At 44.1% G+C, this 72,089-nt stretch overlaps 1 protein-coding gene across 1 annotated transcript; it reads right to left on the bottom strand.

Annotated features, from left to right (window-relative positions):
- Positions 1-5,294: 5,294 nt before the first annotated feature.
- On the bottom strand, positions 5,295-37,370 carry CES5A (carboxylesterase 5A). Its single transcript, XM_046683194.1, has 13 exons — positions 37,298-37,370; positions 35,997-36,201; positions 33,843-33,981; positions 32,266-32,399; positions 28,993-29,146; positions 27,407-27,511; positions 25,468-25,572; positions 23,991-24,131; positions 21,243-21,311; positions 18,745-18,892; positions 7,517-7,666; positions 5,606-5,678; positions 5,295-5,526 (listed from the first exon to the last, which is right to left on the bottom strand). The coding sequence occupies exons 1-13, from the start codon at positions 37,368-37,370 to the stop codon at positions 5,295-5,297; spliced, it is 1,728 nt and encodes a 575-aa protein (XP_046539150.1).
- Between the last annotated feature and the right edge of the window lie 34,719 nt (positions 37,371-72,089).

Raw genomic sequence — 72,089 nt, forward strand, 5'->3', positions numbered from 1 at the left:
CCCCTGATTACAACAGAGCATCAGAAGGGCCTTGGCATTGTCAACGTGATGTGATTTCTGTCCAGAGATCTGAGTGTCTAAAAGTTCCCTGAAGTTCAAGGAAATGGCTGCAGTGACAGTGACACTTGAAGCCAATGCGTGGTCACCTACCTAGTGGCCATGATGGTGGACAAGGTTGTTCTTGCATTTATATTACTCACTGGCCACCAATGGTCCACTTTTCCCATTGAGTAACTTATTTTCTGGAATGCAATTTTGTAAATCAATTGTTGCATGTAGTAACACTAAGCAAAGAAATATACAGTAATGAGGACACAGGGTCAAAGGTGGCAGCATTGGAAGACTCTGCAATTATCTCCTTCCACAGACACATTGAACCTCCACCTACACATAGAGCAATTCTTCCTGAAGAAGAACTGAGGTCTGATTGAACAGCTTCTTCACAACAAGCAGCAGAGGAACCACATAGAGATGGGTAGGAGAGACGGAGACATGGTGTCAATGGGAACCCCGCCCCTGATGCCGTGATCTGTAGCAGGGAGGAATATCACTGAGGGCCCCATGCCCAAACTCAAACATAACACTGAAAAAAATCAAAACACAAAGGAACAGGTGAAGAGAAGAAAGAAACAGAGAAGAACTACAAAAACAACCAGAAACAACTAACAAAATGGCAGTAAGTACATATCCATCAATAATTACTTAAAATGAGAATGGACAAAATGCTCCAATCAAAAGACACAGGGTGTATATATATATATATATGTATATATATGCATGTACACTTTTTTGTTTGTGTATTATATCCACTAAAAGCTCAAAGACTTGTACCATATCTTAAGAACTTATTATTTAATAGAGGGGAGAAGATTGTTATAGATAAAATTACCAAGGACTATATAAATTATAGAAGTAGAATAGATGTAAATAGTCAAATGTGCAATTATTTCCATCAGGACTCTATTGTATGTACGAACAAGAATCCTACCTAAACTTACCTAAAGTACATCTTTAATACATTGGCTCTTGTATATGAAAAGTCTAGGAGGTAAAGAGAGTTTCGAGTGTAATTGTATCAAGGGGCCCAGATAGAGAGAGAGATAATAGGTAGATATAGATAGGTTGGTAGGTGGATAGATAGAGATAGATGATAGATACATGGATGGATCAAGGAACAGATAGATGATAGATGGATGGATGAATGGATGGATGGATAGATGGATGGATGGATAGGTAGATGGACAGACATGGCTAGATGATAGATGGATGAATGGATGGATGGGTACATGGACTGATAGCTAGATTGGGAGATAAACTCATTATCAATGATCCCTCTGTAAAGAAAGAAATCTGTTTCCTACAGGTCAAGGTATAAAAGCTGTTCCTCTAAGCCATCAGGGTGCTCCAGAAAACTTGTCAATACCAGCTATGCTGCCACTGGGCTAGCTCCCTCACCACCACTGAACATTCATGGCCATGCTGCCACCACACCTCTCCTGGCCTTTATCCTCCTATCCATCCTTTATGCCCCAACTTGAGTAACATGAGGCACACCCTTAACACATACTTTCAGCAGAGCACAAGGGCCATGACACGGTGGGTCTGTCTGAGCTGGGGGAAGGGAGGCTCACACTGTAGATGTGTTACCTGGGGCTGCGCCAGGCAGGGCAGCTTCCCAGGTGCAGGGCCTCAGCCCGCCTCCGTCCCTCCCCACCTCTGCCCAGGGGAAGCCCTGACTTGCAGCCAGGGCTACAGGCTCAGAGGGAGGCAAATTGGACCTCAGGGTGGGGCAGGCAAATTAGGAAAGAAAAAGACTGCTGGCCCAACCTCTGTTCTGCCTGTGAGTCTAGTCATTTCAGTCAGAATTTTCGGGTGATGGCTTGTATGTTTCCCCTTTCCAGATGTTACAGGGAACATGGACAATGATGAACGGTGCTGTTTCCCGTGGTTTTCTTTTCCGTTCAAGCTCTACAGCATCACACCAGCACCCCAGGAGCCTGAGATGAAGGGGAGCTTTTTTTCCTTTGTAATGCTGCCCTCTGCTGGACATTACGACACTCACAGGCAAACACTGATTTGGGTCGTCTCCAAAGTTTGTTTTGGTTGATTTAGTGATTCAGGCCCAAGGTTGTTTGGAAAAGAAGAAAGAAAGAAAGAGAGAATATTCTGTGAACAAATAAATTATTTAATATACACTATAGAAGTAATTAAATATTTTATGTTTTACAATGATGGAAAAGCAGAGGCGACTGACATACGAGCACCTGTGTTGCTGCGGAGGATGAAGTGAGGACCCTTTAGGGAAGCAAATGTGTAGAACACAAGGAGACAGTTTGAAAATGGCATGAGCTTTGCCCCGGTCCATCTTCTCCTGCAATTCCAATGCCAGAAATCATTTTAAAAGTAAAAGTACTCATTCCCAAAAGTGCTCATCAAATTATGCCCATGAGTGTCCAGGAGCAGCTGGTGGCTAAAGAGATTGTGATGGATCCTCATCAGGCAGATATGAAAGCTGATTTTTGGAAAACCCTCTAGCATCGTGGAAAATGCTTATGCCACATTGTTAACACTCAACAGTTCTTAATCAGGGTGTGCATTGAAAGCCTGATAACTGAAAATATGGATTTCCAGGTCCCATCCCAGAAGATTCTGCTTCGGTTGGACTGGGGAGGGGCCTGGGCATTGGAATTTAGGAAATTCCTCCAAGTGAGTCTCCTCTTACAGCCCACAGAAAACCCTGAGTTCAATGAGAAAAAGCAGGATGCCAAGTGGCATTGATATTTCAACTTCAACTCAATAAAACATCTGACTGCATGTGGACGGGAACAATGATGGAAGAGGGCCCTGTATCTAGAGGACTTAGAAACATGCTCCCTCTTGTAAGACACCTATTCAATTTAGACCCTTATTTGAAGATGCTGGGACTGAAAAGGACATAAATCATAGGTATAATGTCACTTAGTATGATGGTATTTTTTTAAATGAGTTATGTGTTGTTTTCGAGCTGTTAGTTTTGCCAAATATCAATGTAGACCTTAGCTTTCTGCAGCTGCAGAGGAAACTGAATTCCCAGCTTGCCTGCACTTGGTCTGGTCTCTCTTCCTAGAGCCTTACAGTGCCCCAAGCATCCCCGATCCTCCCCTCCCACAGCCACCTAAGCCAGAGACAATCAACAGCTTTGGACCATCTGCTGAGGGAGGCAGGCTGCTCGGCAGGAAGAGTCCTGCTCTGGAGAAACCAGAGGCTCAAGGTCGGGTTTGGACTTGCTGCTAACTCAGTGAGTGATGCTGGGTGACTCCCTTCACCATTCCACAGATTACTGTAAAATGAGAGGTCAGGGGTCCAAACTTAAATACCTGGAGGGATCAGGTAATATCAGTGAGTGAAATAGGCCAGGCACAAGACAAAGGGAATAGTGAGGACTGTGGAAAGTTGAGAGTTCATGCAGTTGTAAAGGGGCAGCCAATACTCAGTTCCTGTAGATCAGTTATCACTGGGAACAGTCGTGCAGGATGTGCACTGCATGAGGGCACTACTCCAGAGGAGGTGTCATTCACATCACACATGTAGACATTTATCAATGGCAGTTTCCTGGAAGATGTCTAGAGTGTTTAGAGGGAAGGGCACCCTCTAATTGCACAAAAGAGCTGTATGGGCTGTCAGAAACCCTGGTTACCATCCGTGAATGCAACTCCAATGTGGCCAGATTTTTTAAGGTGGAGAAGCTGGAAATATGGCTGTTAACATGAAATTTCCCTAACTTAAATTTAGCTGGAAACTAATTACAAGGCATTTTTGACATTGTGTGGGCTAAACAAAACACTCCTGGGGGCCAGATTCAGGCTATGATTGGAGATCTCTGATCCAGAGGACTCTAAGTTACTGACATCCTCTGTGCCCCTCATGTGTAATCCTGGGGCAATCACAAAGGAAAACTAATTATCCTGGTGCATTATACGGGCGTTATATGGGTGATACGGATATAATAGGGATGACATGGATATAATAGGGATGATATGGATATGATAGGGATGGCATGGATATAATAGGGATGATATGGATATAAGAAGTGAGAGTGCATCCTTTCAATGATGGTATGTACAACATTCTCCCCACCTATCATCTGGGTAACTTTAGTTAGTCCTTTTTAATATAAATGTTATTTCTCAGGGAGAATCTCCTAACACTTCAACCTAAATTCAGTTCCCCCATTACACTTTTTTTTTTTTTTTGAGGAAGATCAGCCCTGAGCTAACGACTGCCAATCCTCCTCTTTTTACTGAGGAAGACTGGCCCTGAGCTAACATCCATGCCCATCTTCTTTCTACTTTATACGTGGGATGCCCACCACAGCATGCCTTTTGCCAAGCAGTGCCATGTCCACACCCAGGATCCAAACTGACAAACTTCAGGCCGCCAAGAAGCGGAACGTGCGAACTTAACCGCTGCTCCACAGGGCCGGCCCTACACTTTTTTAAAACACCTTACTTTTCCTGAGCGAACTTATCAATTTTACATCATAAGATGTTCGCTTGTGTGAATGTTTCCTTTCTGTCTGTTTGCTAATCATTTAGTGAAGAGCATTTCTTTATTCACCATTCGTGTCTGGAACACATCAGACGCCCAATGTAGATCTATTGAATGACGGATTAACATCGACCCCATCAGGGAAACATCTTTTCTCCTCAGTGTCCCTGAACTGACCTTGCTGCCTGGCATTCGACTTCTGGGTTCCTGACCTTGGAGACATCCCACTTCTATGGCTGAGCAGGAGGCTCTCCAGCATGCCTCCCTCCCCCACATAACTCCTGAGCCAGAGAAGAGCCCAGCTCAAGCCAGTGATGTTCAGGACATCCGTGCTTGGCTTGTGGCTGAAACCCACCTGGATTGGGGCTGGAGGACTCATATTTCAGTAACACACAGACAGCTTCCCTGATAGAAAATCTACTTCATCCTGGATCCTGGGGGTGAATCAGGGAGTCTTCATCACAGAATTAAATTCTTTCCCCTGTGTATATTTTACATTATGATTTATTTCATATGAGTAACAACATCATGATTATGCCCAATAATAGGCCAGCCCTTCTTCAGATTTACTGTAGAAATCTGGTACCCTTCCAGGCAAACTGCATTTTTCGATGTTGAAAAGAATTCCCTAAGAATCATCTCCAGTCCATAAAACATCAGCAAATGCAACTGATTCCACAAAGTAGCTAAACTTAGAATGAAGCTAATGATTGCAGGAGAAATTGCAGAAGGAGAAGGAAAATGGAAATCACATGGAGATAACTTCTTTAAGGAGCAAAAGAGAAAAAGGAAGGCAGGAGCAGAGAAAGGAAGACTAAGGAGGAGAGAGGACTGAGGAGCACTCCGGAAGTGGACATTATCAGGGGGAGGGTTTCCGTCCAAAACTCCACCTCCAGCTCCTTCAGACTCTGTCCCAGGCTCACATTCAAGTCCAGCTGCAGGTACCACTCGGTCTTATTGTAGACTGGCCACAGAGGCAGGCCTTCCCCGTTAGGATCCCTGGAAGTGAGAGCAGAAAAGGGATGAGGTTTTCATCCTCGGACACCTGCATGTGGGGGAAGCCAGGAGGTCTTCTTACCCAGTCCGAGCAAAGTTAGCCCAGTATCGCATCATCTTCCTGCTCAGCAATCTCTCCTCTTCTGTGGCTCCTTCTGAAGCAGATAATCACAAAATCTGACTCTCACCATGATTCCCAGACGCCGAGGTGCCTCACATGTGATGAATCACTTGCACACTCTCCTCCCCTTGGATCCTCACCAGCCTACCGAGTCACTGTGTTCATTTTGTCCATGCAGATACTGAGGCTCAGAGCAGCCATGACTTGCCCAAGGAGTCGTGGCTTCCAAGTGTCAGAGGCTGGACACACGTCTTCCCTGTCCCCCCAGTGCCCTTCCAGCCATTCTCATGAGGCTGCAAGTGCCTTGGAGACAGAGACTATTGCTCCATCTCCCTCAAACAACTAATTAATTATTGTATTTCTTTACTTGAAAAAGTAATACTTGCTCAAAGTACAAAATCCAAAATGCAGGAAAGGAATCTAATGAAAATAAGTTTCCCTCCCGTCTCTTCCCTGCAGACACCCAGTTCCCAGCCTCAGAGGCAAGGATTGTTACCAGCTTCTTGAGCACCCTCCGAAGGCAGGCTAGACATGTGCAAGTGTTTAAGGAGATACCTTTTACATACTCAGGATAATATGGAAACATATTCTGCACCTTTCTCTTTTGACTAAAATTGTATCTAGGAGATAGTCCCACATTGTCACTTGTAAAGCCTATAAATTCATACTCTATCTGAGAAGCTCTGTCCTCATTGTCAGGAGGCCAGCATGAACTGGGTAAGACCCTGTTTTGTCTAATTTTTTTAGCTAAATATTTTAGCAAAAACCTCCTATGTGCAGTTCCTATAATTTTTTCTATTGATAACCTCATCTGATTGGCTTATTATTTTAGGCTCAGAACAGGTCATAAATTCAGGAATAAGTGAACTAACCTCATAGTAACAGTTCACATGCATTTACAATAGATCATCTGGATCCAGATCACTTTGGGCTGGAATTATGAAAAACATGGTTCTTACCTTTCAAAGCCCTAGGTGATAGCCTCATGGGTATTCTTGGAAGTGCAGGTGTGACCAGGCAAAGAAAGGGTTACTGAGGATCTGGTCAACAACTAACAAGATCTGTCAAATGTTTTTCAGACAAGAAGAAACTATGTGTCATGTTTTGCAGAGACTGATGTCCATGTTTCGCAGATGTTGCAATCTTGCGGAGAAATTCACATGTTTGCAGCAAGACCCCAAGCATTCTAAAGTTATCTAAACTCACTGGCATCTTAAATTCTCCTCCTCTGGGAGGGTCCAAACAGCCATTTTTAGATCATGAGATGTATATAATAACATGTTTACCTGCTACCCATGTGCCCTAGATAAACACAGTTGTTATGTGGTTGTTACAAATAAACCTGTTATCCTCTGCTCCCTTGTGTATAGTCTCCATTGGACCTGAGCTGGGAAAACAGTGCTTTGGGAGCTATCCCTGCTGTTCCCCATTGCTTGTGCAAGCAATAAACCCTTCTTCACCTACTTCTGCCTTGGTTGTGCTTTTTGGCTCCACACGCACCAAGAGACAAACCCACTGTTTGGTTACACAGGGAAGATGAGACCAGAGGTAGGAGAAAAAGAAGAAAGTGGTTCTAATTTTCCCTAATTGCTCACCCCAATAGGCTTTAGTACAAAGAGAAACACTCATCAAGCAACTATTGGCAGCTCTTTTTCATCTTGGTTTCTAAAGATGCTAGTGGATGGCATTTTCTAGGGAAAGATTGTCTCTGTAATCAGTAGATTAAATCCAACCCAGCAGTCCTCTCAGGCCCTTGCATAGTGTTGGGGCAGGTAAGGGACTTCGTGCTCAGTAGGGAGGAGTGTCTTCTCCCCAGCTAATCCCAAGCTCATGTTTCTGCAAGGGCAGGAGCCGCTGAGGCCAGTTCCTTACCAAACATGACAACGTCGCCTTTCAGGAAGGCACCTCCAAAGACAAAACGAATTTCATCAGAGTGATCCGCTTTGACAAAAGCTGGCTTTATGTCCTTTAAGCAGTGGGGCCGATGCTGAAACTCGTAGAAGTAGACCGATGCACCAGCATCTGCAGAAATTAGGAAAGGAATCATGTCAGGCTTGCAGGGTGGAGCAGGGTCCCGCCTTGCATGCCCATCCATCTGCTCCTGGATTCACAGACCCGTGGGTGGGACAGCCCAGAGACAAGAGGCAATCTGAACCAAGCTAACTTCCCTCTTCCTCATTTGAGGCTAGAGTTTCCTGCTACAGCAGCCCTCACACCCCTGGTGACAAAGAGCTCACTACCCCTCACAGTAGCCTGATAGAGCAATGGTTCTACCTCTCTAAGAAACCTTTCATACTGAGCCAAGATCTTCCTCTCTGTGACTTCCTCTCACTGACTCTGGTTCAACTGTCTGAAGACAAAGGGAACAAAGTTATTCCCTGATTCCAAGATGCTCTCTGCATCCTGCATTTCTTCAGCTGTCTCATACTAACGGTCTTTGCACTGTAATTACCCCCTGCTCTTTCTCTGCATGATCCATTTTTCTCTACTGGGTCATCACCATCAGTAGCAAACAAGTAGTAAGTAAGCTTTGTAGCTTACAAAGTCTCCTATTAAAGTACACACACACAAACACACGTGCACACAGGAACTTATGCATGCCCACACTTACACATGCATAGACACACACACAGACACACACAAACATGCATACTTTTTGTCTCAGATTCTCCTCCAATTACTGTCTTATTTCTCTAAATCCCTTCTAGCAAACCCCCACAATACAGTTGCCTTATACTCACTCTCTATGCTTCCTCTCCTCTCATTCTCTCTTTCTCTTTTTTAATTGAAGTAGCATTTATGGACAATAAAAAGCACAAGTTTTAAGTGCACAGTTTGGTAAGTTTTTACAAATGTATACACATTAACATAACCACCTCTCCAATCAGGATACAGAACATTTCCAACATCCCAGAAAGTTCCCTCATGTCTCCTTCTAGTCACTCTACCAAGAGATAATCAATGTTTTCATTCCTATCACCATGGATTAATCTTGCCTATTCCTGACCTCCACATAAATGGAATAACACACTATATATACTCTTTCGTGTCTGGCTTCTTTTGCTCAGCATATTGTTTTTGAGAATCGTCCACATTGTTGCATGTATCGAGAGTTGATTCCATTTTATCTCCAAGTATTGCATGAATATACCACAATTTATTTATCCATTCATCTGATGAGAGACATTCGGGTTCTTGCTAGTTCGAGTCTATTATGAAGTAGCTGCTATGGATATCCATATGTAAGTCTTGTGTAAGAACAAATGCTTTCACTCATCTCCCATGAATACATAGGAGTAGAATGGTTGAGTAATAGAGTAGCTATAGATTAAACTTTAGAAGAAACTGACAGTTTTCTAGAGTGGCTGTACCATTTTACATTCCCCACAGGAGTACATGAAAGTTCTGAACTTTACACATCCTTGGCAATACTTCCTGGTATAGTTTGTGTTTTTAACATTGGCCATTCTAGTAAGTGCAAATGGTTTCCTCATTTGGGGTTTACTTTGCATTTTCCTGATGACTAACAATATTGAGCACCTTTCCAAGTGCTTTTGGCTTTCATATATATTTTTTGTGAAGTGTCTTTTCAAGCCTTTTACCTATTTGTAATTAGATTGTTTATTTTTTTCATTATTGACCTGTAAGAGTTCTTCTTCTCTAGATATAATGTTTTCGTCAGATAATTGTGAATATTTTCTTCTAGTCTGTGGCTTGCCTTTTCATTTTCTTAATAGCATTGTTTTTCAGGTAAAATACACATAATGTACAATTTTAACCATTTCAAAGTGTGTAAATCAATAGATTATAGTACGTTCAGAATATTGTGCAACCACTACCACTATCTAGGTCCAGAACATTTTCAGCACTCCAAACAGAAACCCCAGACCCAGTAAGCAGTCACTCATCACTTGCCAGGGGCCCCCAGACCCTGAAAACCACAGGCAAATCCAGAGGCACAGAAAGTAGTTTTGTACAAACGTGGCCTTTTGTAGCTGGCTTCTTTCACTTTGCATATGTTTTCATGGTTCATCCATATTGTAGCATGTATCAATATTTCATTTCTTTTTATGACAAAATAATAATCCACTGTATGTAGATACTACATTTTGTTTATCCATTCATCAGTTGATGGACCTTTGTGTTGTTACTACTTTTTGGCTACTCTGAATAAGGCTGCTGTGAACATCCATGTAGAATTTTTTTTGACCATCTGTTTTCACTTATCTTGAGTATATCCCTAGGAGTGGAATTGCTGGGTTATATGGTAATTCTCTTTGTTTTGTTTTTTTGCTGAAGAAGATCCCTGCTGAGCTAACATCTATTGCTAATCTTCCTCGTTTTGCTAAGGAAGATTCAACCTGAGCTAACACCTGTTGCCAATCTTCCTCTTTTTGTATGTGAGACACCACCACAGCATGGCCACTGAGAGACAAGTGGTGTAGGTTTATGCCTGGGAAACGAACCCAGGCCACTGAAGCAGAGGGTGCAGAACTTAACCACTAGGCCCCCGGGGCTGGCCCTATGTTCAACTTTTTGAGGAACAGCCAAACTGTTTTCCACAACAGGTGCACCATTTTACATTCACACCAGCGGTATATGAGGGTTCTCGATAACACTTGTTATTTTCCATTTTTTTGTTTTTTGTTCTTTTATTATAGCCACCCTAGTGGGTGTGAAGTGGTATCTCATTGTGGTTTTGATTTGCATTTCCTTGATAGCTAATAATATTGATCATCTTTTCATGTCCTTATTAGCCATTTGTATGTCTTCTTTTGAAAAATGTCCAATCAATCCTTTACTCATTTTGAATTGTTTGTGTTTTTTGTTGTTGAGTTGTAAGAGTCTTTTATATAATCTGAATAATAGGCCCTTGTCAGATATATGATTTGCAGATTTTTTCCCCAATATTTGAGTTGTCTTTTCAGTTTCTTTGTATTGCCCTTTCATGCACAATAATTTTTAATTTTGATGAAGTCCATTTTATCTATTTTTTCTTTTTTCATTATGCTTTTCATGTTAAGTCTAAGAATCCATTGCCAAATCTGAGGTGATGGAAATTCACACCTTTATGTTTTCTTCCAACAAGTTGGCAGTTTTAGCTCTTACATTTAGGTTTTTGATCCACTATGAGATAATTTTTGTATATAATGTGAGGGTAGGGTCCAACTTCATTCTTTTGTATGTGTTATCCATGATTCCTGCACCATTTGTTGAAAAGCCTATTCTTTCCACATCAAATGGTCTTGGCAGCCTTATTGAAATCAACTGACCATAGATAAATAGGTTTATTTCTGGATCTCAATTCTATTCCATTGATCTATACGTCTATCCTTGTGCCAGTACTACACCCTCTTGATTGGCATTGTTTTGTAGGGACTGAGTTTTGAAATCTGAAAGTATGAATCCTCTGACTTTGTTCCTCTTTTTCAAGATTATTTTGGCTATTTTGGGTCCCTTGAAATTCCATATGAATTTTAGGATCACTTTGTCCATTTTTGCAAAAAAGGAAGCTGGCATTTGGATAGAGATTGCATTGAATTTCAGGAGTACTGCCATCTTAACAATACTAAGTCTTCCAATCTATAAACACTTGATGTTTTCCCACTTATTCTTGAATTTCTTCCAACAATGCCTTGCAGTTTTCAGTGTACAAGTCTCATAGCTCCTTGGTTATATTTATTGCTGAGTATTTCATTATTTTTAATACTATTCTATATGGAGTTGTTTTCTTAACTTCACTTTTGGATCATTCATTGCTAGTGTGGAGAAATACAATTCATTTTTGTATAGTGATCTTGTGTCCTGAAACTTTGATAAATTTGCTTATTAGCCCTAAAACCCATTTTGTGGATTCTTTAGGATTTCCTATATATAAGATCATGTCACCTATGAATAGATAGTTTTGCTTCTTTCTTTACAGTTTAGACTGATTTTAATTTTTTTTCTTGTCTAATTGATCTGGCTGGATCTTCTAGTTCAAGGTTGAATAGAAGTGGTAAGAATAGACTTCCTTATCTTGTTCTTGATGCTCGAGGGGAAACTTTCAGTCTAATTCCATTAAGTAAAATATCAACTGTGGGTTTTCATGGAAGCCCTTTATCAGGTTGAGCAAGTTTTCTTCTGTTCCTAGTTGGTTGAGTGTTCTCATCATGAAAGTGTGTTAGATTTTCTGAAATGATTTTTCTGCATCTATTAAGATAATCATGTGGGGTTTTTTCCTTTATTCTATTAATACGGTATATTATATTGATTGATTTTAATATGTCAAACCATCCTTGCATTCCTGGGATAAATTTCAATTAGTCATAGTATGTAATCCTTTTAATATGCAGCTATATTCAGTTTGCTAGTATTTTGTTGAGGACTTTGCATCTATACTCATAAGGGATATTGGTCTGTATTTTTCTTTTCTTGTGATGTCTTTGTCTGGCTTTACTATCAGGGTGATACTGGCCTCAGAGAATGAGTTAAGAAATGTTCCCTCCTCTTTCACTTTTTTAAAAAAGTTGAGAATAATTGGTTTTAGTCCTTCTTTATATATTTATTAAAATTCACCAGTGAAGCCAGCTGGTCCTGGGATTCCTTTGTTGGCAAGTTTTTGCTTACTGATTAAATATCTTTGTTTGTTATAGGTATGTTCATATTTTCTATTTCTTCTTGAGTTGGTTTTGGTAGTTTGTGTGTTTCTAGTAATTTTCTAATTTCATCTAGTTTGTTGCCATACAATTGTTCATAGTAGTCTCTTACAATCCTTTGTATTTCTGTAATGTTTGTAGTAATGTCACCACTTTCAACCCTAAATTTAGCAATTTGAGTCTTCTTTCTTTCTTTCTTGGTCAGTCTGGCTAAAAGATTTTCAATTTTGTTTATTTTTTCAAAGAACCAACTTTTGGGTTCAACCACCCTCTTTATTAATCTCCTGTTCTCTATTTCACTGATCTCTGTTCTAATCTGTATAATATTCTTCCTTCTGTTTGCTTTGTTTTTACTTTGTTCTTCTTTTTCTAGTTCCTTAAGGTGAAAAGTTATGCTATTGATTTGAGATCTTTCTTCTCTTTAATGCATGGATTTATGGCAATAAATACCCCTCTAAGCACTGCTTTTACTGTGTCCCATTAGTTTCAGTTTGCTATGTTTTTGCTTTCATTCATTTCAAAGAATTTTCTAATTTCCCTTGTGATTTCTTCTTTGACCTATTGATTATTTAACAATGTATTGTTTGTTTAAAAACTTTTGTGTATCAAAGCACACTACCAACAAAGTAAAAAGGCAGTCCATAGAATGGAAGAAAATATTTTCAAGTCATATATCTGACAAGGGATTAATATCTAGAATGTACAAAGAACTCCTAAAACTTAACAACAACAAACAACTGAATTCAAAACTGGGCAAAGAACTTGAATAGATATATCTCCAAGGAATCATGTAAATGACGAACAAGTATATGAAAAGGTGCTCAATATCACTAATCATTAGGGAAATGCAAATCATAACCACAATGAGATACCACTTTACACCCATTAGGATGGGTTTTATAAAAACAAAAAACCAGTGGGGCTGGCCCCGTGGCCGAGTGGTTAAGTTCGCGTGCTCTGCTGCAGGCGGCCCAGTGTTTCGTTGGTTTGAATCCTGGGCGTGGACATGGCACTGCTCGTCAGACCACGCTGAGGCAGCGTCCCACATGCCACAACTAGAAGAACCCACAACGAAGAATACACAACTATGTACCAGGGGGCTTTGGGGAGAAAAAGGAAAAAATAAAATCTTTAAAAAAAAAAAAAACAGTAAATAAGTGCTGATGAGGATGTGGAGAAATTGGAACCCTTATGCATTGCTGGTGGGAATACAAAATGCTGCAGCCACAGTGGAAAATAATATGACCATTCCTCAAAAAATTAAACATAGAATTACTATATGATCCAGCAATTCTATCTCTGGGCATATGCTCAAAAGAATTGAATGTAGAGATTAGAACAGATATTTGCTTACCAATATTCACGGCAGCATTATTCACAATAACCAAAAGGCGGAAACAACCCAAATGTCCATTGATGGCTGAAGGGATAAAGAAAATATAGTATACAACAAAATATTATTCAGCCTTAAAAATGAGTGAAATTCTGACACATGGTATAATAAGGATGAACCTTGAAGGCATTATGCTAAGTCAGTTAAGCCAGATACAAAAGGACAAACCTTGTATGAATCCACTTATGTGAAGTACCTAGAAGAGTCAAATTCTAGAGACAGAAGTAGTGGGGAGTTATTGTTTAACAGGTACTGAATTTCAGTTCAGGGTGATGAAAAGCTCCGGAGATGGATAGTGATGATGGTTGCACAACAATGTGAATGAACTTTAATTCCACTGAACTGTACATTTATAAAGGATTAAAGTGGTAAATTTTTTCTTATGCACATTGAGACAATTTTTTAATGTAAAAAAAAGGAATGTGCTGTTTTGATCTCTAAATACTTGTGAATTTTCCAAATATCCTTTTGTTATTGATTTCTAATTTCATTCCTTTGAGATTGGAGAAGATACTGTGTATGATTTACATCTTTTTAAACTTATTGAGACTTGTTTTGTAGCCCAATATATGTTTTATTCTAGAAGATGTCCCACATGTACTTGAGAAGAATGTGTATTCTGCTGTTGTTGAGTGAAGTGCTCTTTACATGTCTGTTAGATCTAGTTGGTTTATAGTATTGTTCAAGTCTCCTATTTCCTTGTCTATCTTTTGTATAGTTGTTCTAACTATTATTGAAAGTGGGGTTGAAGTTTCCAACTATTAACGTAAAACTGCCTATTTCTTCCTTTAATTCTGTCACTTTTTCCTTCGTATATTTTGGAGCTCTGTTGTAAGCTTCATATGGGTTTATAATTATTATATCATCCTAATTGCTTCACTCTTTTCTCTTTATATAATGTGCTTCTCTGTCTCTTTTAGTCTAACAATTTCTCTGTAACAAATTAGTCTTAAGGTGTATTTTGTCTGATATTAGCATAGCCAAGCCAACTCTCTTTTGGTTTCTGTTTGCATGGAATATCTTTTTCCATTCTTTCATTTGCAACCTATTTGTATCTTTGGTTCTAAAGTGAGTCTCTGGTAGACAACATATAGTTGGATCATGATTTTTTTAATCCATTCAATCTGCAATCTCTGCCTTTTGAGAGCCTAACCCATTTACATTTAATGTAATTACTGATAAGGAAGAACATATTTCTGTCATTTTGCTACTTGTTTCCTATATGTCTTTTATCATTTTTGTTTTTCAATTGCTCCACCATTACTGCTTTCTTTTGTGTTACATATATATTTTCTAATGTACCATTTTGATTCCCCTTTTCTTTCTTTTACTATATATTTTTTAGTTTTTTTCTAAGCAGTTGCCCTAAGGATTACAATTAACATCTTAATTTATGATAATCTACTTCAAATTAATGCCAACTTAGTTTCAATAGAATACAAAAAATTTTCCCCTATATAGATCTGCTCCCTTTATGTTGTTATTGTCACAAATTGGATCTTTATATATTGTGTGTCAATAACATGGTTATATAATTACTGTTTTATGCAGTTGTCTCTTAAATCATACAGGAAAAAAGAGAAGTAAGAAACCAAAAGCACATTAATAGTAACTTTTATATTATAAGTAAACATAGCATAAGTAGTGTAGTTAACTTTACTGATGTTCTTTTTTCTTCTTATGGATTTGAATTACTATCTAGTGACTTTTTTCAGCCTTAAGGACTCCCTTTAGTATTTCTTGTCAGGTAGGTTTACAAGTGATAAACTCTCTCAGTTCTTGGTTCTTTTGGAACATCTTAATTTCTCCTTCATTTTTGAAAGATAGTTTTGACATATGTAGAATTATTGGTTGAATACGTTTTTTTTTTCTTCCAGAACTTTGAATATGTCATCCTATTGTCTTCTAGTCTCCATGGTTTCTGATGAGAAATCAGCTGTTGATCTTATTGAAGATTCTTTGTACAGGATTAGTCTCACCTCTCTTACTGCTCTCAGGAATTTCTCTTTGTCTTTGGCTTTTGATTGTTTGATTATAATGTATGCTTGTGTGGGTCTCTTTGAGTTTCTTCTACTTGGGATTCATTTAAATTCTTGGACATCAATATTCATGTCTTTCATTAAAATTGGGGGCATTTTGATCATTATTTCTTCCAATATTATTTTTGCCTCTTTTCTCTCTCCTTTCCTTCTGGAATGCCTATTATGCATATGTTGGAATGCTTGATGGTGCCTTACAGGTCTCTTAGGCTCTGTTCATTTTTGTCATTCCTTTTTCTTTCTGATCCTCACATTGTGTAATCTCAATGGATTTATCTTAAAGTTCTCTGTTTCTTTTTTCCCTATGCTCATATCTGCCATTGATCTCTTCTAGTCAATTTTGCATTTCAGTTATTGTACTTTTTAATACTAGAATTTCTATTTGGTTCATTTTATAATATTATAAATCCTATTCTTTTATTGTTATTATTTAATTGGTGAGACATCATTGTCATCATTTACTTTAGTATTTTGTACACAGTTTCCTTTAACTATTTGACTATATTTAAAATAGTTGATTTAAAATCTTTGTTGAGTAAGTCCAACATCTAAGCTTCCTCAGGGATAGTTTCCATTAATTTCTTTTTTTCCTGTGTATAGTCCATACTTTCCTGTTTCTTTGCATGCTTTGTAATATTTTCTTGAGAACTGGAGGTTTTTAATATCATAATGTGGCAACTCTGGACATCAGAATCTACCCTCTCCCTACAGTGTATTGTTACAGCTTTTTGTGGTTGCTGTTATTTGTTTAGCATCGTTTGTGCACTAATTTTGTAAAGTCTGCATTCTTTGCTATTTGTGGCCACTGAAGGCTTTCTTCTGTTTGCTTAGTGGTCGGCCAATAATTTTATAGGTCAGCTGAGGTGTTCCTAAGTACCCAGAACAAACAAAAAAACTCCTCGTCTTTGAAGCTAGGCTCTGTGTGTGTTGGAGCACTCCCTCAATACTCAGCCAGGTAGTTAACAATTCTTTCCTAGCCTTCACTTTCTGTTTGAGTAGAGCCTGTAGGTCAGCCAAATGTGAGAGCTTAGAGCCTTCTCTGGCCTTTTCTGAGCATGCTCCCCACTCTGGACATGCACATGGCCTTCTAGAATCCCAGGAATATAAGTGAGCTTTTCAAGCCTTTATTCCCCAAAGCATCTTGTTGCCCAGACTTTCCTCTTAAGCTTTGTCTATTGTTTGCTCCAGCTGTTATCCCTTGCCCTTAGTGGCAGCAGTAAATGCACTTAACTTTAAATGTTTATAAAAAATGCCCTCCAGGTAGCTACCTCAGCCTTAAGAGTGTTCTGAGTTAGGTGAAATAAAAGCAAGCCCTTTGAGCTTAGTTCAGGGTGCCATCAGACAAGACAAAACAAACAACCACAATTCTTTGAGAATAAGGTCCATGCTTCTCCCTCCAGTACTAGGAATCTATACTATAAATGCAGGCTGTCTACAAGGCCACTGCCTAGCTGGATAGCAGGAGATGGTGCGGAGTAAATTAAAATGACACAAAGCTCTCTTGCTGAAACTCTAAAGCTTATGTCTTGATGAAGTGTTCACTTGCTTGCTGTAAACCCTTTATTTGTTTCCAGAGTTTTGCTAAAGTTGATTCTGACAGTCTTTGCCATTTTATTCACTGCTTTTGTAGCGGGACAGGCTGTGGGAGTTCCCTACTCCAGCATTTTTGCTGATACTGTCAACAAACAGTGTCTTTTGACAAGCAAAAATGTTAATTTTGCTTAAGTACAATTTTATCCTTTACATTTGGATCGATCATTCATCTCAAACTAATTTTTGCATATGGTGTGAGTTAGGGTGGTTGAGATTCACTTTTTCTACACAGATATCTAGCTATTCCAGCTCCAACTGTTGAACAGAATTTCTTTTCTCTACTGAATTACCTCAGCACCTTTGTTGAAAATTGGTTAACTGTCTATTTTCTGGACTCTTCACTCTGTTTTGTATTTGCTACCCTTCAGCCAATACCAGACTTTCCTAATTACTGTAGCTCAAAGATAAGTCTTGAAATCAGGTGTCTTGTCAGTCTTCCAACTTTGTTATTTTGTTTCAAGATTATTTTGGCTATCTTTTAATTTCCATATAAATTTTTATAATTAGTTTATTCACTTCTCCAAAACCACTGCTGAGATTTTGGTTGAGATTTGGATTGTATAGAGTCTGGAAATCAGTTTGTCCACTTTCTCTTGAATCCATTTTAGTCAGGCTTTTACCTCCATCACTCCATCATGATAGGTCCTGTCAAGGTCATCAGTGATCTCCATGTTGCCAAATTTAAGAGTCGATTATTACCTGTCACCTTAACAGACCTTATAATACAGGATCCTCCCACAGCACCCTGTCACTGCTATCCCCTACTTTGCTATATTTTACACTACAGCACTTATTACCATCTAACAAGTATGCATTCTATATTTACTTGTTTCTTTGTTATCAGTCTTCCTGATTAGAATATGAGTCTCACAGTGGCCGAGTCTTTGCTTTGTTCACTGCTGTGTCTTCTGGGCCTAGAATAGGGCCAGGCACACAGTAGGCCTATGATAAATATTTGTGGAAAGGAATATAGAAGAAAGAAAGGATGGAAGGAGGAAAGAGACAGAGACAGAGAGACAGAGGGGGAAAGAAGGAAGGGAGGGAGGGAGGAAGGCTGGGTTTGTGCCCTCACAAGTAATATTCTCTTTCTGATTGCTCCACTACTCCTTAAAGATAAGAAGTTTGGGAAGACCCTTCCAAAGAAAAAGGAATGTGGGGGCAGGCCCCAGAAAATTACGGGGAGGTGGGAATTTTCTACGTGGTCTTGAAGAAGGGGAAGGAACAGAAACAACAAGAACTGATCAACATTCGTGAACACTGTAAGGCAGGGAATTACAAAGGTCAGCATGCAGGGTTCTATCCCAGACACCCTTGGGACCTCCCTCTCAGTGAGAGAGCCGAAGGGCGGAGCAGGCAGCTGGTCAGCAGGCAATGAGGATCCCTCCAGCCACCAGCCTTGCTGGGCTGTGGTCCTGCAGGGGGTGTTCAGAGACTCACCTCTGTGATATTGAGCTGTGACCAGCGCAGGGACCACAAAAAATACATCTCCAAGCAGGTCCAGAAAACTATTTCGTATTTCAAACAGGGAGTGCTTGTTGTAGAAGTATTCATTAGCCACAAGGTGTAAATGCTGGACAGGGACATGCTGTAAAACAATCATGGTCACATGAGATCTAGGTCAGCACCAACAGCCAAAACATTAAACATTTGCTGTGCAGGGGTGACTCCACATGCTTTGTATGCATTGCCTCATTGAATCCACACAGTGATCCTATAATGCAAGTATTAAAATTAGCCCACATCACAGACAGGGGAACTGAGGCTTAGGCAGATTAAGCACTTTGTCTAAACTGCTAGAACCACGATTCTTTCATTAGTCTGTTTGCATCCAAATTCCATGCTCCTAATCACAGTATGCACGCCTCTCTGAAATGTATCAGAAATAACCACCCCTGGCCAGAGCTGGCTGTATTATTAGTAGGGCCCAGTGCAACATGAAAATATGGGGGCCCCTGTTCAAAAATTCTAAGAATTTCAAGATGGTGACAACAGAACATTTAACCAAGTGTATGACCCTTCTCAGCGCGAGGTCCTTGTGACTACACAGGTCATACATCCATGAAGACAGCCCTGCTCCTGGTATCAGCACTGCCTCCAGGCCTTTGCTATTTGGCCCAGGCTAATTGGTCTTTTGGAGTTCCCTCATCTATAAAAAATGAGTTGTTCAGAGGATTACATGAGAAGCAAGGAGAAAAGCATGCTGCCTGTCAGAGAGAAGGTATTCAGTCCTGTCAGTTCCCCCTGAGACCCATTGTCAAGACCTGTAACAGGACATTCCATGCTTTCTTTGATTTGGCACCAGGCTGCCTCCCAGTCTTCAATCCCTCAACTTGCCGTAAGCACTAATGTCAGAGTGTGAAGGGTAAACTTCACGAAGATTCAGAGTCTGCCACTTTGGTGATATTTTTAGGGGTCTGGTACTCTGCGGAGTGCTTGAACAAGTTATTACACCATACCCCTAACACTAAGACAGGCGCATGGTCTGTTGTTTGTTTCTTTGGAATTTGGAAGAAGCATCTACCACATCAGGGAGCGCTTGCTTGGACTCATTCATTGGGTCCTCCAAAGGCTGAGTGTTTGAAATCAGATCAGAGCAAGGGAGGGCTCTGCAGCAGGTCCAGGCTGTGGTGCAAGTGCCCCTCACATGGACCATATGAACAGCAGACCGCTCAGTGCTTGAGATATCCAAGGTGAGTACAGATGCTGTGTGGAGCCTCTGGCGAGCGCCAACAAGACAGTCACAGTGCGGAACCCCGGAATTCTGGAACAAGGCTATGCCTTCTGCATCAGAGAACTACTTACCATTTGAAAAACAGCTCCTGCCATGCTACTAGGCCCTAGGAGAGACTGCACACTCTTCTGGTCCTCCTGCACCTGCACACTCTACTTCCCACCCGTGGAACCTGGCTCAAGATACCTTCTCCTCTTGAAATGTCCTCCTGCTCAAATGTCCCCCTTCCCTAAGACCCAGGTCAATGACCACCTCCTCTGTATGGCCATATCCAATCAAGCCTGAGAGATTCCACTGTCTGATTTGTATTTTAAATATCTCTCAAATCTTTGTCTCAATTCTCATCACCAGATAGCCAAGATGGCCTAGGACATTCCTCTGCTCAGGTTTGTATAGCACTTTACTGAAGGGTCTTGTCATGTCCATCCACCCCATCAGTCTACAAGTTTCTCAAGTGCAGGAAGAGTGTCTGCTTATCACTGCTCTCCAGTCCCTGGAGAAGTGGTAGGGCATGTGGACTCTCAATAAACATTTGTTCAGTGAGTAAATGAATGAAACAAACCTGGCACGGAGTACACACTGAATAAACGTGTATGGCAAGAAGAAAGGAAGAGAGGAAATTAATCCATCTCTACATCATAGCGTCTAGGATATATTTGTCCAGGGAATGAATGAACAAATGATTTAGTAAGGGTGCTCGGTGTTGCTAGAACCTAGCACAGTGCCTGGCTGGTATGTAGTAAATACAGTCCCCAGTCCCAGGTGCGTTTCAGAATTCAGAACTTTTCAGATTGTAGGCAGGCAATTCAGTATATATATGCTGCCTATTATGTAACAGGCTCACTAGGTGGGGAGGGGCCAGGCCAGCACTCCAGCCCCCACCTTATTGTGTCCTCAGAGAAACGTATGAATAGTGGGATAAATAAAGTGAATGAAAGTGTGGGAACAATAAAGACTAACGGCTATGTATCAGCCTAGTTCAAGTCTAGCTGCCGCATGGGTTACAAAAAGTCTTTGGATTTTCAGGACTCTTTGGTTTTTGAGATTGTGGGTAGGGGATTGCTGAATTCTACTTAGCAAAGATCTACTGAACGAATGAATGAGGAATGTCGCTGCCCCCACCCCCTATACCTGAGCAAGACCCAGGGAGGTTTGTTAAATGAATGGAGAGTCCAAGGTCACGTAGTCGCCCAAGGTCACTTACCAGGATTGTGTGTATCAAGCGCAGGGCGAGAGACTTGTTGGAGTCCCCAAGGATCTCAGGAAACTCCTTCTGTGGATAGAAGCAGGGTGTCCTCTGTGAGTACATCAGGTCACCAAAAGGGAAACTGGTCTCTCCAAGGGCCTAGGCATCTGCCATTCAGAGGGGACACTGGGAAGAGCAGGAACCCTCTCAGCTCCCAGGCGTCCACATGTAGGAACAGCCTCTGTGGGTTGGTCCAGCAATGAAGCTGCTGCTTCTCACATTTGATGAAAGGCAGCCATTCCCTGTCACATCTACAGTCTTGTGGGACCTGAATGGCTGCCTTGCGTAAAGGCTATATTATGGGCTGAGTTGTGTCCTCTCCTAAATTCCTATGTTGAAGGTCTAACCCCAAGGACCTCAAAATGTGACTGTATGTGGAGACAGTTAAAGAGGTGATAAAGCTAAAGTGAGGATGCTACGGTGGGCCCTACCCCAATCTGACTGATGTCCTTATAAGAGGAGGAAATTTGGACACACAAAGAGACACCAGTGATACACACACAGAGGAGAGACCATGTGAGTACTCAGGGAGAACACGGCCATGTGCAAGCCAAGGAGCAAGGCCTCAGAAGAAACCAACTCTGCTGACACCTTGAATTTGGACCTCCAGCTTCCAGAACTATGAGGAAACAAGCTTCTGTGATTTAAGCCACTCCATCTGTGGCATGTTGTCATGGCAGCCTTAGCAAACTAATACAGGCCACAACTTGGCTTCAACACCAAGTTCAAAGAGAAGCCAGAAAAATCTCAAAACTAATGGTCTGTTGTTCTCTTTCCAAACACCTTTACAATCAGGACCGCTGAGAAGCAGTTGGCAGGTGCTGCTTGGTAGGAAGTAAAAGCTACAGGTAATCATTTATGAATGACCCTCCCCTGGCCAACATTACAGCTTAAAAACATGAAGGGGTAGAAATTACTACTCACTTGTCAATGAATTTTCCTGGTATATTTTCTGCTGTAATCTTGGGGTAATGAATCACTGGGGTAGATATTTAAACATATCTGTCTCCTGGAATCTGAGGGAACCCCTAGAGTCACTCAAATAATCCACAAGTATATTTTAACTACTAGGAACCCTCTCTGTATGCTCAGGAGCTGGGGTTGGTTTGGGAGGATTTCCCAGGTCTCCATGGCCAGCAGTGGCTGTAACTGCAAGGTCCCATGGAATATCAGCAGTGATGCAGGCTCTTGAGCTGCACAGACCTGGGCACCAATTCCCGTTCTGCCATTTGAATACTTCCAATATCTAACATTTACTGAGCACTTACTATACATCAGGCTATTTGATGTGTACCTGTGAGGCGAGTAGTAAAATTAGCCCTGTTTCTCAGATGAGGCAACTCCATTCAGAGAGGTTAGGCAGCTCACTTAAGGCCACACAGCAGGTAAACAGAGAACCCAGCACTTACAGGCAGAGCCTAACTGCATTTATATACCGTCTCCTCACTGGCTGGGAGACTTAGGAAAGTCATGCTAGCCTGTCTGAAGCTCAGTTTCTTTAGCTGGAAAATGGGATGATAATGCCTGTTTGGTCATAGTGGTTATGTTGGTGGTGGTCATCATCAGTAGTAACTGCCTTCTTCCTAAAACAGACCCAGATGACATTGAAAGGCCTCACTTTCGTCACAGTCTGTGAATCAGTTTCCTCATTTACAACAGAAGGAGAGAAATCTCCATCGCCGCTCACCCTAAAACATTGCTCTGTAGGCAAATTAATAATGGAAGACAAGTCTCACAGTCCAGCGAACTCAGGGCTCTGATTCTAGACGGCCACCAACTGCTCTCATCACTTCTATTTCACCAACTGCTCTCATCACTTCTATTTCATAGCCTCATTTCCCCAGCTTAAAAGGAGGAGGTCGGTCTACATAAATGAGCTTTGACAGTATTATGAATTTGAGCACTCCACTCATCTGAGGACAGATGAAAAATTTATTGCAAATGGGGAGGGTCTTCTCAGACCACAGGGGCAAGAAATCATGGCTCCTTCTCTGTGTTAAGACTTCACGCAAAGGATTCCTCCTCAGAGAAGCCTTTCCCGACCACCCCTTCTCTTTCCTAAAGAAGGCTTCTCTGCAGTATACGTTCTTCCTGGCATTTGTCACTCTCAGAAACCTGGTATCTCATTTGTCTATCACCACCAGCATGTGAGCTTGCAGAGAGCTGTAACCCTGTGACTTGTTCACTGTTGACTGCACAGTTTTTAAGAGCGTGTAGTGCTTATAGGAAATGCCCGGTTCATACTTGTTGAATGAATACAAGGAGCCAATAATTTTGCAACTTGTACAAACTTAGAGAGCATCCTTGGAAGTCAGATGCCAGAACCGAGGCTGGACATGAGTGTGTAAGGCCCTGAAGTTGTCCAAACCTTTATGAATTTCATTTTTGAAGTAGTAACTATGCATATTTGAAACAATCATATGTAATGTTTTGAACAAAGCTCAAATGGACCCCATCCTCTCTTAGTTGGTTATAGCGTTGTTTCTATTGCCATAAACCTGTACAAGGATCAGGGCGGACACTTGCTGTGGCTGCCCCAATCCTCAGTTACCCTCCTTCCGACACAGGAAATATGACCACAGTGTATTTGGCTGATGGGCTCCAGCCCTCATGTGCTTGGTGTCATCTATGGGAATACCAAGCTGTGGAAGCAAATGGCTGCCTCTCTGCTGAGGTCACAACAGGAGGCACAACCAGAATTCTTACCATGGGCAGCAGGAAGCCACACTCGTGGTTATTGACGCCGATGATAGAAGGGATTGGATTAAATGTTTTTTTAGTCAATAGGTCTACAGGCTCTTCAGGAAAGACAAAACCATCAACCACTCGAGTGAAAGCCTTGGTTTTCTGAAATAAGGAAGAAGAGAAAAGTGGGCAGCTGTTTCTGTTCACAAAATCTGCTGTCCCAAAACCCTAGCCAAGCTGAGCCAACCCTCTCTAAAAAATGCATTAAGAAAAGAAAAATAAGCTACTCTTGGCCTATCCCAACATATCAGTGCTACCTGGCCAGCTCTGCCACTTATCTGGACAAAGGGGCTCGACTTTTCTGTGCCTTGCTTCCTCATCTGCTAGATGAGGATAATAATAGTATCTACTGAGAAAAACAATAGCCTCACACAATTGTCCTCATAGTGTGGCTCCTGGACCAGCAGCATCAGCCTCCCTTGGGAAGTTGTTAGAAATGCAAATTCTCAGGCCTCACTCCAAGCCCATTGAATATGAAACTCTGGGGGTACAGCCCAGAAAACTTGTTTTAACAAGCTCTCCAAGTGAGTCTGATGCATGCTCAAGTGTGGAACCACTGACCAAAAGCAACAGGCAGAGTGGTGAGGGGAAGCAATGGCCAGGGTCATGGAGATTGGCATAAGCATCTTCCTGAGATGTCTTCCTCAGCTCTGTGCTTTGGATCTGACTGGATATTTCTCGGGTCTCAGGAAGCAACACCTGGCTCTAATCATGGTTTTTTAGGTTTCTATTTTGAGAGTGGTAGAAGGGAGCACATAAAAGAGCTTTCACAGTACACTGGGTCAAGGACTTATCATCCATTTTCCAGACTCCAGTGCAGCTCACTGCAGATCCTCAATCCATGCCAAGTCACTACTGAACAAACGTTGGAATCTGACAGATGTTGACCTCACTCTCTCAAGGACTAACAGAGGCTCTTGAGATTGGAACAGACATAAATGTTCATCCATCCAATGAATCATCCAGTGATTGAAACTTGTCAGTCCTCATCTAGACCCAGCTTGCATACCTACAGAGGTGGGGATCTCATGCCTTCTAAAGGAGCTTTTTCAGACAACTGAGTTTTTAGAAAGTTCTTGGTTACACCAAGCCAAAATGGCTCCCTAACAGAATTTCCACTTCTAGATCTTGACTTTAGCTTCTGGCAGCATGGGGAACAAGTGTGGTCCCTCTTCCCAGTGCAAGGCCTTCAGTGACATAGAGACAACCTCATATTTTTCTGGATCTTATCCAATTTAATCAGAACTCCAGGCCCTTCAAGTTCCTTAAATTACCTGTAAGGTTTCTATATTTCACATTTTTTCTTAACAGCCATTACTGTAAACCCCAACCCCCATCTTTCCAAGCCCAAATCAAAATAAATAAAAGAGTGGTAGGATTTGTCTACGTCTCCATTCAAAGGGCAACCCTACACCCAAACTCTCCCTTCCCTCTTCACCTGGCTGATGATCAGCAACTCCTCAGAGGGTTTTGCCCTCAGACACTGAAGCAGGGCCACGGAGTCTGATGAATTGCAACCACAGATATCCGCAACCACCTGCAACTATTTCCAGAGAAGGACCAGGTCAGAACACAGTACTGAAAACCTCTAGGAAATTGAAAGTTGGAAAGAGACCTCAATCCAGCCACAGGCGGATCTTTCATCTATGAAGTCCAGCCTGCTGCACATCCCCACCCCATGTGCCCATAATTGACTGTACACATTGAGGACCAGTTGGCACTGCATCACCCTTACTCTCTTACCTGACCCTCCTTGCCATCTTTAGCAATCTCCAGAGCTGGGGGAGGTGGTTTGTCAGTCTGTGGCCATGGAATGAAGTCACGATTCTTGGTCACAAAGACACCAGTCCTGTGGTGTTGGCTTCACTGGCACTAGGTCCCACAGAGCCCAGAAGCCCGACTCTGGGGGACTAAATGGAGCCAGGAGCCCAAAGAGTGAGGAACAGCTTTGCAAGCTCCTCCATTGTCATTTGAGGCATGACTCCAGCCTCAGTCTCAGCTTAGCTCTGCTCAAACCTCACCCCCACCCACCTGGAATGCCCTGAACATTTTTTTTTCTGCTCTACACCAATTCCACTCATTCTTTAAGGCTCAATCCCACCTACTCAAAGATGTCCTTTCAGATCCCTTCAGCCTCCATGAACCCCTTCCTCCTCTAATCTCCTGTCACCCCAAGGATCTCCACCTTCTCTACCTAGCCCTTTGCTAAACACCTTCTTTCCCTGTCACTGGACTTTCCACATATGTAGAACTTGTCCCTTGAATGAGGTGGTTTTTGCTCTTCTGGGAGTCATAGATGCTCTGAGAATCCAATGAAAGCTAAAGACCCTCTCCCTGGGAAAATGCACAAACATATAGAGTCTGCATACAATTGTAGAAGTTAAGGGACCACCTCCAAAACATATCCATGGGTTCCAGGTTAGAGTATAGTCTTCTCAAGTTAGTTTATGCCTTCTCTACTAATAAGCCACAGGTCTTAACATACAGCCAGGAAAACGATGGGCACTCAATGTGTGGGTGGCGAATGAATAAATATACACACAAACTGAAAGTAGCTTGATATATCATGTAACCAAAGTCAATATTCCCTGTGTAGTGAGGGTATTTTTGCAGTATTATAACTCTGTTTCTACTCTCAGTGTACACTGTTATTTTCTATAAGGTGTTTAAGAAAATATACCACTAAAATGAATAATACCCAGTAGATGAATCCACAGCCCAGTGCTTAATTAACATTCTTTAAATGAATCAGTTCATTTGTTAACTCATTCATTCAGCAAACATTCACAGCCGCCTAATATACATCAGGCATTATCCTGGGATGTGAAAGATATAGACGATTTGCTCTCCAGGTCCTCACCAGCTGGTAGAGCACTAAGACGAGATGACAAATGACAAATATCTGGGGCATATGCCTCACCTCCCCCTCACGGTCTCATACCAGACAGCATTAATCAGTCACAGTGTTTTTTCCCACTGACCTGCAAACAGCCTCAGAATAGTTCTTAACATAACACTCTAGGTGGTGTATGGTAGGTACAGAAGAGCAATATATGATACAGGGAACTGAGTTATATATCACAGGCAAAGAATAATGAATAAGATGTAAGAACTGCCTCGCACACTTACTCATGCATACATAGAAACACACACATGCACACACACAATCATGCACACCAGCGGTAGTGCATTGTGTACCTCAACCCATTTCCTTTTGAACCAGACCTCCCATGGAGCAACAAGGTTCACCTTGGGCCAGCATCAGGTCTCCTGGCTATGGTTAGCAAGGACAGCCAAGCACACGGTCTGTGGACACCTGACCACATTCTCTCCTGATCAAGGAGAGGAACTTAGAGAGGTGTTAACAGTATACCTACAGCCTCATTCCTCTCATCATCAGAGGCCTTCAGGTAAGGGATGACGGCCACCCCACTCTCCATGATGGCTTTGTGGAATAAGCCATTGGCCATGGGGGACAGAATCTGGAGAGAGAACATAGGAGACCAAAGAAGTTATCCAGGGGGCTGCCCACACATCACACACCACCCATCCCTTCTTGAAAGACACCTTCCCAGGAAGTCTTCTTAAGAGTACTAACCTTAGAGGGGGAAAAGTCCTGGTTTGGGGGTGCAAGGACTAGCTGTGAAGGTTTGGGCAAGATATTTAACCTATACAAGCCCCAGGTTCCTCATGAACTTTGAGGTCAAACATTCTGGCATGTGAGTGCTAGCTCCTTCACTCCCCAGCTGGGCAACATCAGCCAAGCTGCTTAATACTTCTAAGCATCAACTTAGTCCCTTATAAAAGTGGAGTAAAAATTATGCCCATGTCACAAAATTGTTGTGAGGCGTGAGAGAAGTAATGAATATAGAAGGCTTTGCATAGTGCCGCTCAAATAGTGAGTGCTCATGAAATGGTGGCTGTTATCATGTATGTGAAGTCGAGTTAATACAATCCACCTTAGAAGGTTATTTTGAAGATATAGAAATACCTTGTACATTGTCAAGGGTTGTACAGCAGAAGCTCTATGAACCCATCTCCGTGTAACTGACTTCTGTGATTAACATACTAAATGACGCCCAGGAAATACTGACCATTCAGAGCCAGTGGGCCATTTTCTGGCACCTCTGCCCATTTCTATTCCCACCAAGTTCTTGCCAACAGGCCAGTGTGTTTCCTTCCAAACCTATTTTGTCAGTTACATTTGCTATTATAATTACATAATCAATGAAATATGATGGGAACCAATGAAGTGTGCATGTAAAAAGAAAACAAAATTGTGTTTTGGGGGGAAAAAAACCTTGATAAAGTCAGGTAGCTAAAAAATACTGCTGTCAAATTAGATGTGAACAAGAAAAGAATGAAATATGTGGAGGGACAAAGCTCCCTCAGTGCACTGTATTCACAGACCACTCTGCAGGCATCTTTAAGTTTGCGCTCGCTGTAAACACACTGCAACTACAATTTGAGGGCAGTGAACTCTGCAGTGGTTTATGCAAGAAAGCCCACGTTGGCCCTCAAGTCAGCAGATCGACTCTGGAAAGATAAGGCACTGTATCAAACCAACGGAGGAGAAATGTACATTTTATGTTTGGGTTAAAATAAGAAGTTTATATGCATCCTTTGTTATTTTATGCTTTAGCTGAGCTTTTCTATTAAACAAGTAACTACTAGTCCTGGTAATTGGATACCAGGCTTTCAATTCCACAAAAATAAGGGATTTTTCCTCAAATTATCACTCACTGTGTGACCTTGGGCAATTCATTTCAACTCTCCGGATGACAGCTCTTGTCCTCGAAATGAGCCTGGGCCCCTAACTCGTGAGGCACTTGTGAAGGTCAAGGGAGACAATGTGTATAAAAGTATTTGTTCAACATGAAGCACCAACCAACCGCGAGTGATCATCATCCTCATTTTTTAACCTCCCCCACCAAGGTTCCTTCAAGTCCCAAAGAGAACTCACAAGGCTGGAGACGCTTATGGCTCCTGCTGACTCCCCAAAGATGGTCACAGAGCCTGGGTCCCCACCAAAGAATTCGATATTCTCCTGGACCCAGTGCAGCGCGGCCATCTGGTCCATGAAGGCCCAGTTCCCCAGAGCGTGCTGGTTCCCTGTGCTGGGAGGCAGAGTGAGAATGCTCAGTTGACCACGTGCTTCCTGCGGCCCAGGGAGTTGGTGGTGGAGGCTGCAGGCTGGTGTCAGGGCATTCCCACTCCCACTGGGGAGGGGCTGAGAGTGGAGGCCTGGGAAGCTGGGAAAACTGGGCTTAGTTCTCACCCTCTGCTGGGATTTCGGTTTCTTTGAGAATCTGATGAAAGCTGCACACCCCAGAAAAAATGCACACACAATCTTGTCTGTGCATTTTCAGGGTATTCTTAGGCTCCCCTGAATCCGTAGATTCCAGAAAAGTCTTTCTCCTGAGAGTTGGTCTGCACCAGGGAGTAAGACCTCCCTGGGTAGAGAGTTTCCAATGAATGACTAAATGAATAACAATGATAATAACTGCAGCGTGGCAGCAATGTGCATGACACTGTCCTAAGGGCTTTACAGCTGATGCTCCTATAATCTGCCCCAACCTGAGAGGTCGATGGTGCTAGGTTTTTTCCTTTGCCTCTCTGGTGCCCTTTTCTCCACCCTTCTCTGCCCTGCTTCCAAATGGCTGGGCTCCACGAACTACATCACCCATGCCTCCAGCAGTGTGCGGTCAGCAGGAGGCAACGCCAGGGGCTTCAGGGCGAGATATCCAGAGACTAGGAAGTTTATTCTACTCCATGCCCCCTCTCTGCTTGGAAGTGGTCTGGGCAGGGGCTGCATGTCTCCAGGGCTGCAGTTCACGCCACCCACGTCAATGAAATCTGCGAGCATGCCCTAAGGTTACTGACAGATACACACAATCTCCTTCTTACAGACAGGACATCGAGGCACAGAGAGGTGAATCCCTTGCCCGGGGTCTAGAAAGTTGCAGATTTGGGATTCAAACCCAATGTGTCTGGCCCCAGAGTCCACGCTCCTACCCATGCCCCTGTGCCCCTACAGAATAGCATGTTTCCCAGGATGGGTGAGCAATTAATGGGGAAACAAGGGAAAATACGATAGAATCAAAGAAATGCCTAGACCAAAACATCCACGTGGTACACACCACATATGTGAGTAATCTCGGGATCTATTCTATGCCCCTCCATTCTCCAGCCTTCCCACTGCTCCTCCCCTTGGGTCCCTTTGTCTATCCATGACCCCTGGGCTGGTTCTAACTCTGCCTTCTCTTTCCCATGACCCCCACATCTGCAGGAGCCAAGCCCTGTCAATTTTACCTCCAATCCATTGTGGCTCCCACATAAGTCCCCATTGTGCCATTTCTATTTATCCTGATTCATAAACTGGTCACTTATGATCTGGATGACCTTGGGCCATTCACTTAACCTGCTTTGCTTCAATGTTTCCATGTCTAAAATGGGGCTAATAATGGTGCCTGCTTGGCACAGTTGTCTTTAAGAGTGACAGTGCAAGCCCATGTATGTACGTGTTAGCCATCACTCTAATTATTCAGCCACCCTGCCTCACTCCATGGCCTCTATCAATACTATGCAGTAGCCTCTCCATCAGCAACCCGGGCACTCCTAGCCCAGCCTGCACTCTGCTCTGGAATGACCTTCTTGCTATCCTGCTCTCTAGGGCACTCCTGGGTCCCTCACTCTTTATTGGAGAAAGCCCAGCCTCCGTGCACAGCCCAGCATTCAAGGCCTTTCCCAATCATGCCCATCCTTGCCTTTCCACCTCCATCTCCTGCTGATCCTCATCTACCTGCCTACTAGAACCCAGATACTATAAACAATCTTTGGAAACCTTTCCGCTAAAGGAATCTCATGCAGAATCCCAACATACAGAGCAGCTAAGAATGTAATTGCTCTGGTCAGGGCACCCCTCTCAGCCCTCTTTGTCTCCACTGCAGCCCCAGAGCCACCTCCCAGAGCTACAAGCCCAGAGCACAGTTTGCAAATATTGCTCTAGGCCCACATGCTGCTGCATTCCCTGCCTGTTTCCTAGCCTTTGCTCAGGCAGCCCGTCTGCTGAGCGTGCTCTCTCCCAACCCTCCTTCCCATACCCAACCTCATCTTTAAGGTGCAATTTGAATGAAGCCTCCCTAATTCCTTCTAGCTCCCTCCTCTGTTTCTACAGCCTCACTGACTCGCACTCTCAGAGCGTTAATCATGTCCCCCCTGGCAGCAAGGGTGCTTGTGTCTCTGTGTTATCTCCCTCACCACACTTCCAGAAAGCCTCTTGAGGATAGAATTTATGCCGGATTCACTGCTCCCTTCCCCACAGTGTCTGACAGTGACCCCTCACTACTCCTCTTGGCTCATACTGCACGTTAGACAGGGCTTAGGTTCTGTTGTGTCCTAAGTAGGATAATAAAAGTGGCCAAGAGCCCCAGCTCTGTCCTGTGACCTCTGGGAAATTCTTTACCTTTCTGTGCCTCCATTTTTCTACTGACAAATGGAAATAACAACAGTATGTTTCTCATAGGATTATTCTGAAGGTGAGTTGAAACAATGCATGGCCAGTGCACAGAACTGTACCTGGCTCACAGTGAGTACTCGATACACGTCAGATATTATTGGAGGGAGGGGAGCCAATGCAATGGAGTGACCATTCTCAGGTGAGTCTTTGAGGAGCCTTGAGGTGGGGACCCATGACAGAGACTGCTAACGCACGGTTAGTAGTCTCACACACGGTTTCCTCATCTTCCTGGGCACACAGCTGAGCTGCATTTCCCATCTGCCTTGCAGTTGGGTGTGGCCATGTAACTGAGTTCTGCCAACAGTATGCGAACAGAAGTGATGAGGGCCACTTCCAGGCCGACGCAGAAAGACCTCCCTCACATGATCCTCCATGCTCTTTCTCCATCTGCTGGCCAAATGCAGAGGGTCTGGGGCCCTACAGGAGGGCAGAGCACAAGACGGAAGGAGCACGGGTCCCTGATTGATCATGTGGAAGGATGTCTATCAGTCAGCAATATTCAATTGGACTTCACTTGAGTGAGAAAGAGACTTATTATTGTTTTAAGCCACTAAGACATGGAGGTTTATCTATTATTGCTGTTGAAATCGTGTAACAAATTTGGGCCAAATTTGTTCAATGTCATTCCTCCTTAGATTGCTGGGCAGTGAATCCCCTGTGGCTGCTGCCCAGCTGCCTCTTGGGGATCCAGGGTGTCGATCATTTGGGAAGACTCACTTGAAGAAGCCAAGCATTCCCAGCCGGTACTGGGTGGTCACAACCAGCACGTCCTCGTAGGCAGCCAGGGCAGACCCATCGAAGAGGGAGGCTGAGCCACTCTCGAAGGCACCCCCAGGGAACCACACCATGACCTAAGGAGGGGAAAGGAACTCTCCAGTCAGCCCACCAGACACCCACATCCCCTCCCCATGCATGTTTGGACCTTCTTTCTTTAGGGAAGTATAAATGTCTCACTTTCCTTCCTAAACAGTATCAGAGGTTTTGTCTTTCGAAGAAGTCTCAGGACTAAGCATGTGAACTCTGGCATCTGAGTACCTGGGTTTGATTCCCAGCTCTGCCCCTGACTAGCTGTGTGACCTTGGGCAGATTACTTACCTCTCTGAGGCTTGTTTTCTCATGTGTAAGATGCGAAAGATGAAAGTATCTCATTTATCAGGTTATCATGAGGTTTAAAAAAGATTCTGCTTCTAAAGTTCATAGAACAATGTGGGCACATTTCAAGTGCTCAGAAAGTGTTAACTAAATATCATTGAACTTGTGATGCACAGGAAGATAGAAATTGTTGTAAGCCATATATGAGAGCAAAAGCAGCTTAAGCCGTTTTAATCTGAGGCTTTTTCCTACCTACAGACAGAAGAGAAAAGAGGAGAGAGAAAAAGGGAAGAGAAGTGAGGAAATCTTACAGTATGAATTAGAAAAGTTGGAGCCAGGGAATATAAAACATTACTCAAATGGTATTATCACTACTTATATATTAATAATAAATCCCTTCCGTTCTCTTTATAAAGGTCATGTTAGGGACCACAGCACTTGGGGCAGGAAAAGAGAAGAAAGTCACTGAGAAGAAAGGAGAACTGGAGGCAGCATTAGCTTTGGCACCAGGATCTGCCACTTACTGTGTGTACAACATGCAGCAAGTCGCTATGCCCTCCCTGTCATTGTCGTCATCTGCAGAATGGGTCCAATAATCCTCACCCTCTGGTTCGTTATGGGGGTTAGATGAGATGGTGCACAGTGCCTGGCATGCAGTCTGTGCTCAATAGATGTTGCTGTTACAACACAATAGAGCGAGTCTCCCATCGCAGTGGCGTGGAGAGAGAGGACGACGGGGGTGTGCTTAAAACTAGATGGTGGACTGTACCTTTCCCAATCACTTACACAGGGATCTTTTACATTCTTACACGAAATACTTCACATTATTATCTGTCTTCATTGTAAACAGAAAAATTGGAGAATGTAATTAGCCTCTTTAAAAAATGATTTTCCAAACAAAAAAAATCGAAGTCCTCCAGGCAGTGTTTTCTCTAAATGTTTCCAGACCCTCAACAGAGGGGAAAACAAAACAAAGTAAAAATCAAAGGTCAAGTCACTGCTGATAAAGAAGCAATCAGAAAAGAAGAGGAAGTGAATCTGTCATCAGAACGGCTCTTTAAGAAAGTTATTGGCATGTCAAGTGATTCCATTTCCCTTTTACCCAACAGGGCTCCATCCCATTGGAGACACCCAGCCGCTCGGCCCGGATCCCAGACCGAGAACCTGCTAGCTGGAGCCCCAAGCACGGTAGGGGGCCTTACAGGGAGCTTGGAGCCCGTGTCCGCGTGGGCCGGCGCGTAGATGTTGAGGTACAGGCAGTCTTCCGACACGTGGAATTTGGGGTAATGCACCCTGAGAATGTGTTGATCCAAGAGCAGCCACTCTGTGTTCTGGAGGCACCTTAGGAGAGGGTAGGAGAAGCCCGGGAGTTGCTGTCAGCAGAGCTGCTCAGGAGGGGCCAGTTCTTGCGATGGGAGGGGGGCCTGGCGGTCTCCAGTGCCTGAGCAGAAGAGGCACACGGGAGCTACTGGCACAAAGTCTAAGGATACCCCACTCCACCCCGTGGTGGCACAAACCGACCAACAAACTCTAACTCTGTTTTATCAAGTTCCCAGGTAGGAAAGCACATTGTGCAGAACAATTGTACCATTAGCTCCAGCATCCACCCATGCCTACATCCACCACCACCATCCAGACACACACACGCAGACTCGAGCTGGCTCATGATTCCTCAAACTGTAGAGGGCAAGATGCTGGTCACGTCTAAAGGGCTTTGCTCTGGCATCTCCCTCTTCTGCCCCCAGAGGAACAAAAGAACATTTCCAGGCCTCTCCACCAGGAACCAGCTGAGGTAGGCGGGCAGGGGACTCGTGCATTCAGGCCTTTGTTCAAGTGGTCCCTCTGCCCAGACCGCTCTCTTCCCACATCTGCTTGCTCATATCCTTCCCTTTCTTTCAGATTCGGTCCAAGTGCCACCTCCTCTAAGAAGCCTTCGGAGATTTCTCTGGTTAGACCATGGCTCTTCTTTGGAAACACCCACATATTTTGTGTTCTTTCCTAGAACTTCTAGGCTTGTGTACGAGCATTATCATCTTCCGCAACTCAACTACAAGCAGCTTAAAGCCTAGGACTCTGTATTAGTCACCTCGGTACCTCATAGCCCCTAGCACAGAGCCTGACACACATTAAGTGAGATTATATATGTGAATATCTCTACTAAGCGCTCAATTAACGTTAGTTCATTTTTTAAATAGAATAATGTACAGATTGGGCAGCAGAAAACCATCACTGCAAATCCACTCTGACAGGTGTTTGTACCTTTTTGCCCCTTTGTATGTTGTTTATCAGAAATCAAGAGCTCATGCTTTCCACAAAGCCATCCCGAGCTCCCCTCCAGGCAGAGCTAAGGGCTTCTTCCTCGGCACCCTGCTCTGACCGCCTAATGATTGTTTTGTCATTCTATATTTTAATTGTCATTATTATGTCCACACCACCACTCTCCACCTACACGTTCTCAGCAGGTATTAGTTGAATGGATGAATGAAGGAATGAGTGAATAGATGAGTTTCAGCCTACTGTCCTCAGTCCCTGGGCCATGTGGGGTCTTCTATGGTTTAGGGAGATTCCTGGCACCAGGGTACTCTCTCTGCCTGGGACTCCAATGCCAGGAACTGATGTGACCAACCCGAGGGCTTCACATATTCTGAACAATCAGAAGATTCTTGAGGGTTTCCACGTCTCACCTCCCACCCAGTGCACGAGGACCCTCCACAAGTCACCTGGGAACTGGCTGCCCACCGAAGCTTGAAGATTTGCAGTGACAGGGAGCTCCTTACCTCCCAGTCCTCCTGTGTCACAGAGACACGCTCATGGATTCATTCCACAGGTGTTTATGGATTTCTCACTATGAGCCAGGCCCTGCACTAGGCGCAGTGTTGACCGCTAGAGCTAAAATCCATCTAGTGCAGTTCTTCGCTCTAGAGCCCTCACCTGCCTGACCTTGGAGACTAAGCCTGGGAAAGGGGTCACACGGAAACACCTCGACAGTGCCTTCCAACCAAAAGACTCATTAAGTCCATCACAGAGGTTCCCAAACCTGACTGGTCCTCGGAATCCCTAGAGGGTTTTCAGACCACCCAGTCTCCTGGGTCCAGCTCTGGAGACTCTGACCTAGAAGCAGGGAGCTGAGCCCAGAGAAGCTGCATGCTTGGAACAATGCCTGCAGAGACTCCGCCGGCCAGCCAGCTGGGGAGCCACGCGGTGACTGAAGCACCCTTCCACTGCGGCAGCCAGCCCTCCTTCTCCCATCGCATGCCCTCTCCGTTCCCATTGGGCTGTGTGACCTTTATTCCCCCTCAATTCTCTGTGCCCACTCCTAGGTCGCAGGCTACCCATGGGACCCAGCCCGGTCTTACAATTTAGGATAGGATGTGGCATCTCGGAAGTCATTCCAGGGTAACACAGGCTTCGGTTTCGCAAATCTCAGGGGTCCTAAAGGGGGTGCAGCATAGGGGACCCCGAGGAACACATTCACAGGCATGGCACTTCCAAGCACAGTGGCTTGCTTCCCTCGGATCCATCCGAGCCTGGTGCTCCTCACTGGTGCATCTGCAGCTGGCCCTGAGAGAACACAAGGGAGGAATCAGGAGCTGGCTGGGAAGAGGCTGGAATAAGCCGAACTCGGATCTCAGCCCAGAGGCTGTGCAACAGGAAGTATCTGGGGTCCTTCTCAATGAACCCATGTCCACTGCTTCCTTCAAGATTGCCTTAGAAGTCACCTGCATCAGAACACCGACCTAGTTTCTCCCAGGAGCACAGCACCAAGCCACAAAATTTTCCCCAACTAATTTGGAAGCTGTGTCTGCACAGAAGCTTTCCCTTACTGTGGGACTGATATACGCCAGGCTCTGCAGATGTACAAAATCATCTGGCCCAGAGTTTCCCACTTTGGGCCCAGACTTTCAGTCATTTTCATATTTACTATCACCATTGCTGGCGTGTATGTACATCATCTATATGACTACTGGATTTTTATTTTTCTTAAAATTACATTGAAATAAACTTTTAAAATTTTACCTAGAGGAGTCCTAAGCAATAACATCTATGGAATTGTGGTTTTCATGAGTTAGGTATATGCTTTTGAATACACATGGAAATCAATAGACGGCAATGAAAATAAAAAATTCTCCTGCAGATGTCTCCTGAAGTCAGCTCACCCGCCTCCAGGTGTCTGCGGATGACACTTCTGAGACTGAGAGGGCAAGCTCCTCGGTTTCCATAGAGAATATGGAGCCCTGAGAAGTTAATTACCCAGCGATTTACTTAGCAGGACCCAGGTGTCTTAGCACTGCCTGTTCTGATGCCATTTCAATAGTGAGGATGCAGACAGCACTACAGAAACATGGGCTCCACCCCAGGCCCCTCCCCAGTGCCCAAGACCGAGGGCTCTCCAAGCCCCCCACAGGGTGCAGACAAGTCAAGGGTAAGACCAGGGTCCTCCGTGCTCTACCTGTGCCTGAGAAGGAGACTCTGTCCCTGGGGATGTCAGCAACACCAAGACAACGGTGAGGTGCCCTGAGGCTACTGCACAGCCCTCCATGGGCCCTTAGGGACTTCTGAGAAATAAGTTCATTCCTATGAGTGGAAAATCCTCCAAGGTAGGAAAGTGCCCCCACCCCACCTTCTGAAAGCCCTCCTCTCCCACTGGGAGTCTCACCCTCGGTGGCAGCTGCAAGGACCCCAACAATCCAGATCAGGGTCTTGCCTGGGTACACCCGCTCCCCACTCATCTGGGTGGCCCGCCTGAACTCCCTGGTCTCCTGGACACTGCTGACCTCGGGCAGCTTCGGTCAGGGACAAGAAAGGGCTTCCTGTTAGTAGACAAATGTTGAGCAGGCAGACACAGGAGACAGGGTTGGTGAAGAATAGCATCAAACCACGATTTTCAGAGGACTTGACCAAGCAAGACTTTCCTGTTCTGATTTACATAAGAAGAAGCTGATGATTAACTCTTGAGCTGGAGAAGGATAATTTGTTAGGCTTTGGGCTCATAGGATGGTAGAAGTAAAAAGAACGTTTGGGATCAGGTATGTCAGAGACCTCAATTCAGATGCATGCAGGGGTGGAGAGGCAGCAAATAACTGTGAATGAAGCTAATCAGGAGCAACAATAGGGAGTGATGGGGACTGAGGAAAACTAGATAGCACATGCTCTGTAAAAAGGGCCAATTACTTTTCAACTCCAGTAAACATTTGGCTTGTGACAACGTAGGTACACCAAACCAGAAGTCTGCACTCTCTCTCGAGTTTTAGACGTGGCTTGAATTTTTAAAAATCACGGCGTGACCCCAATGCAGCATTTCTGCTGGCTTGAGCTGTGTCATGGGTGAAGCCTCTACAATTCTGATCTAGACCCAGGCCCTCCAGTGTAGAAATGAGGAGACAAGCGTGAAGTTACTATACGTGATTTTGTCAGAGCCTATTTTCAGCATTCTGGGTTCTCATTGCAGTGCTGGTGGGTCACAGATGATCTGGCTCAGGACCCAGAAGCAGCACCTCACTTAGGGTAAAGGGCCCAGGATGGGGCTTCCCTAACACTTGAGACTGGGCTGGTGGAGCAAGAATTATCTGGGGCACTTGAAAATGCATCCTTCTGCCTCACGCCCTGGGGACGTGAAGGCAGGAACTTAACAACATCAAAAGTGGTTTTGGGAAGCAGCAACCTAATGCACAGGAGGTTTCCCAGAGTACTCACTTCCTGAGAAATAGGGGAAACACAAGCAGGTATTAGGTGCCTACTGGATACAGAACTCTGCACAACAAGCAGGGAAGGCCTTCCTCAAGGTCAGAGCAAAGGCATGCCTGATGTACTTTGCTCAGAGCCAGTGCTCCTTAAACCTTTGCAGCTTTGAAGTCCCCCAGTCAATACTATTTTTCTCTCCAGCTCCATTTCTCATACGCCACTGACAGCATCAGGAATTATAGAAAGAGGACTTCAGTGGAGTCTTATTTGGGGGTTTGATTCTTAATTCAGCAAAAATCACATATGGTCCAATAAGGCTTGAAAATCTCTCAGATTGTCCCTGAAACCCAGTGACCAACTGTGGACAGCAGTCTCTCTGTATGACGATGGTTGAGAACTGTGGACTGTGGCTAAGGAAGAAAGGGACTGCCTCTATCAGACGTCTGGATGGGGGGGACATGAGGCAACCATAAATCCTGGGAGGTGAGTCGGGGATGGGGTGAGAATTTCTAAAATGTTTCCAGCTTCTCTGCAGGGTTTACTCATTTAGAACATTAGGCTGACAAACATCTTAACTCCAGTTTACAGACATGTTTGTTGTTGGTAGGTTTAAAGACTTACAGCCTTAGCTGTTTAAAGACAAAGCATTTAGCTCATGTCCGGGTCATATAGTAGGTGGTCAATGGTGTTTGCGAGGCTGGACTCTAAGCCCTGCTTGCTCAGACCCACCAAACACCGTTCTTTAAAAAGCTGTCAAGGAGAAGGCAACTTGTTTTCCTGCCTTTCCAAGTGGGCCCTTCCTCTTATGGCCCCTAGGCAGCTGTATGCTCTTGCTGTGGCCTTGAGATGCTTTACAGAGACCTGGGTTCTAGCTTGATTCTTCCTCAGAATCAAGGATGGCCTTGAACAAATCCCTCCATGAAATACAGAAATAATTCTCTGTACCACTACTCATGCAACAGTTTTTAAAGTGCCTCCACAAGTGCTGTCTTATTGTCGCATCTTTCCCCCCTACACACAGTCACATTCTGGATGACTTTCTTCTCCACCTTCTTACACTTTAAAGCCCAGTCAACGGCCACCTCTTCCAAGAAGCTTTCCTAGATTCTCTCGAACTTCTCAGTGCTTTACTCTTCCAGCCCCTCCTGGTTCCACATTAGTTGTGTCCATGACTGCCTTCCTCCTTGAGAAGGTCTTTCCCACTTATGTGTCCATCTCAGCTTCTTCTATGTATCCCGGTGTTTCCCTAAACTCAGCCATTGACCCTCTAGCTTCACAATTTATACCATTCCCACTACTGACCTGACTATCAATTTGCTTAATATTTTTCTTTAAATTGACCTTTTAAAAAGGTATTCATTATCAAAGAAATATTTATATATGTAACGCAATGGGGAGTTTTGAAAAGAGTAAACCAGTGTGCATTTCTATACCACAAAATCATTCCTCTTACCCTGGCAACCATTGTGGAGAAGTAGGAGGGCATGGTGAAGAGGACTCCAAAATAGGCACAACAGAGTAGAGAATGTAGCCTTCCTACACTGTGGATCTTGGAAAGGAGAAGGAACAGAGCAGGGAAAGCAGGGGATGGCACAAGGCACCATCAGTCCCCCTTTTAGACCTAAATCCCAAAGTGGGAGTTGTGCTAGATGGGGGAAGCTCACAGCAGCCTCAGTTCTCCAGGAGGAGGCTGCCACCGGCACACCCCGCATCTCTGAATCTGCCTGCAGCAGCCACAACAAAGTAGAGGAGTTTGGGCAAAGAGAGATCTCAGTTGATATTTCTGCTTCCCTCTGATTCTCTGTTCCTTGGAAGGGCCCCAGACATAACCTTGAAGGGAACTCAGAAGTGATTGGGAATCTGGCTGGGAACTGGATGGGGAGGAGGAAAAGGGTCCTACAGAGGTGCCTCCTGGACTTGAGAAAAAAGTGGAACAACAACCTGACCTGGGTGGAGCTGAGAGCTGGTCAGGGCTGAGGTGGAGCACCGAATCAGCAGGGGAAGACCCATGAGCTTTGACCATGAGAAGAGGACAGACCACAAGCTCGCCATGTCAGAATTCATCATCCTCTCAGGAACCCCGTGCAGAGGGAAGTTGCTCTGGAGACCACAACAACATAAGGACCTTTGCAAGTAGATCCAGGATCCCTCTACCCCTCCACTAGTGTGGACATATAAGCTTCCCCCAACTCTTGTAGACAGACACCATCATGGAGAGGAGCAGGGAGGATGGGAAGCAAATCTGAGAGGTTATTTTATTTGAAAAAGCTTATGTTACTTAAAGAGACTGTTCAAATTATTGAATAGGACTGAGTTTACCAGACTGAGCTCAATGTAATTATCTACCATTAATCAAGGGGACAAGGTGTTCTCTCTTTGATAAAAAGGGAAATTAACAAATATTTTATGTGTATATATATGTGTGTGTATTATATATATATATAAACATGCTACCACCAAAGTGAGTCTATCTCTTCTACAAAATCAATATTGAGGGCTGGCCCTGTGGCCAAGTGGTTAAGTTTGCGCACTCCGCTTCATCAGCCCAGGGTTTCGCCAGTTTGGATCCTGGGCACAGACACAGCACCACTCATCAAGCCATCCTGAGGCAGTGTCCCACATATCACAACAGAAGGACCTACAACTAGAATATACAACTATGTACTGGGGGGCTTTGGGGAGAAGAAGAAGAAGAAAAAGAAAGGAAGATTGGCAACACATGCCAATCTTTGGAGAAAAAAATCAACATTGAAAGAGATCTGTGGAGAACATGGCTTCCCAATTGCATAGCTTCTATTTGCTGTTCTGTCTAGGTACCACCTCTGATTATCTCGGGCATCCCTAATGTACAGGGCCTACACTCTGGGAAATATGAATATGTCAGGTAACATTGATTCCAGCTTTCATTTATGGAATGTCTCGTAGGTATCAGACCCCTGGCTAAACGCTTTGCAGCTATTACCGAATTTAATGCAATTATTTCCGTTCTGTAGATGAGGAAGCTGAGGCTCTGCAAGGTATGAAGAATTGCCAAATATCACAAGGCTGAGAAACAGCACATCTGGGACTTGAGCCCAGATTCCCTGCCTCCAAGTGGCAGGCTTTGCCAGGTAGGGAGGAGAGAGTGGGAAATGAGGAGTAATAGGAAGATCAGGGAGATGGGCTGACTTCTACAGTTCTTGGGCCATGAAAAATCATTTAATCTTCTAGGAAGCTGAGTAACCACTTGACAGCACCTCCTTGGACCTTGATGTCCCCATCAGTAGCACAGACCAGTGGCCTGGATGGCCCCTGAGAGATATAGACCTTGATGGACTCTCTCCGTTCCCTCAGATTGCTTTGCTGACACCCTGAGGGAGAAACCAGAATGAGAGAGGACCTCAGTTTGAGGCCTGGCTTAAACATACACTAATCTACCACTGCTGATAGTCAGTGGAGATGAAAGCTCACTTCCCGGTTCTCATAAGGGAAGGCTAAAGGAACCCTGAAGGCATCAGAGCAACGACAGTGGCCTCAAGGTGGAGACTGGCCTGCAGGTGGACAAAACAAAAGGAGGATGCACTGGAGATGGAATTGGGTCACTGGGCAATGCCCTTCTTGCCCCACATGGACCCAGAGCTGAACCCTTAGAACTCCCTTCTCATAACCTTTCTTCAAACCCACCTCACATTCATGTTACATCCAAACAGTTTAACAGGATGTCCAAATCTTTTTCCATCTGCCATTCCAGATGGATGCCTTACTGCATCCTCATCACTCTCATCACTCTCCCCATCACTACATCCCTACCTCTATACTGCCATCACTGCACCACCATCACAGCACCACTATCATTGCACCCCCCATCACTGCCCACTATCATCCTACCCCATAACTACACCCCAATCACTACAACTCCATCACCGCACCTCATCACTACACCATGATCATTGCACTCCCATCACCACACCCATCATTACACCACATTACTGCTCCCTCATCACTGCATCCAGTCTTGGTTAATTACATTTTCCTCTCCTGGAATGTTTTGCCTTTACTTCACCTGGTGAGATCCTACTTCTCTTTCAAAATCCCATGGAAATACCATCTCCTCCATGCAGTCCTCCTTATTCTCAAATGCTAGAATCATTTCGTGCTTTCCTCTAATATACTTTGTTGATGTCTCTAGTATACTATTACAATACCCTGTCCTCGTTCTATAGCTGGTTTGGACACAGATGATCATGATGATGACGACAATGACGTCACTCATCTCCTGGTCACATAAACTCAGCACATTTCTGATTTAAGTCATAGCTGCAGTGGACAGTTCTGTGCAAGCTCAGCCTCACCTTGCACTTACAGTATACCACTTGAAACATGGGTGGGCCATGTATCTTTGTATTTTCTGCACCAGGACTTTGTCCCCCATCACAAAAGTCCCCTCTGTCTTTGCTCAAGTGAGACTGAAATTACAGGACAGCTCAAGTGCCCAGAAGGATCCTCAACAAAGGGTCAGGAGACCTGGGAGATGCATGCTCCACCTCTGGAGGCATTCTGACACTGCTCAGGAGGCAGGAGATCCTAGAGAAACTAGGCTCTCACTGCTCACGGCAGCAGCCTCAGTAATATACTCTTACCTTGTCTTTTCCTTCCCTGCCTCAGCCTCTGCTCTATGGGAACCAAAGTCCATTGGTACTAGAAGGAGACCTATAAAGTAGACCCTCAGTGTAATTCTGTAACTGAATCCCTCACCAGTCAGACAGCGTCATGCCTCTGAGGCTTTCAGTGGTGGGTTGGGATCTGGTCCAGCTGGAGGGACAGCACTGAGGTATGCATTGACCCAGCACCTCTAAGGCACAGAGGCAATGGTAATTGTAAAGATTGTGGTGTTGACTGGATTTTGTTAGCTACCTGAGAAACCTGGAAGAAATTACAGGTTCAGTTCAATCAGCTCTCAACACAGAGAATGCCATGAAAACTAGAAGGCCTCCTAGCAGATTTTAAATACAACCTTATCTCCTAGAACCATAGTTAGACCATGCTGTGAATTGGACCCAGGATTTAACCACAAGAGTGAGAGAGCTACAAAGGAAGTGGGAACATCTCTTATGTGACAGTCAGGGCCCAGATAAGGAATGATTAGGACCCTGACACATGGATAGAGACATTTGGATAGATGCATTTGAGAACCATGAAGAACCAGATTCTCCTAAAGTCTTCAAACTAGCAGGAGCAGCCCTCTCTTTACTAGAGGAGAGCGGACTTGATCTGTGACATGTGTCTCACATAAAAATGCATTTCCTCAGCAAGATCACCCTATTCCACGCCTTGCCCCAGGCCAAGAACTAGGGTCAGGTCTCAGCACAGCCTGAACAGGGAAATATAGTCCCTTCTCTGGGAAGAAATGGCTTTCTCACTGAATTAGTTGCATCATGGGGCTAGTATGTCCTGGTAGGAGCTGATAAAAACACGTGTGGGAGTGGATCTTGAAGGCAATGGACCTGAGGCATGAGGCAGAAGAAAAGACTGGGTAGGAGAGAATTGATTAATACAAGATCACAATCCCATGACTCAGGACTTATTGTCCTGAAAGAATGCCTCAGGCTGGTCTAATATGCTGCAGGAATCGCTCCTTGAAGCTTGGACATGATGACTGCTTGCAGTAAGTGAAATGGAGATGCTAGAATTGCCATACAAGAGTACTGATGAAGAGATTAGAAGGTTTGGGGATATGGGTCTGTTGCAATAAATGTATTTCTTAGAATGAGGGGACCAACCACCTGATTTTGTTTACCAGGAGTGCCCAGGAGATCTCATCACTAGGGCAGTAAGAAACATACTCCTGTAGAGGGCAACAGCATCTTTGAGAAGCCTGATGGTGACAGTCTTTCTTAGGTGAGGACTGACAGTAGGCATTGCTACCACGAAAATAGGCTTCATTCAGATTCAGCTAATGTGAATAAATCTGGAGTAGCAGAGGCCAGGTAGTGCTATCTAACCCTCAGAGATAGGGTGGAAATAATTAACCTTAATAGGGAGCAAAGACAGTGGCAACCAGGGTGCCTGGTCCACAAAGATCTATGACAGTGGCTAATGGACCACAGTATTCATAGAAGTAAGACATGTGGGAAGCCAACTGGAACATTGTTTAATTTGTAAAACAAGAAAAAGTTAAGAGCTGGTGAGCAGACGTTTTATGCCAGCCATCACAATGAAAAAATCACAATCCCTTACCGGATCTTTCTAAACCACTTCTCAAACCTACTGAGCCCATTAGTTAAAGGATGCTGAGTCCCCTGAAGGAAGAACTATGCAAATATATGTGCATATATATTTTCAAGAACTATGCAAATATGCCACTACAAATAAATACTATAAATATTCTCCCAATCCTTCTCTAAAGTGGTTTCTAGCCAGGAACCATCCAATAATGGGAAGTTTCAGATGCGTGGTCACTTGGTGCCCAAGGTCTAGCCTTTCTACTCTACCAGGACCCAGTAACACACCAGGATGCTTCTCAAAAGTCATGTAATTCCCTGATGCAGTTGGCATGACCTTACTCTAGAATTTCAGGGACCAGTACCATGATTCTCCCACTGGAGCTTGCCATAAACTCCATACTACATCTTTTCCTATCCCTGACATCTCCAACATCATAGGGCCTGGCAGACCCTATCACTCAAAAAGCAGGGCTGATTAGTTCACAGTGCCATTTCCTCTCCAGACCCCACTCACACCTGGCAGCCTTTCATGTCACCTGGTCCCACAAGAAAATATGGCCCAAACATAGGAGGAAAAAGAAATTAATAAAAATATCCCTAAGGAAGTACAGTAAAAAGAATTTAAATAACTATATTAAATATTCCCAAGAGCTAAATGAAACTATGTAGAAAGAACTAGGAAACCATGAGAAAGATGTCTTACCATATATAGAGTATCAATGAAGAGATCAAAATTTTAAAAGGAACCAAATAGAGATTCTGGAGTTAAAAAGTATAATAACTGAAATGAAAAATTCACAGGAGGGGTTCAACAGTAGATTGGAGAAGGCAGAAGATAAGTGAACTTGAAGATAGGTCAACTGAGATTACTCAATCCAAGGAGCATAAAGAAAAAAGAATGAAGAAAAATGAGCAAAGCCAAACCTGTGGGATACCACCAAGCCTCCCGTATACACATAATAGGAGTCCCAAAAGGAGAGGAGAGTGAGAAGGGGCAGAAAGAATAGTTGAAGAAATAATGGCCAAAAACCTCCCAAATTTGACGAAAGATATAAATCTACACATCCAAGAAATTCAAAAAGCCCCTAGAAGAGACCCATACTAAGACATATAATCAACTGTTGAAAGTCAAAGACAAAGAAAGAATTCTTAAAGCAATCAGAGAGAAGCAACTTGTCACATACAAGCTATCCTCAATAAGATTAATAGCTGATATTTCATTATAACCATGGAGGCCAGAGGCAGTGGGATGACATATTTGAAGTGCTGAAAGCTATAAAAAAAAAAGAAGAAAAGAAAAGAAATAAATAATAAATAAAACTTGTGAACTAAGAATCATATAACCAACAAAACTATGCTTCAAAAAAGAGGGAGAAATTAAGACAATCCTAGAAAAACAAAAGGTAGGAGGGTTTCTCACTAGTATATCCTGCTCTACAAGAAATGCCAAAGGGAGCTCTTCTGGGTGAAATGAAAGGAGAATAGACAGTAACTTGAATCCATATGAAGAAATAAACAACACTAGTAAAGGTAACTACATAGCAAGTTTAAAAATCAGTATTAATGCATTTTTTAATTGGCCATGCCTCCTTCTTTTCTATATGATTTAAAATAAAATTACGTAAAACAATAATTATAATTGATATTGATAGGCACAAAATGTGTAAAGATGTCATTTGGGACAAAAACAACATAAGAGGATGTAGAGCTATATAGGAGAAAAGGTTTCATATACTATCACAACTAAATATTAATCTGAACTAAATTGTTATAAATTAAGACGTTAAGTGTGACCCCAAAGGAACCACCAAAAAACTAATAGGAAAATGTATATGAGAGATGAGAAGGGTAACAAAATGGTACTGCAAAATATCTATCTAACACAAAAGAAGACCATAACGGAGAAATTTAACAAAAAGAGACAAGACATATAGAAAATAAATAGCAAAATGACAGAAGTAAATCCTTCCTTATCAGTTGTTACATTAAATATAAAAGGATTAAACTCTCCGTTTAAAAGGCAGAGATCAGCAGAATAGATTAAAAACACGTGATCCAACTACATGCTTTCTACAAGAGAATCACTTTATAATGAAAGACACAAATCAGTTGAAAGTTAAAGAATGGTACAAGATATTCTCTGCAAACAGTAATCAAAAGAGAGCTGGAGTGGCTATACTAATCTGAGACAAAATGGACTTTAAGACAAAAATTGTTACAAGAGACCAAGAAGGACATTATATAATGATAAAAGGGCTACCCCACCAAGAAGATATAACAATTATAAACATATATGTACCTAACATCAGAGTCTAAAACTGTTTGATGTAGAAACTGACAGGACTGAAGGGAGAAAGAGACATTTTTACAATAACAGTTGGTCCCTTCAATAACCCACTTTCAATTATAGATAGACCATCTAGACAGAAGATTGGCAAGGAAATAAAAGACTTCAAAAACACTATAAACCAACTAGACCTAAAAGACATATATAGCACATTCTATCCAACAAAAGCAGAATAGATATTCTTCTCAAGTGTACACAGGACATTCTCCAAAGTATACTATATGTTAGGACATAAAACAAGTCTCAATAAATTTGAAAAGTTTGAAATCATACAATATGTCTTTTCCTACCACAATGGAATGAAAGTAGAAATCAATAACAAAAGGAAATTCAGAAAATTGACAAATATGTGAAATATACACAAGACACTCTCAAGCAACCCATAGGTCAAAGAAGAAATCACGAAGGAGTTAAAAAATTCTTTGAGATGAATGAAAGTGAAGTACAACATATCACAACTTATGGGGTGCAGTGAAAGCAGTGTTCAGAGGGAAACTCATAGCTATAAATGCCTCTGTTAAAAAAGAAGAAAGATCTCCAATAAATAACCTAAGCTTCCACTTTAAGAGACTAGAAAAAGAAGAGCAAACCAAATCCAAAGCAAGCAGAAGGAAGGAATTAATAAATATTAGAGTGGAGATAAACAAAATAAAGAATAGAAAACAATTTTTAAAAAATCAATGTAACCAAAAGGTGATTGTTTGAAAAGATCAATAAAATTGACAATCCTTTTTTCTAGATTGACCAAGACAAAAAGAGAAAAGACCCAAAATACTAAAATGAGTAATGAATGAGGGAACATTACAGGATATTCTTACAGGATATTCTTCAGGCTGAAAGAAAATGATAAATCAAATATAATGCAAATGTATTATGGGGTTCTAAGATGCACAGAGGTAAAATATATGATAAAAATAACACAAAAGGGGTAAAGAGAATCATGTTGTATGAAGTTTCATAGACTTAAATTGGCAGACTTAACTCTACCAATATTAGTAAACATATTTAATGAAATGAACTAAGCACTGCAATTTAAATCATAGGTTTTTCACTATAGTAGATTTCAAGAAAAGAAGTATTACCAGAGATAAAGAGGATCATTTTTGAGTGATGGAAAGAAAATACAATGATCATAAAGATATAACAATCCTAATTGTGTATGCATCTACAACAGGGTCTCAAGGTACACAAAGGAAAAACTGAACTAAAAGAAGAAATTGAAAATGTTACAATTATAGAAGTTTTAACACAGCTCTCTCATGTAATTAATAGGATAAGTAGAAAAAAATCTGTAAAGATATAGATTTGAACAGTGTTAATCATTTGACCTAATTGACATATACTAGATTAACAACTGCAAATTATATATTCTTTCCAGATGCACATGGAACATTTACCAACACAGACCATATGCCAAGCCCTAAAACAAATTTTAATAAATTGCAAAGTACTAAAATAATACAGATTATATTCTCTGAATACAATGCAGAAATCAATGACAAAAAGATAATTAGAAAATGTCCAAACACTTGGAAATCAAACAAGAAGCAACACGCTTCCAATTTACCCACGGGTCAAAGAAAAAAAATAACCAGGGAAATCAGACAGTGAGTTCAAGGATTGATAGACTTATAAAAGTATTGACATCACCTGTACAAGCATGGTTACTTGGGTGAGACTGATGTTGACTGGTTGGCACTCAGAAGTGTGGTTCTGGAAGTGAGCTTGTCCCTCATGGGCTGATTTTCAGAAGCGAGAGGCTAAGAATGATTTGGTGATTTGCAAAAGTCTGTTCACTGAAGCAAGCATTAGTCATCAATTGAACAAGTTTAAAACCAGTTCTGGTGGCTACTCGTTATCATGGCTATAGAATAATCAATCTATTGCTAAGTTTGTGAGAATATGTTTATTTTCAATATAAAAACATCAATTTTTTTCTACCAACAAAAAAATCAAGAAGTGAAATTTTTTCCTGTTCCTTTGCTTGGAATGTATTCCTTTTCCTCCTCATTATGCTTCTTTCTCTGTGCTTGTATCTATGTATTAGGTGAGTCAGCTATGTCTCCTGAGCTTGGAGGAGTGGCCTTAGGTAAGAGATGCCTTTTGAGGCTCAGCAGTCTGATCAAGGAGTGACCACTGTTTGGGTTATTTGTGTCCTTCTGCTGTGGCAGGGTTGCTCGTAGTGCAGGTACCCAGGGAGGCTAGTCTTTTCCTCCCTGGCCTGCTGTTTGTAAATTGGGGTTGGGGAGCCCCAGCACCATTGGCTGGAAGGTCCAATAGCACACTCCTGTTGCAGTTTTCCTGTTAATTGAGTATGTGCCTACTGTAGCTGGTTGTTAGGATCAGGGGCTTACAGTTGCTGTAGGCCTCAGGCCTGCAGGGCTGTTGTCAGCTCTCTTAGGATTGCAGCTGAGTAGGGCTGGCCCTAGGCATGGAAGCACCCAATTGTTTCAGGCTTTGGAAGGTGGAGTCAATCCTCTTTGTGGCTGATTGTGAAGCACAGGTCTTCTGCCACTGATAAGCCCCACCCCCCACAGGTCCACACACACACACCGTCAACACAGCCGTGTTCTGTGCACACTTCCCAACCCTCTGGAGCTTACCCAGTTGCCCAACTGCAGAGGCCCCCACCTCTCCGCCAATGCCCCCCACAGTTCACCTGGTCTTCACACAGGCCCTGCCCCACAGAGGTGGACACACTCGCCTGCCTGTAGAGGATCAAGGCACCCAGTCTACGCAGGCTGACAAGTAACCTGAGGGCTTGCTGTTGGGTGGGGCTAGTCTCTAGGGCAGGCTTCCTGCCCTGGCTGAACTGGATTAAGTCTGTGCTCTAGTGGGTGTGGCAGACCCTTGGGCTAACAGGCCAGGGGAAGAACTTCAATGGCATCTGCCAGAGTCTGTGTCAGAACGCCTGTACTAGGTCACAACAATGGCCGCCACTAAAGTCACAGTCTCTGGAGAGGTCTCACCTCTCACGAAGATGCACCAAGAACCTACAGGTGAGACTATGCAGCTGTCTTTTTGGTGATTTTAGGTTGTCCTGTGAGACGGGTGAATTTGTACATGGGCCCTTTAAGAGCCAGGTTTTTCGGCTTTCCTCTGATAGCTTTTCTGGGGGTATTCTTCTTTGCAGTTAATAGCAGTGAAGCCAGATAGTAGGACACTCGTCCCAGTTGTGCTGAGTCTGAAGGATGCTTATAGCAGTAATGTGCCCCTGTTAAGGTCCCCACTTCTCCAGGGAGGACTGCGTACCTTAGGGTGGCTCCCACCTGGCCAGCTGTGAAGGTCCATGGCTTGCAAAGGTGGCTTTTTTCTCTCCAGAAGGAATTTTTGCCTCTTCCCCCTCAGTCAGGACTGTCCCTTGTTGCGGGGGTTCTTTTTATCCAGTTTTCAGTCTTCTCTCCAGGGTCATTTTTCCAAGAATAGTTGTAACCTGGTTGTGTTTGTGAGAGGAGGTGAGTTCAGAGTCTGCCTACACCATCATCTTGATGAGATCTCCTGAAATTTTTAAAATGCTAATTATAACAGCAGTGAAAAATATCAAATACTCAGGAATATATTTGACAGAGGATTTGAAAGACCTCTGACTTAAAACTACAAAACATTGCTAAGAAGAACTAAAGAATACCTAGATAAATCAAGAGAGAAACCACGTTCACGGATTTGAGGACTCAACAGTATTAAGATGTCAGTTCTCCCTAAATTGATCTATAGAGTGGAATTCAACCCAAATGAAACCTCAAGCAGGCTTTTTTTCTTTTGGCATAAATTGAAAAGCTGATTCTAAAACTTATGTGAAAAACCAAAGGCTCTTGAACAACATCGGAGAACTTATACTATCACATTTCACGTTTTCTTACTATAAAGGTACATTGACTCCTACTTCATCATACACAAAAATTAATTTAGGACAGATCATAAACCTAAATGTGAAAACTAAACTGTAAAGCTTCTAGAAGAAAACATAGAAGAATATTTTCATGATATTAGGATAGGTAAAGATTTCTGAGACAGGATATAAAAGGCACTAATCAGAAAAGAAAAAAAAATTGATAAATTGGACTTTATCAAAATTTAAAACTTCTGCTCATCAAGAGACACCATTAAGAAAGTGAAAAGATAAGCCACAAGCTGGGAGGAAACATTCATAATACATATATTTGACAGAGAAATCATATCTTGCATATATAAGAATTCCCACACCTCAATAATTAAAAGACAAACAACTTAATTAAAAATGGACAAAAGACTTGAGCAGGCATTTTACAAATGCAGCTGTCCAAATAGCTAATAAGCACATGAAAGAGTGCTCAATATCAATAGCCATGAGGGTAATGTGAGTAACATCACAGTGAGTCCCATTACACACCCACCAAGAGGGCTAAAAATATAAAATAAAAAAACTATATCAAATATTAGCAAGGATACGTTGCTGGGAGGAGTTAAAATGGTAAAACTACTTTGTAAAACTGCATAGCAGTTTCTAATAAAGCTAAACATTCACCTACTCCAGGACTGAGCAACTCTACTCCTAGGTAGATAACCAAGAGAAATAAATGCTTATGTCTGCAAAAAGACATACAAGAATGTTTACAGCAGCTTTATTCATAATAGCCCCAAACTAGAGACAAACGAATGTACATCAAGAGGAGAATGGATAAATAAATTGTGGTTGGCCACTTGACTTGCTTTGGGCAATAAAACAACAGCACATATAGCACAAGCAGAGATTTGAAAAGTGTTTGTACATCGGCGTTTACCTTCTCTTGCTGCCCTTTGAGACCCTACACATGTGAACCAGTCTGGCTAGCCTGCTGGATGATGAGAGTCATCAGCCCAGTGTCCCCATTGCTCCAGCTGACAGCCATCCAAACCACACTGGTAGGGTTTCCTAGCTGACAGACAGCCGACCACAGATGCATGAGTGAGCTGAGCCAAAGAACTGCCCAAATAACCCCAGCCCAAACTGCTAACCCAGAGAAAAATGAATAAATGGTTACTTTTTAAGCCACTATGTTCTGGGATGGTTTATTACACAGCAATACATAACTGAGACATAAGTTGGTATGTAGAGATGGTGTGCTGCCATGACAATAACCTAAAATTCACCAGACAGAATGCTGTGTCATTAGTGTGCTCCTAGCTGCTTATGATAAGACAAAGGAAGCATGTGGCAAGGCAGAAAAAGAATCAATTTCTGCCAAACATTTCAGTTCTAGATTACTGTTTCCAGAAGGTCAGGAACCAGAGTAGAGAAGGGTGGAGAGGAGTGGGGAGAAGGAGAAACCGGTAAGTCCTGAACAGAGAGGATCTGCATTGTGCTTCCTGGCTGGAGACGGGGTGAGTATGGGACCCCAAGGTGGAAGGGTAACATGCACTCAGGCACAAGACCCCACAGGCCATCTCACAAGAGGCCGAATCCCATGCCCCAAACGCAACCCCCAAAGGACATGGATCTTCTGGACCTGTAGGACCACAGGATGATGGATGCTGAACCTGTATGGACCAACGATTGAGAAGTACACATGGCCCTGTAAACCTCTTGCCCCCAACCCACACCTTGGCACTGAAGCCCAGGGGTTATGACCCAATCTCCAGACTGGGTAGGAAGCTCAGAACAAGTTCAGGCTAAATTTTCCCACCATTTGAACAAAGTGAGGGCTTAGCATCCAAACTTAGCATTACAAAGAATAAAGAACATTATATTTTTGTCCTAATTTTGGGATAGTTATATTACAACACATTCCTCTACTCTCAATGATTGTCAAGGAAGTCAAGCTTTAAAAGTTCAGCTCTTCACAAGGGAGGAAATTAATTATCTAAATTGATTATGAGTAATCATATTAATATTATGCAATTGTTACATCATATCCACTGTTTTTGTTATTATTGTCATGGCCTCCACCATGCTAAGTAATATGCATACATTATTTAATCTTACTACAACTGTATGAAATGGCCATTATTACTCCCATTTTATAGATGAGAGTATTAAGACTTAGAAGAACTAAGTACTTATTTCCTCGACTTCTATGTCTGTGCTTTTTACCTATGACCCTACATTACAAATTTGTCTTTGGAAGAAGCAACTATGGCTACACAGACTCCAAGAGAATTACAACTAGGAAGGGTCTGGAGATGACCAAAGCCAGCCTCCTTAACAGGGTGATGGGAACACTGAGAGGGTAGAGCTGGGCCCGAAACCTGGGTTCTTGACTCTGGACCACTGTTCCTCTCCACGCAGATGGCAGAGGAGTCTCACTTTCCTCTCCCAGGGTACCAATCTTACAATGTGTAAGCAAGCCCTGTGGACTAAAAGGCTGACACGCTGTCTCATTTAATCCTGATGACAACCCTGGGAGATGGGGTTTATCCTCATCTTAAAGATGACAAAACTGTGGTTTTCAAAAGTTATTAGCTTGCTGAGGTCCTGGATGCTGAATGGCAGAGACAGCATTTGAAAGTAGAACTCTATTAGAATGCCTGTGCTTTTAACACCTATTCTGCCTGCCTGGGGAGAGTGGTGCTCATCCCGGGAGTGGGTTCACAAAGGTAGATTTCCTGTTAGTTGGGGGTCTTGGGAGAATTCCCATATCCCTAGACCAGCCCCCACCTCCCCGTGGCCCACCTTGGGGTCTGTGTAAGGCCTGGACTATTCACTCGTGTGCAAAGAGCTCTGATTCTGCTCTTCTCCAGCTTGTGTCTCCAGGGAACTGATAAGTGTTCTGCTTGCCCAAGGCCCATGCCAAGAGCACCTAACTGCCAGGGAACCACTCCCTGGCCAAAAGCCAGGGGCAGGGGGAGTGATCTGCTCGTTCGTCCAACCAAAAGGCCAAGACACCTCCAGGGCTAAGAGGGTGAGAGTTTTCAGGGAAGAGAAAGAAATGGTCCCTGGACCCTCTAAGTGACCCAGGGTCCTGGAGGGGGGCCAAAACGAAGGCTTTGTCTTTCTTATGAGATGTCTCTCAACACCCAGACTGAAGGGATTAGTCCTATGGAAGCCTGCTGTAATAGTTAATTTTATGTGTCAACTTGATTGAGCTAAAGGATGCCTAGATAGCTTTGGACCCACACTGAATCATATCACCGGCTTTCCTGGTTCTCCAGCTTGCAGATGGCAGATCATAGGACTTTTGGGCCTCCATAACCACGTGAACCAATTCCTACAATTACTCTCCTCTTATATATATCTCTACATATACTATTGGCTCTGTTTCTCTGGAGAACATTGACTAATGTATCGGCCTTAGCCTGGAGAAGGACCAGGCAGGTGCCTGGAGGTAGAGATGCATTCCCAGGATCTCCTCATGTCCCCAGTGGAAGTACCCTGAGAGAGCATCTCCTCTGAGCTTCTCAACATACAATGGGGAAACCAAGATCCAGCATGGGGCAGGTGTTTCTACATTTACTTTTTGCTTAAAAGGCACTGAGAGTTGACAGTATGTCTTTACCATCAGGCTTTAGAAAGTTAATTTACCATGCATAGCAGCATTATTTGTTATAGTCAAAAACTGGAATCAACTCAAATGTCCAGCATTAGTAGAATAAATAAATGTATTAATAGGCTAAATAAATGTGGCATATCCATAAAATGGAACACTATACAGCAATGAAAAAGAATGAACAGCAACCATATGCCATGAAATGAACAAATCCCCCAGACAATGACAAACTGAAAAAGCCAGACACAAAAAAGTATACACTGCAGAAATCCCATAATGTAAAGTTCAAACACAGTCAAGCTAGTCTATGATGACAGAAGTCAGCATAGTGGTTGCCTTGGTGAGATAGGCAATGACTACAGTTGGGGTGCTGGGAATCCGGGGCTCTATATTTTGATCTGTGCAGTGTGGTCACATAAATTCATAAAAATTTTATTTTTGCATTAAGGATTTGTGTACTTTTTTATATGCGTGTTATATATTATACTTTAATAAAAAGGTAAAGCAAATAGTGACTATTCCTTGAGTGCACGCATGTAAAATCACATGTAGAAGGATCAGAAACTCTGAAGGGGGGACCACAAGATGTCAAGAGTGGGTGGATCTTTGAGACAGGAATCTGAACAATTTTTACTTTTTTCTTACTTTTCTATATTGTTTGAAACTTTCCTTACAATAAGCATGTAATATTTTTATAATAAAAAGATGGTTATTTTTGTTTTGGGAAAGACATAATCGAAGCAAAATAAAAACACATAACCCTTAAGAAAAAAAGAGGAAGTCTCCAAATGAAGTGTAATGGCACATCCTAAACACTCAATAAATGTCTGTGGAATGAACATATGACCCCATTGAAACCGGCAGAGAGTTAGCCATTGATGATTAAGTAGCTAGGAACTAAAGGTTTTTTTCCTCTTTTTTTTTTTTTAAGGAAGATTAGCCCTGAGCTAACTGCTGCCAAATCTCCTCTTTTTGCTGAGGAAGACTGGCCCTGAGCTAACATCCACGCCCACCTTCCTCTACTTTATACATGGGACGCCTGCCACAGCGTGGTCTGCCAAGCAGTGCCATGTCTGCCCCCAGGATCTGAACTGGTGAACCCCGGACTGCCGAAGCAGAACGTGTGCACTTAACCGCTGTGCCACTGGGCCAGCCCTGGGTTTTTCCTTTTTGATTACTGATTATAGTTTTTAGCTGTTTAACCCGCCCATCGTTAACTACGCTGCTTAGGCAATACACTGTGTGACTCCCACTAGGTTCCTATAGATAACATCTCCCTGGAGCCTGGGTCACCATGGCAATGGGTGTGTGAGCTGTTTTTCGGGAATTAGAACTTCTTGTCCACTTCAGGCCAGTTGAGACCACCAACTCATCAACTGGGCCCGCACAGATGTCCAATAGGCGATCTTTTGACATCAAGAGGCTAAAAACTCCACTCTCAGGTCATGCTAATGCCACCATTTTGTGAACATGGATCCTATGAAAAGGCATGAAGTCTGACTATGCTTGCACAGACCATCAATTACCTCACCTCTCCTTACCTCCAATCACCTCTCTCCACATTTCAGACCACCTTGCTCCCTATCCCATAACTATCCGTGAGCCCCTGTTTTCAGGGAAGCAGATTTGAGAGTCATGCTCTCGCTTCCTCACATGGCTGCCTTGTGAGTAAACCCTCTCTGCTGCAATCTCGTCGTCTCAGTGTTTGGCTTTCTGGGCGGCAGGCAAAAACGAACCTGGTTCAGTAATACCATGAGGTTGCTTCACTAGACCAGGAAATTGAGATCCTGTGAGGAGAAGTCCTTTGGAGCTTCATCTCTAATTATGGAACACAGCTTTTGTCCTAATAAAGGGATGTGTTCCTGAGAGGCGTCTGGGGCCCAGGAGCCTTTGCCCAAGTCTGGTCAGGTATCAACCACCATGGGAGAGGCCAGGGGCGTCCTGGGAAGATTGTCTGACCAAGGAGACTGGGGCACGGTGGTGCCAACACTGAAATCTTCACAGACCTCGTCATCCTCATGACCACTTTCCAAGAGACCACTGTGTAGGGATTTGAGTAGGTAATCTAATTTACTCATCTCAGCCATCCCATAAAGGAAGGCTTAGTGGCTGCATTTTGTAGAAGAGGAAGCAGAGGTTTGCCCAAGTTCCCACAGCTGGTGTGGTGGAAGCAGGTGGAGGCTGAGATGGAAGTTCTGAGGTAAGGGCCCTGGAGACACGCATATGACTCAGCGTGGATCCAAATACAACACGGATTTGTTTCCTGCCACGCCCCAAGCCTGGCCAAGCACAGCACGTGCCCAGCCTGCCTTTCTGGAGATGCTCATGCACAATACCCGCCCTAGGTCCCAACACCAGCATCTCAAAGAACCTGAGTGCCTGAGCCTATAGAAGGGAAGAGGCAACTCGGTTTCGTGGAACAGAATGGACATGTCCTTTTCAGAATAGATACAGGAGTCAAGAGTGTGTTCTCTCATTGCCATGATGATGGAAGTCTTCCTGGAGAAGGTGTCCAAATGAGAATGCCTAGAAAAATCAGCTTGTACTCTATGCATCCTTCCAAATTGGGAGTTGAGGAAGCTGCTGACTATCCCTCCAAAGCCCCCTCCTTTGCCTTTCCAATTAAAAATCTAATTTGGAAAGAGGACCCTGGATTCACATGGAATTTTTGAGCTGAGAGACACTTGAGTAAATCAGTGTTTAAACTTCTGTCTCCTGAAATACTGGTAGGTCAGAAGAGCCTCTGGGGCCACAGGGAATGGACCTAGGTAACACCCTCTTCCACCCCGCTTCAAAGGAGACTCTCGCTTTTTAATTGTTTTATTAGATTAAAGCAGTGGGTCTCAACTAGGGGCAATTTTGCCCCTCAGGTGACATTTGGAAATGTCTGAAGACATTTTTGGTTGTCACAACTTGGGGAGTGCTACTGGTATCCAGTGAGTAGAGGCCAGGAATACTAACCATCCTACACGTCAGCCTCCGACAATTATCCACTCCCAAGGTCAACAGTGCTGAAGTTGAGAAACCCTGAGCTAACCCATAAGATATAGCCTATATTTGACATTTTTGACCCACAAAAACAGTGATTTCACATGATTCATACTGGGTTTCTATAGATTTCAATTCAAGGGAGGGTTCCAAACATTCTTAAACTTTGCAAACCCTTAATCAAATCCAAACCTCTCATTGGATGGAAAGAATTTGGCCCAGAGGGGACAAGGGGATTTCCCAAGGTCACACAGCAAGTAAGCGTGGATCCAGACCTGAACTCTGGTCCCCTTCACCCCTATTAACCCTTCGTGTCAACACAGAAGCCTGACCTCAACTGCAGGCTCATTTCTCCAACCACAGCAAATGGCTTCTTCTCTGCTTGCTGCTGGAAGGCCCTGCCCCAGGAGAAGTGGTTTCAGAGAGAGCTGCTGCCCACCAAAAACTTGGAATGACGTTCATCCAGAACGCAAAAGAAAATCTGTTTGGTTAAAAACAAAGAAAAGGGGAACAAAAGAACCTTATCCCCAAATAGCCATGCAAAGTGAGGCCAGGTGCAGAGAATTAGTGAGATTAACACCCACTCACGTTGATCAGGAGCAAAAAGGCACATGAGAAGCACACTGGGAATGACAAGGCTTTCCACTCGAGGAATAATCGCTTTGCTTCAGATGGACAAGGAGGCTTTCACTCTGAAAGAATGAGCCCAGTGCCACCCCATAATAAAGCCTGCAGGGGCCTGCAGGAGTCCGGGGGAACTTGTCCTCAAGAAAAAGTGAAACTGTGATGCGCCAGCCTCTTCCAGAGGCTGAGGACCCACAGCCTCCAGCAGAGCTCTGCTTGTCAGAGCTGGGAAGAACCTTGGAGGTTGTCCAGGGGAAGAGCAGCAAGCTGAGCGAAGCAGATTTGGGGCGAGGAACAAGAGTCAAGCTTGCCCTCACTCTGCTGCCAAAAGCCAGGGAGCTGGATGGCAGTTTCCACGCCAAACTGGATTTAACCCACATGCACTCAGTTTAGTAGCAAGACACTTAAACCCCATCCTCTGAGGGCCTTGCCCAAGTTTTGTTTAAACACTTTTCTAAAGAGGGCATCTGGCTAATCTCATATCCTCACTGTATGATGGGAAAATTGCGGCACAAAGAGGAGGATGGGTTTGCTTGAGTCAGGGGTTTGCCTGCTCACCTCTGCTCTATCCAGGCTAAGCAGCTTTCCCAGACAGGGAGAGAAATAAAGCCAGCAAGCAAATACCTTGTGGGCATCCTATTCAAAATTTTAGGGTTTTTAAAAAAAATAAATGGCTTACTACAAAGTTAAAATCAACCCCTAGGGATACAAAATACACAAAGTTGCTGACCATACAGTTTGGGAAGCAGATTCCCCATCATCAGTGAGGAAGCCTTCCCGTCAAAATGCGTCCGATGAGCCTCTCCAGATTTCCTATTGATCGAGGGCTCAATTATTTCCCCTGGAACGTTGGGTGCCCGCAACACTGGAGGACTAGAAACACATGCCAAGACCTGAATTCCCTCAGCTTCCCTCTAACGGTTTCCATGGCAAACACTTACACCACTCATCTTATATGTAGGATTTAGGACAACTCACAGGCTCTTGAAACTGGTCTTCTGACCCCACTAGTGTTGACCTTCTTTTCCTTCTATAAATCAACGGATTTTATTTTAATTTCAAGGCTTACAAATACATTGCAGCTGTTCCGGGATCATCTGTCTGTCAGCGCGTGGCTTCAACAGCCAGCTGCAGCCCAAATTCCTCATCCTTGCTCCTTTCAATAGAGAATGATAGAAACCTTAGCAGGAGAGTTCACTCTCAAATGAAACATTTCCCCTTTGACCTTAGCCTTTTTGACTGTGCCTTTGGCTTCTGAGTACTGCTTTGATCCTTTGCCTGCCAGAAGCCACCCAAGATTTTCCACATCCTCTGCTCCATTTAGAATGAAACAGAAGCTTCACCACCTGACAGGCCAGGGCAGCCAGCGGCAGGGAATGAGAAACATGAAGATCCACTTTCTAGTGGTGATGGACATCTGGGAGGCTACGATCAATGAGCCAGGGAATGGGCAGTAGAAATTTCCTTACATGCTGCCTTCTGTCCAGTTTGGCCAAGCCCCAGGAGGACTGTCCTCTGCCCTCGGGTGGGAAGAAATGGCACAACTTCTTCACTGACCATCAGGACTGACCTCCTAAGGACCTACCCATAGAAGACATGAGTGCAAATGAAAGAAGAGATCATGTTGGCTTCTTCTCTCAGTCCTGACCAATACCTTGTGAAATTGTTGTTTATTCAAACCTTCCTGAGAAAACATTCACAACAGAATAGGCTTATCAGAGGCATCATCCACAGCTGTCAGAGTCCTGGGCCAAGTGCAATTTGAACGCGACCCAGAGTACACGACAGTGTGGTCCCTGCTCGATACAACCTTATACCCCTTCATTTATAGGAAAACGTGGAGAGCATCATCTGAATTTCCATCTCCATGTTGCCTGAAAGGCCACCATTGGTGCTTCCTTCTTTACAACACAAATGCCCTGGAGGAGGAGGAGGAGGAGTGGTGAAGCTCCAGGCCCTCAAATGAGGCAGTGAATTTTTTAGACCAGAAGAATCCAGGTCAATATGGAAGTACTGGCAGGAGATGGAAAGATGGGGGAAGAGAGATGAAAGAAAGACATAAGGAAGAGGAGGCAACAAAGACTAACTCTGCCTCTTTCACAGTTCTGACTGGGTCAACCTGGGGGAGGGCCATTTTACTCCTATCTAGTCATCAGCCTTAACTAAGACCCCTTTGGACAGAGAACCCTAGACCAGAACCTGTTTTAAAGGTATGCAGAGAAGTGGCAGGCTTAAGATCAGTATTCCCAGACCTAAACAAGCAGTTAAGTCCAACTTCTGAAGCCTAGGAGGAGAGATGAACTCCTCATACAAGGTAGGAGACCAAAGAGAGGTCCCAGACCTGTATCTGGGCTGTGGCCCATCCTTCCTGCTTGTCTGAGATGAGTCTGGACAGGCTTAGAAAACCCTGGCAACCAGGACTTGTCCAAGTGATCTGCTGACTCACTTAGCTTGCAATAACCATACAGAATGAGACCTCCTACACATACCAACATAAGGCCTGGATCTGAACTGAGAGCCTAAGAAGATGAATGGAAACAACACACACACACACACATACACACACAACCAGAGAGTGATGAGCATAGAGAGAAAAAAGAAAACAAAAACTCTCACCAAAAAATATGAACTCACAAACAATGTCATGGTAAGCTAGCTAACAAACTCAACAAACCTGAGAATTTATACTAGCAGAGGAAAGAAAAAGCAGAGCAAAAGGAAACATTAACAATGAAACAGAAGGCAGCAAAAGAGGAAAAAAGAAAGGAAAGCATGTAAAGTAGGAACTATAAGATAAGGTTGTATAAATAAAACCAAATATAATGGTAATCACAATAAATGTAAATGGTGTAAACTCATTTATTAAAAGGCGGAGGTTATCAGATTGGACAAAGTCTAGCTACATGTAGTTTACAAAAGACACACCTGGAACACAATAAGAAAAGGGTTGAAAATAAAAGGATAGAGAAATATATTTCACAATATTGAAACCAGACAAAATGGAATTTAAGTTGAAAAACATGAATAGAGACAAGGATGGACACTCTATGATGAAAAAATCCACCAAGAAGTTATTGCAATCATGAACTTATAGGCAGTCAATAACATAGCTTCAAAATATATAAAGCAAAACCTGACATGAATATAAGGGAGAAAAATGACAAATTAACTAACAGAAAAATATAGAGAAATTGAAAAATCTATATTCATATTGAGATGATTTGAACACAGCACCTGCTAAATAAAGAACCCAGAATACACTTGGGCACCCCAGAGGGAGACCTCTCGTGGGACTGAGGATAACAAAAAGAAACTGAGGAACAGGAGGTTTCTAGACTTTAGTTTCTCTATGGAAATGAAGGATTGATTTGATGACAAGAGGGGTTCAACTCAACTCACTGTGGTTTCATTGGAATTTGTGGCCAAAGTCTAAGCTGCACTTGTGTTTGTTCTCTACGAATCTCTTTCTTACCATACCTGGCTGGGAGGAACACTAGGATGAGGGAATATCTGAACTGAACTGTGGTAGAACTGGCCAGTTCTTGATGAGAGTGGGAAGAGAATTTATGAGCTTCATAGAAAATATGAGAAGGCTGAGAGAAGAAAGATCATAAAGCATCAACTGTAGATTCTCTCTGAAATTCTGACTCCTCCTTTCTTGGCCCTCTCAGGGTAAAATCACTACCACCATCCCACCACCAGCTACTGGGTGATTATACAGGCACTGTGTAAGTGTGTTGTATGCATTGTCTCTCTTAATCTTCACAAAAACCATTTCAAGTAGGAGTTTTGATCACTATTCCCATTATACATAAAAGGAAACTGAGGCTCAGAAAAAGTCAGTGACTTGCCTAGAGTAAAACATCTAGGAAATGACAGAGTCAGGATTGAACCCAGGTTTGCCTGACTTCTGTTAACCACTACATGACACTGTTTTTGGCTGTTAAATTGAAAACACTCACCTGGTACATCATAATAGCAAGAGATCCCTTATCCTTCAAGTCTCAGGTCAGGGCTCCCCTTGCCCCCAGGCAGAAGTCAGCAACCCATGTTGCTAGTTCATACCTCACCATACATTATTCTGGAAGACAGTGAGTACCACAAGAGTGGCAACTTGTATTGTCCTTCCCTGGGTCCCCAACTCCTACCACTACGTCTAACCCAAAGAGGGTATCAGGATATTTTATTAAATTGAATTGAATGGATTGGCAAGAAGTCAAGTTCTGCCACACCCAAACACCATCCATGCAAATGGAGGCACCTGGCCACTTGAGTCTCAGGGTTTATAAACATTCTTTCCAAACTGACTGCTAAATGACCCAGTGGGCCAGAACAAGAAGGTCTTCTTCCTACAGCAGCTAAGTCTTGCCCTGGCCGTCCATGGTGCTCCCCAGGCTCAGCATTTGGGTCTCCAGCTCACAGGCAACTTCCTCTGCAGACAAATCTTGAGTGGTTCCCGCAGTGGTTCCCAAAGTGAGAGTAGTTTTGTGGTTGGGGGTCTTCCAATTCCCAGTTTTCCTTTTCTCCAGAATACCCTGCTACCCCATAAAAGAGCTATAAATCTGATGTTAAACATGATTCTTTCTCCCATGACCAGATCAAGCCATGGTTTCTCCAGGAAAGCTTCTCTACATTGGTAACTCTGTGCTCTGCAAGAAAGTCTGGAATGTAGATAGGGTTGGGACTTCCTATCTAGCTGCTGACACAAAGCCCCAGTGATTACAAAACCATACCCCTAATAGAGAACAAAGAACCCAATAATCAATTAAGAAGTAGGAGGAAACAGAAGCTTTCTCCATGTTACCTATGAGAACACTGAAACTCAGAGAAGCTTGTCCAAATTCACAGAGAGACAGCAACAGATGGGATTTGAATTTAGGTCTGTCTGCCTCTAGGGGCCTGCGGTCTCAGACTATACAAATGGTACATCCTACAGGCTCCATTACAGATGGTCAATGCTGGTGTCCCTCTGGGTATCACACACTCCCTGGGCACCAGAAAGACACTTGGGCTTAAACAAGACAGCATCTTACTGAGATTGTCCTTGTTTCCTGGCAAGAGTGTTTGAGGAGAGGGACGTTGATTGATGCAGATTGTAATAATACTTACTTGTCTGTAATCACTCCTTGAATTCCAGCCAAAATGGGCCACACTGAGCTGCAAGATGTCTTGTTTCTCCCACACAGCAAAAAGTCAGGAACAGAGTGGTCAGGAAAGGAGCTGAGTGGGGGCAAAAAGACGACTCCATTCAATGAATTTTTGTTGCACCTCTGCTCCACACCAGACGTTGGGGGGGAAGAGAGAGGAAAGGCATGAATTTGAACAAAATGTAGTTCCTTTATATGCCAATTAAATGTTTACTTAAAAATGTAAAAATTTTAAAAAGGAGCGGTTCCTTCCTTTGAGAGAAATAATAGGCACATGAACAAAAACCAGCAGCATGATGTGACCAACACCATGATCAAGGTGAGCTGGGGAGGCCTAGAGAAAATTGCTCCCCAGGGAGCTGGGGAAGACTTTCCAGATGAGGTAACTCTTAAGCTGGGTCTTGAAGGCCAAGTCTTGTGTGGCTGTCCAGCAGGTAGAGAGAAGCCAAGAGTGGGGAAGAAAACCAGGCGGAGGGACAGCCTGAGGAAAGGCTGCGTAGCATGGCCCAGCATGGCATGCAAGAAGTTCGGTGTCTGATACATCCACTGTCCTGCCACGTGCTCACTGAGAGACCTTGGGCCGCTTCACTTGTCTGTGCCTCATCTGCCTCTTCTGTGAGATGGAGAGAATGACAGTTCCTACCTATAGGGTTGTAGTAAAGATTAAATGTTACTACATTTAACTTAGATGCTTAGAAGAGTTCCTGGCACGTACAGGCACACATCCCAACACCTCTCTTCACTTCTCATGTCTATAAATGTCTACAAACTGGCAACATTTTTCCCCTGTTCTAGATTCTCTATGTATTTTATTCTCTTTGGGGGAAAAAAAGCTAGTTACTTTTAATTTTATTATTAACATTATGATGATAATGATGATGATAGGATAATAATGAGAAATGAGGATAGGCCATTAGGCCAGGGCCAAGTTATTGAGAGCTTCAAGTGCTATGGGAAGGAACAGGAATTTCATCTCATGGGCAACAAGGAATGAAGCTGCAGCAGACAGAAGATTTTTGATCTCAGCGTAAAGTGTTTCCATGCCAGTTACTCACAGGTAAGCCCCCCACAGCTTTGGCTGTGGCCAGGCCAGCTTGCTCATCCCAGGTATTCTTGGGGCAGGCTTGGGAGAGATGAGCTCAACCTGACAGCACGAGACCTCCCCTCCCCCACCATCCAGCCCCTGTCACTGTTCCTCAGTATGTCCTGGCTGGCAAGTCTGTGGGATTCATGAGGACATCTCGAGGCCTTCTGGGGTTTGAGATATATCACACTTCACAAGAAACTACCCATCTTTCTGCCCCACTCACTGGATCTCTCAATCCCCACCCATCCCATCTCCCAAACAGCTCTTGGAAAATGGATATGGATAGTCCACTGTCCCAAGAAGTCTTCCCAGGCCATCAGCCATCTGGTGTTGACTAACTGGCCCCCAGCCTAGACTTGGCATTGGATAACTGCCCATTCCTCCCCCGTCCTGCCTATTCCTTGCCAATTTGCTCCCTCCCCCAGCCACCATCCACCCATCCCTGAAATTAACCTTTCTTCTCTAGCTTTGCTCCTGCTCCTTCACAGCACAGGGCCCCTGGTTTCTTCACTGTTCCTCCTGAACACTGGAGCTCGCTGTTCCTGCTCCTCTTCTCATCCTGCCCAGATCCTATCTGTCAGCATTCCGTTGAAGGTTTCTTGTTCCACAGCGCCCTCTCTAACTACAGTAGCCCACACTGATCTTTCCTTCTTGCTACCTGTACATTTAGGATGCCCCCTGACTCCCCACCACTAGTTTAGTCCATCTTATATCTTGTATTGGCCCTAAGCAACTTGCCTTGTAGTCTGATTGCCCAAATAGACAGGGCACCCGCAAAGGCCTCTCTACTTGCCCACCTGCACTGGGTACAGGCACGTAGCACTAGCTACAGAGGGATTCCCCTTCCTCGTTTGGGGCTGAAGGCTGCACCCCTTCCTCTTCCCTTCTCTCCATTCCAGACATGAACTTCCCAAAGAGAGCAAAGAAAGCAGCTCAGATTTTTCCAAAGAGAATAAAATGCATAGAGAATCTAAAACAGGGAAAAAATGTTCCCTGTTTGTAGACATTTATAGACATGAAGAGTGAGGAGAAGTGATGGGATTTGCAACAAGCCAGCAACTAGCCTGGATCTGGGTCAAGGCTGTACAGCCCACTGGCCTCTGAGAGGCACTGCCTTGCACCCTCACCTCCAGAGCCTTGGACCTGGACGACTGGGACCCGGGGAGCCCCCCAGGCTCATTCTTTTCTACCAGTCCTCAATCCACAGAGGTGGAGGGCTGGAGTCTTCCTTCCATCCCCTTTCCCACAGAAATAGGACAGAGAATGAGGGCAAAGTGGATTTACTGATTTCAACCCACTCCTCATGGTCATCAGCCAAACCAATCTGTATCTAGAGGCTAAAATAAATCAAAGCAAAAGTAAAACAGGAATGACTGCAGTTGGACACCAAGGAGAACTGACAGATCACTGTGGCAGAGCACACAGAGGTGGCAGAGAGGAGCTATAGGTATCTGAAAGCAAGGAAAGGTAACCTCAAGCCGGCTGCTGTGACTGAGGATGCACACGTGCCTGGAGGCAGAGGGCCCTGATCTGATCATCTCTTGAATTCTGTTCTAGTCCTGAGGTTCTGTGAATAAGTAAAAGGGGCCACAAATGGAACAAATAGCGCAGAGGTGGCTGGCAGCAGATCTGAGGGCTGCAGCCCTGCCTATCTCTATGTCAGCTGCACCCCCTATCCTGGGAAGTCAGGACATCTGGATTCAGGTTCCTCTGCTGCTATTGGAAGTTCATTCCCTTCTCTGGCCTAGTGCCTAGTTACCATCCTCAGAATGAGGAGGCTAGACCAGATGATCCCTAAGGGACCCCTGGCTCTGCCTTCCAAGACAGTCTGAGTGCTCACTGTATGCTGAGACTGTTGGACACAGCGCCCACGTGACTGCCCAGCCCAGGTTGGTCATCCAGCCCCAGTGCACTATAGGACACTCACCTCTGCTCCCTCGCTGTGGACAGCCCACAGCCTCAGTGAGCCCTGACAGCCAGCTGGGCATTCGTGGCATCAGGTGTGTGATAAAAGCCACAGCCACTAGCTTCCCCTCCTCAGAACACAGGAAACAATGGTGATGGACCCCCTCCACTGAGCCACTCCCAGCCAAGAGGCATCCTGCAGCCCCGTCCTCTGAATGCATAATGCAGCCAAATCCAGCACCCACTGGCCTGAGACCACACTGCAGTGATACAAGCCAAAGTACCTGCGTCCCCCTCACCTGATGGAGGAGCTACCCCATGATTCATGAGGATGCCCTCACCTCATCTCTCCAAGTCTTCTCCGGCAACTTCAGTCCACCTCCTCCAGGAAGCCTTCTCTGACTATGTCAGTCCACACTCATCTACCCCTTCTCTGAGGACCTAAACCATTTACTGCCTGAACATCAGAAATACCATGCAACACATGCTCTGTTGAAACACTCTGATACTTAGCATTAACCTTGTGTCCCCAACCATGACATAACCTCCATTAACATCACACGGACTCTAGAAGCTTGGAGAGATTACATAAAGTCAAAACTTCCCATATGCATAGCATTTGGAAATTAAATTAGTTAGGGTAAAAGTTAAGCCTCAAGGAATCCTCAATATATAGTGGCTTGAAGAACAACAGAACTTTATTGCTCTTTCTGAAGAACCATAGCTGATGCTGCTGGTGTTGGGCTTGCATCCCCGCAGACACTCTTACCATGTCCCTGCCCACCAGCCTGGCATCTGATGGCCAGCACCTGCATCTCTGGCAGAGGGCTGCTGGCATTCACTCTGCCCACAAGCACATGGAAGACTGGAAGTGTCTGGGAACTGATGCCCCCCAGGGACTGACAGACGTGAGGATGAACATGGCCCAGTTCCCTCGCCCTTGACTAGCTCTGAAGTCTGTGTTTTTCACGATTTCCCGGAGCTCCCCCATGGAATTAAGCCCTAGTCATCCACTGTGGTGGCTGGCCTTTATTGGCTGCCTTCTCTTCCCTTTGTCACGTCCCTACTCACCCACCAGTGCCCTGTGCCCTCCCAAGCAAACCATGCACTCAGTCCTCTTCCTAGTATGTGGACCCAGGTTCCTTCCATCTTGTTGCTCTGCCACCCCCTCCTCCACTCCCAGCATGTCATCCTGCTCTGCATGGTCAAAGTGCTGTCACAGGCCTATCCATGCCCTGGCTTACAGGAAGGAAAAGAGAGAGGACATCAGGGAAGCAATTTCCTACAAGTGAGTGAGGTAGATATTGCACCCATCCTTCCTTTCTCGTGTCCTTGGTGAGAACTTGGCTGCCATGGAGGCTGGAGGCTGCCATGGAGGCTGCCCAGCTTGAAGTATCAATATGGATGAGGAGAAATAATTGCAGTGGAAATTTTACAGTCTCTGCTACAGATATGAAATAATACCTACCCATTTCCCAGGCTCCAAATCAAGGTGCATACCTTCCACATGCTGCTTGTTGAATCCCCACAACACAGTGAGAGTGTGACTGCTGTTTACAAATTAGGAAACTGAGGCACTGAGAAGTTCAGTATCTTACCTGATGTCACACAGGAGCAGTAAGGGGTAAAGTCAGGATCTGAACCCAGGTCTAGCTTGCGCCTTTTTCTAGTCTGTAGTTATTCTGGTTTTTATCCCTATAAATGCATTTTATCTGGTTCAAAATCCTTACTTTGGAGGTGACAAAATTGGGGGCCAGAGAAGGAAAGGGAGTCATCCCAAATCACCCAGAAAGCAAAAGGCAGAATTGGACCAGAACCCAGGGGTCCTGGCCACCAGCCAGCTGCTTCATCCATTGAGCTTGCTCTGGGCTGACTGCCTCCAAACAGCTCATGCTCTGACTCAGACCAGCGCCCAAGGGGCTGCCAGGGTGAGGGATGTATATCTTTTGGACTCACTGAGTCCAGAGCACAGCCTTAAGCGACAGTAGCATCTAAACTTTCTAAAGTTTCTAAATAGAAAATCTACGAATCCAGATGGCAATGATGGCCCAGTGTCCCTTGTTACCTGTACAGCATCCTCTGTGCTTAGCTCACAGGCCTTGAACCAGTTCCCTGGCTTCTCTCAGAAGGAAAGGGGCGCTTATTCCCGCGGCTCTGGCTGTTGGCGTGCGGGAATTAGACAGTGGAGAGGGATCAGGCCACCAGGGTCCCCAGATCCTCCATGAAGTCATCCCCTTGCTGTCGTCAGTGTCAGTTACCTAGCAACTGCCTTTGGCAGATGGTGGCACTGAGAGCACGCCAATCTCTCCCACAGCTAAAAATACATTCCGACGACAACGGGTCTATTTTAAAAGATAACAATGTGCTCCCAACGTCTTCCCTTGTCTGTGAGGAGCTGTGCTGTGCAGGGTCTCTCTGGGCCTCTGATTTCGTCTGACAGGGTGGAAGGGAGCATTTGAGGAAAGGAACCCAAGGCCAGTCACATGGGGGTGCTTAGAAAATTGTCACGGAGGAGGAGGAAGGAGAGGAAGAAGAAGAGAGAGAAAAAATAGCGAGCTGGGAAGTAAATACCGCAGCCGGCAGCAAATTCTCTAATTTGTCTGTATTTTTTATCTACTCAGGAGGGTGGTGTTAGGAAGAAAAATCACAGAATCACAGAGCTCTGAGGGATCCAATCCCATTTTCCGGGTGAGAAAGCAGAGGCCCTGAGAGGTTGAGAGAAGAGCTGGCTCCTTGCCCTCATTCAGGGTACAAGGGCTGGGCCCCCAGATGACGGCATGAGGCCTGGGACGCTCGAATTCCTCTTGCATTCCTATCGGCAAGTTTGTCGCTCCACACCTCACCAGCTTAGCCTTTCCCTTCAATCACCATCACTGGCAGCTTTCTTCGGTACAAAGAGAGCCGTGAGTCCACTCATGCATGCATTTATCCATTCATTTATTCAACGAATGTTTATTGAGCTACTGCTGTATTTATTAAGCACCAAGCCCTGGAGACACAGCAGGGGACAAATACACATGGTCCCCACCTCCTGTTGCTTGTGGTCCAGCAGGTGAGGGAGGAAGGGAGCAGGTAAGCACAGGACGCCTCAGGCTACAGACATCGGAGCCAGATCCAGGTAGAGGCCTACGTACCAGGCCTACAACCAAAGGATATCACTTAATAAGGGTTGCAAGATCAAATACAGGAGGCCCAGTTAATTTGAATTTCAGATGAACAACAATTATTTCTTGAGATTAGTGTGTCCTCAGGATTGCATTATCTGACTCTCAAATTTAACTGGAACTCCTGTACTAGTATTTGCTAAATCTGGCAACCCTATACTGAGTATCACTATTGTTCAGTTTCCTCATCCATAAAATGGGAAAACTAGCATCTACTTATGGGTTGTTTTGCAGATTAAATGAGGAAACGTATATATCTGTGACTGGCCTCCTCTCCTCTCCACGCAGGGCTTCCCTGCGGCTTTGCCCTGGCCAGCATGTTAGCCCAGCCCTTCCCCCAACACTGGCACTAGGTGACGGGTAGGGGGAGCCCAGCTCTGTCCTAAGCCAGGGGAGGAGGGAAATCTTCAGGTTGACAAACGACTTGTCAAAGAAACTAGAAACCAACCCGACTTTGGAGTGTTGGCCAGGGCCAGCAAGCCTCCGTTGCCTGGGGTGCTTGTTAAAAATATAGATGCCAGGGCCCCACTCAAGATTTACTGAATCGTGATGTCTATGGAAGGACGTGCCTTTTAAACAAAATCCCTGGTGACTCTCTGGACTCTAAAATTTGAAAACCACCGGCCTGGGGCCTGGGGAGGGATTGCCATCCGTGCAGAGGCACCATCACAAAAGCCTCTTTTGGAATGTGGGGTCCTGGATCGGATCCTGGGAACAGAAAAAGGACATTAGTGGGAAACTGAGTGAAATCCAAAAAACATCAGTAGGCTCATTAATGGTATTGTACCCCTGTTAATTTCTTAGTTTTGATCACTGTACCATGCTTATGTAAGATGTTAGCATCAGGGAAAGCTCAGTGCAGGGTATACGGGAACTCTCTGTACTATCGTCAAAACTCTTGTATAAATCTCAAATTATTTCCAAATAAAATTTATTTCTTAAAAAAAAGCTGCTTTGGCTCAAAGCCTACCTCGGGCCTTTCCCCTGCCCAGTGGTGCATCAGAAGGCCCAGCTCCGGGCTGCCTTGACTTTAAGCCAGCATTAGTTAAGCAAGCACGGGTAGCTGAGAGGGCCCCCCACACACAGGGTGCTGGGAGAGCATCCTTCTCTTCCCTGCCATTCACACTGGGGCTTAAATGTCAACCTCAGCGAATTACATTTTAATCTATCTGTGTTATCAACCTGACCAAGGCCCTAATTGGATGCCAGGCACACCCGCTGAAGGACATGCATAATTCATCAGCTGGGAGGCCATGGAAGGCCTTTCATCATGGACCAGGAAAGGAGGAGGGAGAGAGGGAGAAGGGGAGAAGGAGAGAGGCGAAGGAGGAGGAGTTGGAAAAGGAGGGAGAGCAGGTGGGGTTGGAGCAGAGGGGAGAGAAGGGACCTGAAGTAATCTTCCCAGCACAGTGTCAGCTGCTCGGCCTTCAAACCTCTGCTCCAGGCAGTCTTTACTCACTGCTTCACTCACTTCTTCATTCGCTGTTCCCCCAGGCAAGCTCAGGCCCTCCTTCCCTCACTTTCCCACAGCACGGGATGTACCTCTGTTATACTTGACTAATCTCAAGGTCCTATAATGTTTCTTTAAACTCCCCCAAGACCTTGAATCTTCTCCTTTTGGGGTGATATCTGACTCAATTGCAGATCACCTCTGCCTGGCAGTCCCTGCACATAGTAAGTGTTTGTTGAATGACTGAAAGGCAGATTTGTAGCTCAGGCCATACAAAGAAACTGTCTTAACTAAGGAACTCTTCCTCTTGAGCTCCCTGGCTCTGCCACCAAACTTGCTCCAGTTGCACCCTGCTCCCCAAAGCCACCCTCCACTCTGCCCAACTTTTATCTTCTTCTCCTGCCTGCCATCTCCCAAGGCTAAGAATGACACAGAAAAACAAACACAGTTGTACTGGAACTGAAATGGAAAGGCCATATTTCTTTGGGCATGCCTCATATAGTCAGGCACATACCACCCCACCCCCACTTTCCCCAGTCCTCTCCATTTGGGCTTCCACTCCACTCAGACTGCTCTTCTTCAGGTCACCAACCAACTCCATATTGGTCAAAGCCAAAGGGCACTTCTCTGTCTTCACCTCCCCCGACCTCTCAGCAGCATTGATCCCTCCTTCCTTCTTGACACATGACCTTCTCTTGACTCTGACACCACACCCTTCTGCTTTAGCCACTTGTTGTCCACTTGCTTTGCTGAATCTTTCACCTTTGCCCAACCGTGAAGCCCCAAGGCTCACTCCTCAGACCTATGCTCTTTTCTGGCTACTGTTCCTACTCAAAGAACATTATTCAATTCCATGACTTTAAATTCCATCAGACACTAATGGTTCCTAAACATATATGTCCACCCTTGACCTCTCCCTTAAGTTCCAAGCACAGATATTCACTTGAGTGTCTGTATTAACTATCTATCGATATGTAAGAAACGACCCCCCAAATTTAGCAGCTTAAAACAATAAACATGTATTATCTCACGGTTTCTGTGAGTCAGGAATCTGGTGCCACTTCTCTGGGTGCCTCTGGCTCAGCTTCTCAAGCGGCTGGCTGGGGCTGCAGTCTCTCCTGAAGGTGCGACTGAGGGAGGATCTGCTTCCAAGCCCACTCATGTGGCTTTTGGCAGGATTCAGTTCCCTGCAGTTCATTGGACTGAGGCTTTCAGTTTCTCACTGGCTGTTGGCCATGGGTCTCCCTCAGCTTCTTGCCATGGGATGCTCCCTATCGATTACTCCCAACATGGCAGCTGCCTTGCTTCAGAAAATGTGAGCAAAAGAACAAGAAAGAGTACCCAAGACAGAAGCCACAGTCTTTTTGTAACCCGGTCTCAGAAGTGACATTCTATCACCTTTGCCCAATT

The sequence above is a fragment of the Equus quagga genome, chromosome 13 (genome assembly GCF_021613505.1).
Source record: "Equus quagga isolate Etosha38 chromosome 13, UCLA_HA_Equagga_1.0, whole genome shotgun sequence".
In the NCBI taxonomy this organism is placed as follows: Eukaryota; Metazoa; Chordata; class Mammalia; order Perissodactyla; family Equidae; genus Equus; species Equus quagga.

Coding starts and splice junctions, on each gene's coding strand:
- CES5A (XM_046683194.1), bottom strand. CDS start 37,370: ATGAGTGGGGAGCGGGTGTACCCAGGCAAGACCCTGATCTGGATTGTT. Junction 32,400..33,842: donor ACACGGGCTCCAAGCTCCCT/GTAAGGCCCCCT, acceptor TCCCCTCCTTAG/GTCATGGTGTGGTTCCCTGG. Junction 24,132..25,467: donor AGTTGCTGATCATCAGCCAG/GTGAAGAGGGAA, acceptor TCCTTATTTCAG/AAAACCAAGGCTTTCACTCG.